The sequence below is a fragment of the Condylostylus longicornis genome, unplaced genomic scaffold, assembly GCF_029603195.1.
Source record: "Condylostylus longicornis isolate FDR11 unplaced genomic scaffold, ASM2960319v2 ptg000038l, whole genome shotgun sequence".
Classification (NCBI taxonomy): Eukaryota; Metazoa; Arthropoda; class Insecta; order Diptera; family Dolichopodidae; genus Condylostylus; species Condylostylus longicornis.
The window spans coordinates 144,583-216,671 of record NW_026578007.1 but is presented as its reverse complement, the minus strand read 5'-3'; the positions used below and the strand labels follow the sequence as shown (position 1 = coordinate 216,671).

The 72,089-nt window shown below is 29.4% G+C and overlaps 2 protein-coding genes across 2 annotated transcripts; one reads left to right on the top strand and one right to left on the bottom strand.

The window, feature by feature from the left end:
* The first annotated feature begins 27,896 nt into the window (after positions 1 to 27,896).
* Positions 27,897 to 28,877, top strand: LOC129609205 (uncharacterized). Its single transcript, XM_055521130.1, has 2 exons — positions 27,897 to 27,969; positions 28,047 to 28,877. Exons 1-2 carry the CDS (start codon positions 27,931 to 27,933, stop codon positions 28,866 to 28,868), a joined length of 861 nt encoding a protein of 286 aa, XP_055377105.1. The 5' UTR covers positions 27,897 to 27,930; the 3' UTR covers positions 28,869 to 28,877.
* A 14,476-nt stretch (positions 28,878 to 43,353) lies between these two features.
* Positions 43,354 to 62,009, bottom strand: LOC129609087 (G-protein coupled receptor dmsr-1-like). The gene is made up of 4 exons (XM_055520949.1): positions 61,801 to 62,009; positions 53,096 to 53,230; positions 51,260 to 52,284; positions 43,354 to 43,877 (listed from the first exon to the last, which is right to left on the bottom strand). Exons 2-4 carry the CDS (start codon positions 53,191 to 53,193, stop codon positions 43,672 to 43,674), a joined length of 1,329 nt encoding a protein of 442 aa, XP_055376924.1. The 5' UTR covers positions 53,194 to 53,230; positions 61,801 to 62,009; the 3' UTR covers positions 43,354 to 43,671.
* Between the last annotated feature and the right edge of the window lie 10,080 nt (positions 62,010 to 72,089).

Below are 72,089 nucleotides of genomic sequence, written 5' to 3'. Positions count from 1 at the left end.
TCTCATAAAACTCACATACCACACATAACTCACATAACTCTCGCAAGGTTCTTATAATAAAGATTTAGCATAGTCATAAAAAATTTTAATTCTCATAAAGTATTTTTTATAAGATGTCAACTCTTATAGAATTTTGTTCTTAAAAGAATTTCTTTATAAGTCTAGTTTTAGGCACGGACATCTTAATATTGTAATTTTTCCTTATCTAAATTTTAACCCTAATGAGACTGAGAGTCTTTTTTTTTTGGGAAGAAGTCTGAAAAATATTTATTGTACAGAAATTATTAAATTAAAGTTAATATGATGCAAAATTGAATATAATAAAGCTTTAGCTGGAATTTATGCACATTAGTATATTTTTTTTTTAAATTCTTAAATTTTAAAATTTATGTAAAAAATAAGAAATAAGATATTATAGGGTTAAAAAATATGCATAAAAATTTTTTAAATTTTAATTATTTTTAGTTGGCGTTGCTTTTTTTCGAAGTAGAATATCAACTTTTATCAATAAAATTTTAAGGCCAGCACCTTTTTGATTTATATTTTTAATTTTATGATATTAAGTTTTTGAATACAAATATTTATTTACATATTATCATATACGTAATCATGTGTATATTTTGTTTGATTTTTGTTAAAAAAATAATTATTAAAAGCGGAATAGATATATTTTATATAAAGTTCAAAGTAAGACCGACATATTTATTTTACAATGTATTGCTTTCTCTTTCTAATAAAACCATTATAAATGGCTTGTGAGAGTTTTCGTATACCAAAACTAGTATGAGTTATATGCTTTAAAAACTTTTTTAATGGGAGCTTAACTCTCATTACAAGAATTAATAGCTCCAGTAATTGCGTTCTTTTGTTCTTATAAAGATCTCATTAGGGTCTTTTAGTGTTCTACAAGACTGAAATTATAAGAGTAATATTCTTAAAGAATTTTTAATATAGCTCTACAAGAGTCTTATGAGATAAAAATTGTTACTTGGGATACTTATTTAAAGTAACTTAAACGGTTTTCTATTACCTCTTTACAACAATGAAGACTTGATCTAGTCGGTCTTGAAGCATCTTCTATCTCTTAGTGGGCATCAGTAAACTTGCCCTTCGGCTTCCAAGGGGTTTTGTTCCCGAAAATTTGAAGAACTTATGACTTCCTGCTGTATTTTGGCAAGAAGACCATTTTATATTTTTATTTATAAAATTACAATAATTTTTAATTTATTTATAATGTTCTTTATTAATGTGAAAGTTAATTATGACTTTACAATTTTTACATTAAAAATACATATTTAATTTACAATTCTTAAATTAAAAATACATAATTAAGAGCGTATGTTAATATTTAAGAAAGTGAAGAATCTTTTGTGAAAAATATCTCAACATCACCCTCCCCCGAGATTTAACGGATTTAAAAGAAATAAAAACAAAATTCAATATGATTCGAAATAAAAATTTTGGTATGAAGAATGAAAATTGCAAGTAAAAAAATTAAAAAAGTAAGAAAAATTAATCTACCCTCAAGAATTATGTAAATTTAGTGTAAAATTAGTGAAATTTAGTAATTATGTAGGTTTTGTGACTATTTAATGCCAACGCCAAATGCTAAAGGCAGTCTTTAAACGGTCGGTTGAAATAGAAGAATTTCGCCCGTTTTTATAACAAAATTTTTACTAAATCTTCTAATGACCTTGGAGACGTGTTATGACAGTGTCGCAGTGGTTAGCATCTATAAAATCTCACCAGGTAAACGTAGATTTTGTCTGTACACCATCTCTGCCGGGGAACATCCTAAATCTTGTTTGATTGAGGCCCGAAATCCTAAAAGCACGATTGGCTTTTCGAGCTCAAAGCTCGAATGGACCGTGTTACCATATGTTATTACGTAATGCGCATTTGTCGTTGAAACCGTTCCATCATTTCCTTCGACTGAGGATGGTAAGGGGCCGTGTGAATCTTGTGGATACCGAATAAATTCGTTAGTTCCACATATAACTTAGATTCAAACTGTGAACCTGTGAAGGAGTTCCGAATCGCAAAATATAATTCTCGGCAAAGGCGAGCGCGACGCAGTAATGTCCCTAAAATCATAAGCCTCAGACTATCGAAAAACGATCAACAATTGTTAAGGTGTTGCCATCGAAAATCGGGAAAGGAGCCTAACGGATCCCTATGGATATGCTCGAATCGGCCCGAAGATAGGTCAAATTTCACGAAATGTGATTTCGTGTGTCGATTAATTTGTTATGTTGATTTAACATGTTAATTTAACATACGTATCATATAGGTTTCAAATTTACTTAAAGTAAAATTAACAAACAAAATATATATGTAATTTGACTACTACTAAAATATTGAGACAAAGTTATGTATGGGAAAATATGTACATTAACTAAATATAATGTTTGCAAATACATGTGCGTTAATATTAAGTTTGAAAAATTAGCAATTTTAGCAATTTTGACAATTTAGATAAATGGGAAAATAATAATAAGAAATTTAGAATTCAGAATAATTGTTGCTACAAAACATTCAAAGAACGATTATGAGCTCGGGGTTTAGGCTGTGGAATTTGTTGTTGAGTTCTCCATTATGAACAATAATACAAGTGCTAATATAATTATGTAGATGACGGTGCTATTTACATAGTGCACCACATTGTGAACATCAACTAGTTGTTCGTTTGTGTTCAAATGATGTAGTTGTTCTTCAAACTTCCTGACATTTCCTGAATACCTGGTATTTATTTTGTCTAATTGATGTTGTGGTAAATTGTGGATAGAGTTTACAAACTTAGTGATATTCATAGCAGGAAGTTTGTAAGCAAGAAGATAGCAGGAACCGTGCGAAGAAATTGTCATTGTTGGTTGTTTCAATAGGCAGTTGTAAAGTTTTAAGACTCCTGCTTGCTCTAATGCTAAACTGATAGTATTGCTGTTACAAATTAGGTTGAACGTTCTCCTTTTTTCCATAACGTAAATCCAGGTTTTCATAAGAATCCATATTTGTTGCCGATTCATCTTTAAAATCACACAACTTTCAGGTAATTCTGTCTGGTGATTGAGTAATTGGACTTCACATTGAGCAACTTCGGATTTTTCGTTCTATTTAGGAAGCAACTTACGGTAGTAAAATTTGTTGTCGTTAAAGGAAAGGCAGTTTTTAAACTCAGTTTCCTTAAGTGGATAATATGAGTCACGAGCTAAATTAATTATGATGTATTCCGACGATGGGTTGATAACTACAAAATCATTTGTATGAAGTGTTTTTATCGGGATTATGTGGAAAATTTGATACAATTCTGCTTGTACCAACGGAATTTTGCATTCAAATATGAAGCGAGATGATGTTATTCGCCCCCGTATTGTCATTAATTTGTATAGCTGCAGAAGTTGCTGTGTATTTTTTATTTCGGGAATGTAGCTACCAGGCCGAATATGCCCTCTTATGATGGACAATTGTTTCCTTAAAGCTTATGGAGAAGTTATAATGCGATGGTTAAGTCTTTGTTGTGTTGATGTCATAGCATCTAAGATTGAGATTTGTTCTTGTTCTAGTTCGTCAATCATTAGGATAGCTGAAATAGTGGCGGCGATAAGATAGTGTTCAGATTCTCAAGCATTCTGAATACTGACACTTAATTCTCTAAATCTCTCACCAAATAGTTTGACTAAATTGAATGTGGTCTCTAGTATAGAAGTATAATTTTTTAATTACTCCCGCGTGGTATGATATTTAATTTTGCATCAACAATTTTGTTTTTTGGTTCTTTAGCAGTATCTTGGACTAGGATGTCAAACAATACATTTGACAGTTTTTCAACAAAATCAAATGTTGATCGACGTAATCGATCTAATAGCGATCTATCACCAGCTTTATACTGAAGAAGTTCGTTATTTTGCTCTAACGATGAGACCCGCTTAGAAATGAATGTCAGAAATTCTTTGTAGATCTCTTAGTGACAGAGTATATGGATGAAACTTTAGGTAGGACTATCAATGTGAGCAAAAATGAAACAATAACTTTCATCGCTAAATTAGCCTTCTTCTGTCTGCAGATTTTTTGACGTTCAATTAGTTCTTTTATTGGAGGCCTTTTAGGGAATGAAGTTGGGTTAATACTCGTAGTAAACTTGCTTCGTTTGCTTACTTTTGATAACTTATGTAAGGCCGGGCGTTTTCTAGATGTTTTGTTATTGTTCAGGACAGATGTTACAGCGACATTACTTGATAATGTAAGTTGTAGTGTAGAGGTGCAATTTTGTTGCCACTTCTTACGTGCCTGGAGTCTAAGTAAGTATTCGTTTGACCATTTTTCCCATCGCCGAAACCTCTGCATATTCATTATGTTTTTAGTAGGTATTTGAATAGTTTTGAGCCTACCAAAAACTGCCCTGGTGTTAACATTTCTATATCATCTATGTCTCCTATAAATGATGTAAGTGGACGGGAATTTAAATTAATTTCAATTTTTGCTAGAAGAGTTCCTAATTCTTCAAATGTGAGTTTAGTATCGCCAATAGTTTTTGAGAGATGACGTTTAACCGATTTGACTCCAGCTTCCCATAGTCCACCAAAATGGGGAGTGCCTGGAGGAATCAAATGCCATTGAATTGACTGTTCTGATATCAAATGGCCAAATTTCTCTTTAGTTTTTAACTGGTTGTATGCTCCTACAAAGTTTGTACCAATGTAACTGTAAATATGCGCCACATTTCCTCGTCTTGCAAGCAAACAAACACACAATTCTAATCTTTTATTATCTTGGCATTACGCAACGTGCTTGATTTAAGTTTTATTGGACCAGCAAAGTCAACAACCGTGTGAGTAGACGATGGAGGAACGGTTAATCTAGCTGCAGGTAGATCACCCATGTTGGGTGCTTGGGCGTGCTTTGTATCTGTGACAAACGACACACCCCGCTATACGTTTTTTTTCTCTGTGGAGTCTGTTAGTAATCCAAAATTTTCCCAGGATCCATGACATGGTTAAATCCTTTCCTCCATGAAGTGTTTTTTGGTGCGCGTGGTCTATTATTAATGACGCCAAATTTCTAGAACCTGGTATTATAATAAGATGTTTGGAATTGTCGTCTAGTATCTTGATGTTACCAGGCAGTAAGTTCTGTGTTATAGACAGTTTGTTCTAGTTTGATTATGGAATACAGTGCAATACAGTCCAATTAAGTTGTTGTTAGTTGTCCAGTATTCTTCCTTTTTGGATTTTTTGCATTATTACAAAACCTTTGACAGAAGGCGATAGTTCTTTGTAGTCTTGGTAATGATGAAAATCTTTCAATGGAAAGAGTTTTAATTGGTGTTCTTGTTGACGTGAGGGAACTTGTTTTTAACTCCAACTGTGTTGGTTGAAGTGCCTTGTCTTTACATTTATTGTATTATTATGTAGCCATTCTAGTCCTGACCATCACAATTTGTTTTTAATAATTTGTTTTGGAAAGATTCCTCTTGACACCAAGTCAGCGGGATTTTCAGTTGTATTAACGTAATTCCAAATAATGTTCCTTGATGATTGTTGAATAATTTTAACGCGATTGGCAACGAAGGTTTTCCACTTACTTCGAAGGTTTTCTGGAGCCAGGAGAGTACTACTTGGGAACCAGTCCACGCATATAGTACTATATTTGATATTTCTAATTCCTTTGCAACCTTACTAGGCAGTTTCATTAGTAATTTTGCTCCCTTGAGTTCTAGTCGCGGTATTGAAAGTTTTTACGAAACGATGGCAGCTTTGTTTTGGCGATGATTAATGTTGATTTATAACTCTACCTGAAGCGTCACAGAACCCATGACGTTTAAGTGGTTTAGTTGAGGTGTAGAAAAGCCACCTTTGATCTATAAATTGCAATTGGTTGCGAAAATTGATGTATTTATCATGTAGACGTAATAGCTCATCCCAATCAATATTTGTGTTCCATATGTCTTGTCGAATCATTTTTGCGGTTAATACAACTGGTTCTACCCACCCAAGTAGGTCGAAAATTCTGGAAATTTCCATATATGTGCATACCCAATGCGTATTTAATTGAAAAAGTAAGTTTCGATGTTTCGATATTCAAAAAAAAAAATATAAAATTCATGAAATACAATTCCTATATATGTATGCACGTATGTAAGTATGTACTCATATGGGAATGTTTAAAAAAAATGTAAAGATGTAAATTGTATTTAATAATGTTATTTTTATTTTAAATATCTAAAAAAATGAGTATTAAAAAATTTTAAATTTTCGAAAATTAAAATATGATGTATATATTATTTTAAAATTAAATTAACAAAATAAAATTTTATTTGTATCACTAATTAACAAAAAAATTAATTAACAAACCGAAATTTATTAATTGGAAAATTATGTTTGTACGTCTTTATTATGGTGCTAAGCATACGTCTTTTTTGGTCATAAATAAACAAACCTACATACAAAATAATATATTTTTAAATATTAAAAAATTTTAGATGAAATACATTATATTCAATATAAATAAATTGATATTATAATTTAATATATTACATACATACATTTTATATACGATATATTTTGTGTTACGTATTTACATTTGTTTATTTTTAAAATTTACTTATATTGTATGAAAATTACGTATTTATGCATTCATGTATGTTTTGATAAAAATATTTTAGATAAGAATCTAATATAGTAAAAAAATGTTTTAATTAATTTAAATTTTAGTTTATTTAAAAAGAAAAATTGCAATTATTTCCGTTGGTAATCATCAATTATTTTACGTAATATGTAATTATTTGAAATTCTAATTTTTGTTTATATTCGTAAATTAAAAAAAAAATCATTTTTTCAAAAATGTATTTTAATTATTCTTTTTAAAAATAAAAAAAATGAAAGAAATAAGGAAAGTAATAGAACTAATCTTAATATTGATGATGCTTTTCGGTTGATGAAGTGATTGATGTGTATTGATGATGTTGATTCTACTTGAAAACTGTTAATGACTGATTGGTTGAACGCAATTGAATAGTTGAATGGTTGAATATTTGCTTTGTTTGATTGAAGTTGAAATTGTGAATGTATGATGCAAGTGTGCAAGTTGAAATAATTGTGTGATTGGATGATTTTATATGTTTGCGATGATGTTGAAATTTCTAACACGAATATTAGTTGCATGTGAAACAGACTGATGTATGTATGAGTGTTCCAATAAAAATTTTGTTGTTATTAGCATAAAAAAAATCCAATTTTTGAAAAACTGTCTGTGGATATACACTTAACCCTCGATTTACACGGTACTCTATTTACACGATTTCGGTTTAACACGGTCGGAAAAATGGGGAAAAACCTCAATTTACACGACACTATTTCAGTTTAGCACGGTCACATAAATTAAAAAAAAATGTTTTCAAGATTTTAAACCATTGCTAAGTAGCACTTCTTTATTTAACAGTAAACTTAAACAGTTGAATAAATGATGTATGTACAAAGAAAAAGTTTTCAAGGAAGAAATTTTTTTTAAATTTAAGTGGGCGTAAGATTTTAAACCGTTGCTAGCACTTTATTCTAACTTGAATACATTGTTGAATAAATTATGTGTACATATTTCAGTACATATTTCTTTTCGAAAGTGTAAGGTTCAAAAGAAAGTGTTCTTCAATCATAAATCACTGTTATATTCGGTAAGAGTTCATAATAAAAAAAAATCTATCTATTTTTTACATTATATACAAAACAAAACTTGCATTTGAAAAATGAATCAAAAAATAACTCTGAAATTGGTGAAATTAGTAGCAGTAGTGAAGAATTTCCGGCAAGAAACAAGAAAAGAGCTGTCGTGTTTTTAACAAGTGAAGATGATACAGAATGAACTTTTTAATTTTTCTAATTGCTTTTCAAATTATATGAACATTTTTAACTATTTTTTATTGTTCTTCAAATTAAAATGAACTTTTTTTAAATTTTTGTTTGTTAGTATAACAATAATAAAACAAGTGATTATACAAAAATAAATAACATGGTTTCACTATTTCCTTTTGAGGAATATATCTTGAATGGTCCATTGATATCATACCTATTGCGGATTTGTAAGATATGTACATATATCTCTAATTTTCAATATTAAAAAAATGTGGATTCGGTTTGCACGATTTTCGATTTACACGGTAGTTTTGAGGAACCAATCTACCGTGCAAATCGAGGGTTGGGTGTACATATAATATGTTCAAAATAAATATACCTATGTATGGTGCAGAATTTAACCAAATGCCTTTATTAATGGTTAAAATTTTTTTTTATTTATTGTTATAAAAAATATAAAAGCTTTTATATATTCATAAAATATATAAGTATTTCACTTTTGTCTTTTTTATAAGCTTTTAATAAAATAAAAACTTAAAACGTGTTTTTTAGTTGGGGTCACCAAATATGGCTTCCTACTATATTTTGGCAAGAAGATCATTTTATGTTTTTATTTATAAAACTACAATAATTTTTAATTTAGTTATAATGTTCTTTATTATTATTTTATTTTTAATTTAAAATTCATATATAATTATTATTATTACATTTACTTAATTTTTTTTATGTTTAATTTGTGACACTTATAATTATTTTTATTCTAATGAACACTTGTATTTTTTAAAATCAACTTAGCTGTATTGTGACTACTTTCATAGTAGAAAATATGTATGAAATTTCCAATCATTCACGAATTGTACAGTTATTTAGTTTTTCGAAATTAAAATAAATTATTAATGTGTAAGTGAATCATTATGTCGGAAATTTAAAAATATATAATTAAGAGCGTATGTTAATATTTTAGAAAATGTGTCAAAGTGCTTCTCAATCATTTTAAAATTAAGTCAGGGGTAAAGAATCTTTTGTGAGAAAGATCTCAACAGACTTTGTGGATTGTAGCTCTAACCTCATTATTGGGAGCGAAGGCCAATGCTCATCATATGATCTGGGGAAGCTCGGACACTAATATGAGAGGTGAGTCACTTTTAGAATATATTTTGAGTACTAACCTCACATTATATAATAGAGATTAAGAGCCCACTTTTATTTTTAAAAATCGGCAACAGGTTAGAGCTACAATCCTTACCTCAAACATTCTTACTGCTTTGGTCACGAATTGGAAAGTGTCAGAAGATCATTCTTTTCTGACCATCGTTATATAGAATTCGAGTTGGTAACCAACCAGAATGCTCCCTTCACTTTCACAAACCGCAAAAGGACTGATTGGTCAAGGTTCAGAGAAGGAACCAATCAGTCAAGGTTCCTTCTCTAAACTTTCTCTTGGAAAGTGGTGAAAGACACTTCCTCTTCTTTTCACTTTCTCTTGGGCAGTTGGGTCCCCTTTCATCCTGAGAAGACTGGGGCCTTGGATAATATGATCTGCATACGTACCGGGGCTATAAATGGCGCCTCTGGGGCAGCGTGTCCGCTAACTCGATTAAGAGGCAAAAGAAAGCCACAATGGTGGTCCGATAAGTTAAATGCTTTTCGGAAAATATGCAGAAGTCAATTCAACGGAGCAAAGCGCAGCAGAGCATCATCTGATTGGAACGCATACAAGGTTGACCTTAGTAAATACAAGCTTCAACAGATAAGGGCGCAAAGATCCTCGAGGGAGTTTTGTGGAAGGGTTTTCGGGGCTGCGGAGGCCTTTGGTCTTAAAAGAGTCTTAGCAAGTGACCCTGCTGCTGGCATCTGGCACCTCTTGGACCAGCTCCTCTGTGGAGTCCTTGGGGCTGCTTATGGATGCGCCTTTCCCGAAATCCTTGGGGGAGTCAATTCCGACTTTCTACGCCGCCGAATCTTGTTCCGGAGAAGTGGTCACCGAAAGAGGAATTCTTTGAGCCAGCCGAAACTTTCAGCCTTTCAAGTCGGCGGAACTGGACGGTTTAGTGCTGGCGGAACTGCAGAATGTGGCCAAAGTCATCCTGCTCCGGCTGAAAAATATCTACGAATGTTATATAAACCTAACCCACATTCCACAATCATGGAATGTTGCCAGAGCCGTCTTCATTCCTAAAACTGGAAAAGCTCTCACAGCTTATCGGAAGAGTAGGTCAACGGAAACGGCCCTACATTCCTTGATACACTACATTGAAAGGATCCCTAATTGCAGGGAGGAACACTGGCTGCCTTCCTGGATATTGAAGGCGCTTTTAATAATGTCGAGTCGCGATCGATCACTCGGGCTCTGTCGGAGCTCTCAACTAATGGCTTTCTGAGTGCCCTGACAAGAAAAATGCTTTGAGCACTCCGTTGGAATGGGTACCCAGAAAGTGGGTGTGCTTTCTCCTCTTCACGGGGACGTGGTAACCAATCAGTTACTGGTACTTCTGGAGAAGGAGGGCTATAAGGTATAAGCAGGAAGGCTGGATTCCTGGGACTGGTTCTGGGTTCAAAGCTGAACTGGAAGTCTAACATCATGGGGAGAGTAAAGAAGGAGGTGGTTATACACCGCGGTGGTGAGACTGCGTCTTATGTACGGAGTTCTCGTATGAAGGCAGGCGCTCCGTACTTCCTTGAACCTGAAGTTAATAAGCAGGATTCGAAGGATGGCAATGATGTATGTTGGTACAGTTCAGCGCTTCACCCTTACTGAGGTTCATGAGATTCTCTTGGGCCATGGGATATACTGGGATATCATGTGGTCCCATGGGTCACGCTTCGATTCTTGTGGACTGGGGGTACGAGGTGGGGACTATTGATTCGGTTGCTGCCGTGCTTTCATCCGTGAAAAATTTTGAAGCCTCGATCCTGCCAAGCTGCCGGGACGCAGCTGGTGTCGGGGATGGCTCTATCCATTTCTACACGGATGGATTCAAACTTGACGCAGTAGGTGGGGGCGTTTACTCCAAGCAATTGAGATTTCTTGGGTAGGTTACGGACCTAGCGAAAGATCCAGCGGCACTACAACGGGCTTTGGTTGCCTAGGTGCACCCTTCGGGGAGCCGTGCAACCTAACCTAATCTAACCTAATCACTATTGTTAATTTTTCTCGGCACTGTTGTGAGATTATGATCAATTGTTCTAATTTCTTAACTTATTTTACTTTAATTTTCGTTCCGTTTTTTATTTTTGTGTTATCACAAAAATTTTATTGCTTTCCCGGATTATTATAACCCGGATTATTATTATATTAATTTAGTTCGCGTGCCAGTTAACGGAGATGGAACCGTTTTAAAATAAAAAAATATTTATTTGTCAATAATCATCTTAACACTCAATTTTTAATGTTGAAATGAACTTATTTTTATTTTATTTTTGCTTACTTGTTAATAATTATTGAAACTTATAGGAACATATTTTTCTAATATGACACTTTTTTGTGAAAACAATTTCGTAATACAAAAATATTGAATTTACAATTTTGGTGAGAAAATTATTTTATTATAAAAAATATATTGAAATACAATTTGCTTATCTAAAATTATAAATTTAACATGTTTAAGCTTGAATAATTTTGTTAGGCATGTGCTGATGGTAATATCGTGGTTTAACTTGAATAGTAAAATGTGTTGTAACCTGAAACGGGGATAATTTGTATGTATGAGTATCATAGGAAATATGTGTTTTAAATTTACAAAGACAAGATTGAAATAAAAATAAAAAAATCCATAATTTTATATTTATTCCATTATTAATAAATTTAAATTTTTCTTTAATGTTACTTCTCTTTTTACAATTAATTTTTATTACTTTTTAAAATTATATCACATAAATTATCAGTATTTGTTTTTATTTTAACACTCAAATTTTTTTAAATCATTTCGATTTTATACCATTTTTGCAACCTTCTTTAAAATGCTTAATACTTTTTCCTATACTTTATGTACAAAAAAAATGCCATTGTGCTCCTTTAAAAATCCGTTGCAAAAAAAAGGTAGATATCTATTGCGTACTCTTTTCCTCTCCTGAAAATTCCGATGTGTATAAAAATAATTTTTTTTTCGATTGGAGGAAATCATCGACAGAGGATTCCGACGGTACTTACCGAGGTGCGGGTTGAAGTACTATGCCACTTTGAGGTTACTAAAACCTTCGATCGTTGTTTAAAATAAAACTAGTCATTAGACATTGTTGACCGGGTGTTTTTTATAAGAACTAACGCGTGTGTCCGGCGATTTTTTGAAAAATTGAAAATTCTCAACACTTTTTTTACATAATATATTTATTAGAAACTTTTTTATTGCATAATATATTTATAAGGAACTTTGCACACATTGTATTAAATTACATGTTTTAATATTTTTTAAGAGTATGATAGGCTTCGTTATCGAAAGACGTCATATGACGTTCCTGCTCAATAATGTGTTAATATAAATTTGGCCAAATTTTAAAAAAATCTTTGATCTAACATAATTCCAATGGGAATATTTGATAGGTAATAGATGTTATTTTAACACGGTTCAAAGGGTTCACAGTTCGTTTAAGTTGTCCAAAAAGATTTTGATCGTCAGCTAAACGTGCCATCTCTTCGTTGGCGTGTTGGGGAAGACAAATATTATGGCTTTCAGCCCTTTTTGGAACGTACCAGGGGGCGCCGACAATATTGTGTAATACTATATTTTGAAACGTTTGAATAGTTTGAATATGAAGTAGCTTTGCACAACCCCGTATCTGAATACCGTAAGCTCAGACGGGCTTAAATATTTGATTGTAGATCAAAATTTTGTTGTGCGTGAAGAGCGAATATTTACGGACAATTAGCCGAATTAGCCCCGTATACTTCAGTTCCAGTTCAGCCCTTTGTTTTTGACATGCTCCTTCCATCTTAATTTCGCATCTAGTGTCATTCCTAGGTATTTGGCTGAATTTTGATGTCGAATAGTAACGTTATTTATTGAAACCCGGAGAGGTCTTTCTATTTTTTTAGTAGTAAATTTGTTGAACTTGGACTTTTACATCACTGGAAAATCTTATTCTTGGCCCTTTAGTTTATTCGCAGTTTCGTTTACGTTTTTTGAGACTGCTAGAATTGCTGTATCGTCCGCAAAAGTTGCCATCGTTATATCAACCATCTCCGGTAATTACTGGTAAATAGCTGATACAGAACTGGTCCCAAGATACTGCCTTGATGGACACCTGCTTGTATGTTTTTCAACTTAGATCTATCTTTTCTTTGCTTAATGTAAAAGACTCTTTCTGCCAAGTAGGATTCTGTTATTTCAAAGAAGTTTTTGGTAAAATCCTATGCAACTTGTAAATAAGACCTTCATGCCATACTTTATCGAATGCTTGCAGCATATCAAGAAACAGTTTTTTCAAGAGCTTTTTCAATAATATCCATTATTCGATGAACTTGTTCCATCGCTGAGTGTTGCTTTCTGAACCCGAAATGATGCGCTGGAATTATACTGCCATTTTCAATCACCAGTTGCAGTCTTCTTAGGAATAGTTTTTCAAACAACTTCGAAATAACTGTAAGTAACGAAATTGGTCTTCGTGATGTCGTTTCGGTTAGCTGCTTTCCTCACTTTGGTATCGTAATTATCTCAGCTACTTTCCAAGTTGCTGGAAAATGCCTCAGCATTCAATATTTTAGTTAGGAATGATATTGCCTTTTTAGGTAATTGCTTTAATATTTTGGCGGTGATTAAAACAAATCCCGGGCTTTCGCCCGTAGAGCTTTTATTTCCTTTAATATTTTTTTTTGTTGAAGAATGTTATTTTATGCCTGTCTGGAATATGAGTTGATATTAAGCTCGAGCTGATATCAGATTCGATGCTGTTCGGTTCGATTTACAACGTATAATACAGATGATGAGCAAATGTTTCCGTCTTTTCCTTTGTTCCATCCCGTTTCCTCATTGGCGCTGAGTGTTGTATTGGTCTTTTCAATTTGCTTGTTGCTTTCCACAGCGAGTATTTTGTTTCTTTCGTAGTTCAGTTTTCAATCAATCGTGTGAGGGTAAACACGTATTAGAACTTTTGTCTTGTTTTGGAATTTTTTTTTTTTTTTGACAGCATTTGAATTTCTTTGGAGCTTGTTTTGGTGCATTGCAAATTACTAATTCTAAATCTTGTACATATTGCAATTTATTAATTGTAAATTGGGTACATGCATTTATGTACATATTTTTAGTAATCATTGGATATTTTCATTTTGCTGCTAAATTTATTTGTTGAATTCATTTAAAAATGCCTTGTCATTGCGACAAAAAGATGGATCGATACGACTTAAAAATTACTTGTAACAATTGCAGTAACATTTTTCATGCAGCTTGTGTAAATCTTGTGGAGAGCGACATTAAGTTTTTGCAAAAAACTGGTAAGCAATTTCGTTGGGAGAAGTGTAGTAGAGAACGTTGCAAATCTCAACAAATGACCGGTTCAGCTAGTCCTACTGCTACAATTGTAGGTATTGCTGCGAAGAGCACTAGACTTCAGCAACTACAGAGCAACACTTTTTTTTTTTTTATGGCACTATTAGCTTTCTCATAAATACTACTGAGAGTACCAACGGTACTATTAATAATTTGAATGATGTAGTATGCGAGAATTCGCCAATTACGCTACAATTGTTGTATGACGAAATGCAAAAAATGAATGCAAATGTTTTTTTTCTAATTAATAAACTTCAGAATGAAAAAGAACAATTGGAGAATAAAGTTTTCGTTTTGGAAAAGAAATTAAATTATTTGGAGCAACTACAAAAGGAAAAGTTTGTTGAAATTGAAGGTATCTCTAATTTAAATAAAAACAATATGCTCGAAAATACTCTAAAAATTTTCAATGATGGTGTAGAAGAAAATATAAGTTCCAATATGATTGAAACATGTTTCATAAAAAAAGTTAGCAGCAAACCAAAAAATAATAAACTTGAAGGTAATTCGAATGATCAACATAAAACTATTCTTTGTGTAAAATTTGTTTCTCTGCAAAATAAATTAAGTGTTATGAAGAAAAAGTCGTCTAGAAGAAAGCAGTTGAATTCCGGTTTATTTGGATGTACTGATATTAAAAATATTAATATTAAAAATATTAATATTCATATAGTTTTACGTCTTATACAAATGCATTGTTTTCTGCCGCAAAAGAGATGGTGATACAGTTTATAGAATACAGACTTTTGAGGATTTAAATAAATTAAAATTGAATTCTTAATTATTATTATTTTTTCTGTTAGTATTTAAATATACATAATATGTGTTCTAATTTAGATCTGAATATTGATACTCAAGAGTTTGTATCTAATAATTTCACCTTAAATGTTGGTAACAATTGTGAAGGCATATTTCAAGTAGATAAAGACTTTTCTAGTCAGTTTTTAATTATACACCAGAATGTTCGAAGTTTACGTGCGAATTTTGATATTTTAGTTGCCCATTTAGAGTCTTTTAACAAAAAACGTGATTTAATTTTTGTTTCTGAGATATGGATATATAGCTACGAGAAGAATGATTTTAGAATACCTGGTTATGTTTTTTTGGCTACCTGTAACGATTCTTATGCTTGTGGAGGTATTGGAGTTTTTATTAAAGATAATATTATGTGTGAAGATGTTATTTACTTAAATATGATGAGTGCTGATATAATAAAGTTTAGTTGTCTTATTAATAATATTAAGTATGTCTTTTTGGGTATATACAGACTACAGTCGAACTCGCTTATATGCACACCCATTTTGGCAAACTTTTTTGTGCATATATCCATATTGTGCAATTATCCACTTAACGCTTAATTGCAAAAAAAATTGCATATATGCGTTTGACGGCTATATGCAAAAAAATTGCAATTATGCGTTAAACCTTTTTTCGAAAATTGTTAGTCCCACATAAAAATTGTTTATTCATATTAATACACGTATGTATTATGTAAATCTATTTGTAAGTTTTATTAAAAAATAAAATTATAATGGTTAACAATTCATTAGTTTGAATATAAAACAAAATAAAAATTAAATTTGTTTGTAAAAAAAAGCATTTTAAGGAATTGCATAGTTAACATATAGATCTGTTTACGTTTTGTACGTGTTATAAAAAAAAAGTAAAAATGACTAACAGAATTGTACGTACAGAATTGCATTGGAACTACTTTAGACATACATGTACACATGTGCATGTATAGTATGTACATATCACAATTATTTTCTTTTATTTCTTCTACAATTTTAAGTTTTTCTTTTACGTTCAAGCTGGTTCTTTTTTTAAGTTGATACGACGCCATGCTAATACATATAGATATATTAGAAATAATAAATCTGTTTAGAATAGTTTACTTACATAGGGTTTTATAAAATTTATTTACATTGCATAAATGTAATTCAATCCGTATAAATTTTAAATATTACGTTCGTATTCACCCGCCTTTTTGACACTTCAATAAATTTCAAAGTTAAATTTTTATGTCAAGTTTGTACTAGGGATGACAGTGTATTAGGGATATATTGAATACTAAACTTTATTTTCTATGTCTTACACCAGATGGCTCACACCAACATTTTTTTATTATTTAATTGTAAAAAAAAATTTTGTGCTTATAAGCGAAAACTTTTGTATGAAAAAATTACAAAACTGTCAAAAAATTGTATGCTTATAAGAGTTTTGTGTTATTAAGCGAGTTGCAGTTAAGCGTTATAAATAGTATGAAGAATTATAGAAATTGCATGTGGGCAAAATATGCTGTGCGCATAAAGGAGTTTTGCTTATATGCGTGTTGCAATTAAGCGAGTTCGACTGTACATGTAAACAATTTGAGTACAGGTGTTTTTCTTGATGATTTAAGTAATTTATTATGTGATATAAAATCAGGTAATTTAATGTTGTTAGGTGACATAAATATAGATCTTATTGATAATTCCAACTGTGATGTAGATAATTATAAGTTTCTCTTGGCCTCGTATGGTTTAAATTGTGTTATTGAGCAAATTACACGACCTGATTCAGGCACATGCCTTGATCATATTGCTGTTAGGTTTTTGTGTAATAATTTTGTAAATTGTGAAAGTGGTGTTTTTGATTTTCAAATTTCTGACCATTGTATGACCGCCTTGATGTTGTGTGATGTAACTAAAGCTGTCAATGTTTCCACAATTTCTTCGCATTCTTTCAAAAAAATTGATTTTTTAAAACTAAATTATCTGCTTAGGTATGAATGTTGGGAAAATGTTTATAACTGTGGTGATTCATCTACAGCTTTTGATAGATTTATTGTGATACTAAAAATGCATATTAATAGCTGTATGTCATCGTCGGTCAGGATTAATAGAAATGTAAAAAAACTTAAAGCTTGGATAAGCGATGACTTGATGCGGAAGATTGGAAAAAAGAATAAATTACGTAATAGATGCTTAAAACACCCAAATAATATCAGACTCTGTAATTATTATCGTAGATTATGTAAAGAACTTAGATCTGAAATTCCTCTTTGTCTAGAGAGATATTTTTGTAATGAATTTAGTAAATATAGTGGTGTTATTAAAGGTGAATGGCGTGTTGTTAATAACATTTTAAACAGGTCTACGAATAATAGTGAATGTTTTGAGCTAAATATTAATAATTGTACTGTAAATGGTCCTTGTACTATTGCAAACTCATTTAATGATTTTTTTTCTTGTGTAACCGATAATTTATTTCCTAGTGGTTCTTTTAGTGATTGTTGTGAATTATTAGCAAGTGAAGATTTTCAGCTTAACAGTTTTGTGTTTCACTCAATTTCGGGAATGGAATTACTTAAAATAATTAATTCTTTGAAAAATTCCCATTCTAGCACTGATGATGACATTTCCAATATACTTTTGAAAAATATAGCTTCGACTAAGGATGCGCTTTTAGAGTTTACTGGTAGTATATATAAAAATTTACGATAGGAAGAATTTTGCGGCTGGTTTATTTGTGGACATTATCAAGGCTTTCGATATGGTCGATCATGGAATCCTATTGGACAAAATGTTGAAAATTGGTTTTCGGGGTTTTGTGCACGATTGGTTTTCTTCTTATCTTAGACATAGACCGCAGAAAGTCAAAATTGAGGTACATTTAGTAATTATAGAATTATAAACACTGGTGTTCCGCAGGGATCTGTTTTAGGTCCTATCCTATTTTTGATTTACATTAATAGTTTATTCTCTCAAAATTTTAAAGGTAAAGTAACAGCCTTTGCTGATGACCTTGCTTGTGCGTATGGAACTACTAGTGTACTTGATATTGTTTGTGATATTCATCATGACCTTGATATTCTTAGGGGTGGGTTCTGTAGGCATAGGCTTGTAATTAGTAATGAAAGAAAAGTTATGTTTTTGAATATAACTTGTCAACCACCGGTAGATTCTCCTTTCTTCTTTCATTATGGGGACTGAAAAAAAATGCTTCACTCTTCGTTTAGTTGCTCTTTGTCTTTTTATCAGCAGTTGTATACAGAAAATAACATATGTTCAAATGGTTGTTTTTTGATTGAAGAAGTTTCTGAGTTTAAGTATTTAGGTGTGTTGATTGATAATAATTTGAAATGGCTTAATCATACTTCTTCTTTGAATTCTTATTTTTTAGCAGTTGTACGCAATGTATATCAGTTGAGTAGATATTGTTCAGAAAAGGTTTTATCGATGGTTTATTATGGGTTATTCCACTCTAAATTACAATATGGTTTAACTACTTGGGCTGGTGCTTATAGGAACAAGTTACAGCCGTTGTTGATTGCTCAAAAGCATGTAATAAGAATTATTTGTAGAAAAAATGTTAGGTATGATAGTCTGGATTTATTTAGAAGATTAAAAATTTTACCATTGAAGCATCTTTACTATTATAAAGTTTTAAAGATATTTTTTAAAAGGGGTAGATATTTACATAGTAGATTCCTTGAAATTCGTAACATGCGTGTTAATAATTTTTTTCGGGTTATTGTTCCATATTTCAGAACTACTTTTTATAGAAAATTTTTTGATATAGTGGCGCCACTCTTTGTGGCGCCACTATATCAAAAAATTATCAGTGATATAGTTTTTTGCTCTTTTGAATTTATGTTTTAAAGTTTAATATAAGAACTTTTTGCTTTTTAAAATTATTTTGATTTTGTTTACCCCAAACTTAATGAGCTTTATGAATTACATATGTATTTAGTGAATTGCTTTTATATTTGGTTTAGTAATAATTATGAACTTTTACTTTTAAGTAATATTGCTTTATAGCATTCTCATCTAATTTTGAAATTACAGTTTACTATTAACTACTTTTCATAGATCTAATATTTCATGTTATTTTTGAATTTTTTATGGATTAGGATATATAATATTGTAAATATTTATGAAAAATAAAGGAATAATAATAAATAATAAAATTAAAAATAATAATAATAAATAATAAAACAAAAAATAATAATAATAAATAAAAAACTTCGTAAATATTTCTGGACAGACTCTTCTTTCAAATCTTTGATTAATCTTTTTAAGTTTTGTGATCTATTATTTAATATATTATATATATGGAAATAATATCTATTATATATATGGGATAATTGAAACCAGATTTTCGTTCTGTGCTGCATTTTGTGCTTTCCCATGCTGCTTTTTGTATAGCTTTTATAAATTTTTCTCCGGCTGCTTCCAAATCGTCTTCTGTATCCAGTACAGCATTTGGATCTATTCTTGTTTCTAAGTTTAACGTAAAACTTGTCCAATCCCTAGTTGCGTTAGAGTGAGAAGATATCTTTTCTTTTTTCAACACCTTCTAGCTCTTCAACACCTTAAGATTACCGCAGAATGATCGTATTTAAAACCATAGCTGTCCTCGACAATGGCGAAATTTTCTGCCACTCTTTTTGTTATAAAGAAATCTAAAAGATCACGTGTTTTGTTAAGATCTGTGTGCCAGTAGGTTAGCTTACCTGTGGAGTGAAAAAACATATCCATTTTCTCTTATGGCTTGTCTAAGATTTTTGTCTTTTGTCAATGTCATCCTGGAACCCAAGTCCCTGGGCTTTGCATTGAAATCGCCTCCAAGAATAAATCTGTCCCCTAACAGTTGAATCAGTTCCTTGAATATTTGTTTCTTTATGGAATATTAAGTTGGGAAATAATTTGCTCCTTCCTGGAGCAATTACCTTAACTACAATCAGTTGCATTTCCTTATTTTCAACCTTGCAAATTTCGAAGTGCTGAATTTCTTCCTTCACGATAACTGCACTAGGGCATTGCGATGGATTGCCGAACAGATTTTGTAACCATTAATTTTCATTTCTTTGCAATTGTGGCATTCTGCCACAAGACATATATCTATATTTTTTAACTTCAATATAGTTTCTAATTCTAATTTTTTATTGAGAACGCCGTTCGCGTTGCAAGTTAGGATGCTAATATTGTCGGACATTGTTGATTCCACTACGCGGTGTAAGTTGGTACTTCTCGCTATCACTTTTTTCAAGGCTGTCTAGTGTCTTAGACTAATTTGACCTAAAACATTCAGTATTTTATCTATTGTCCGGCAAATAATGTTGTCATTTGTTATAACTGTTAAACATATAAATTCCCGTTTGACTGGATGTGTTTTTTGGTGTCTTTCTATCTTTGGTTTGCTTGCTCACCCTGCAAGTTGCTTTGGGGACTGGCTCACCTTTTGTGTAGTGATGTCGGAGTATATCACACCATTTATTACTTTCGCTGATGTGAATGCTTTCGGCTGACTTTTCTGTTTTATATCTTTTCTCATTTTTTCTCATGTTTCTTCTTCTTTGTAGATCCTTGGCTACTACACATCCTCTGTAATTGCCTGGATGATATTCTTTGCAATTCGCACATTTTGATGCGGATGATTTTGGCTTTGTGCAGGAAGCTGTCAGGGTATTTCCTAATCTACAATCTACAAATCTACAATCTATAAATCTACAATCTACAAATCTAGATGCTGGGTGTATTTTGAAATTTAATTATTTTAGTTCTTCCACAATATCTTCTGGCAGGCACGATGGGTGAAGACCTCTTGCAACTATTTTAATTAGCCTTGTAAGTTTATTTTCGTAGGCATGACATTCGAATTTCTTTTAATTTATTGTTTTAGTGGAGTTTCTGTAATCTATTTCTTTTCCCACATTTATCTTTAACTGTTTGCTCTTTAAAACTTTCACCTCGTAACGTATATTTTTTTCCTTTAGAACACTTTTTACTGTGTTGTAATCGTTTATGTTACGGGTGGATTTACTACCGTATCAGGCTCAGGATATGATGTCACATTTAGTTTTACAGTTGTATTTTCTGTGGAATTTTGTTGATTGTTGCTACTTATCTCTAGAGAGCTTCCTGCTTTCATTTTCTTTCTCGGATTCTTTCGAATTTTCTATTCGATTTCTTTGGCTAATTCTTCCTCATCTGTGAAGTATTCTTTTGGCATATTTTCTGTTTCTTTTGAGTGGCTGCTTATGTGGTCTCTAAGATCATTATTTACAGATCTAAGTTTACTTATTTCTCCTTCGAGCTCTTGGCAAAGCATTTCTAAGTCTTTGATTTTTTCAGACTGTTCTTTTTGAATTATTTCTCTGCCTATTCCCAAATAAAAATTGATGTGAAAATTGGTGTTTCCGGCTTTTGTACTTTTATGGCACCAGGAGTAGGCTTAGGCGACCTGACTACCACTATGCTTTTATTAAACGAATCTACTGTTGATTCTTCATCCCTGATCGTTTTGTTCTGTTGTCCCTTCTTGTAGATCTCCGATGTCCCACTATCTGTAAAATGTTGTTCCCTGGTGTTTTTTGATGAGGACTGCTGTCCTTCGTTGATGCCGATGCTCTCTCCCTCGATGATATGGATAAATGCAATAATTGATCCCCGCCAGAATTCACGAGATCGGCTTCCAAAGAGGATGGATTCTCCAGAAAATCTGGACTACTGCCTGGGGTACTAATGCCTTTTGTTGTGAAGTTGTTCTTTTCCTTCTAGTATTCGGCCGCCCTATGGAGTACTAACGCCGACCAAGTTGCTGCTCACTGTAGGTACAAACGCGCTTGGATCTTTCGGATGATGCCGAACAATGCCCGCCAATCTCAACTGGAAAGCTGATCACCCAATTTCGTTAGCTACACAAAAGTGCCTTATCAGGAAACCACGTTCCCTACCTTCTAGGAGGTGAGATTTGGACTTATTGCCAGAGCTGCTCCAAAAAGTAGGAATTTTTAAGCATTTATCCGAAAGCACGTTGAGAATGCTTCCAGCCCTAGACCTATTACCAAGATTTGCCCCCCAAAAATGAAAATAAGAAGTTAGACTGCTTAACTCTTTTAGCTAAGAGAATTTTTGATATACAATTATTGGTGAGTAATTGCATTAACGCGATATAAACGTAGAGTCGAATCTCTTAATAAAATAGATATACTTTGTTTTGTATAAAAACGAAAATAAAGATAGGTAGTTTGTGAATTAGACTTAAACAGAAATGATTCAAAAAAACCTTTCTATATTTTGACTGAACAAACTTAAATATAACAATAAAAGTTTGAGAACTAAATACCAAAGACTAGGGACGCAAAAAATAATGCCACTTCTTGAAAATGAAAAATATATTTATGTTTTTTTTTAACTACAAACTTATTATAGACATATTTTGGTAAGTTTTTGCATTCATATTTATCTTGTAATAAAATCGATCTATTGAAATAGTTCTCTGTTTTGATTCATATCTTGAAGTGAAAATTCGGAGGTTTTATGAGAAATTACTGGTAGCTGAAACCCAAATTTTAAAATTATTTAGTTACATATATCTTAAAAACTGCTCATCCTACAGTACTGAAAATTTGAGAAATATAATACGGTAAAATAGCAGCTTTATTCATTAAAACTTGTTGCATCATGTTTGCGACCAATTTAAAAACATAAAGTAGATATACACTTAACATTATTGCAATAAATAAAAAGGAAGTAAGCAAGAAAATAGGAGAAGAGGAAAAAAGATAGAGCTATACTGGACAATGCCACAATTCTGTGGGTGTAAGGTCCGTCGGAGGTCTTGGGCATGAAAAGATGTAAATCGTATTGTATGGTACTTGATTGCAGTGAAGACAGAAATCATAAGTGCATCCTAAGGATATGGCACCAACTTGACCGTTTCGGTGCTTTTGGCGGAGTTTTATAGGATTAGGAAGTTTTCCTCAGTTGACCACACGGTATGTTCTCCCAAGCTTGATGGTAATTGTGATTTGGCTGGTTTCACTTCGCTGGGTAATGGTTTGAGGCCTGTCATGTCTGTTCCTGCGTCTAGGGCACTTGAGTACGTACTTCATCATTTCCGCCTGGTGTTAATTTGATGTCTTTGCATTCATCAGCTTCTCTTAAGTGTAGTTGTGGGGTGCCTGGTGTGCGTCGGCTGCTTAGTCTCGGTTACTGCTGAAGCGGAAATGGTCCGAGGGTTCTCGTGTTAAGTTAGCGGGTTTTAGTAATCAGGATTCGGAGGTGTGGGCTAGCGCAGAAAACTTATTGGGGGCTCGCTGCCGTACGGGCGGCATACCATTTAGATGCCGTGTTGTGAAGTTAGTTTGATGTTGATTGATTTACAGTTCTTGAGGAGTTCTTGAGGTTCATAGGGTTGTCACTGATATAGCGCTTGTCTATCAGCTTGTTTCGGGAGGCATGTTTGCTATCATTCTACTGATTATGGTAGAAATGAGCCGGTCACTAGTACATTGTGTTATTATAATTCTAATTTTTAGATAGATTTTATTTTTCGTCTTCTTTCTAATTTTTTTTTTCTTATCGCTTTTCTATGTATTGTTCTTACTTTTTCGTTAGTCTATGTTTTTTTTTGTTTTTACTACTTTTATTTGTGTTCGTCATTTTATGTTACTTATTTCTTTTCCTCCTCTATTAACCTACATATTCCTCTCCTTTTTTCTCCCTTTCCTAAAAATGATGACGCTGTTGTTTGGTAACTGATAGTTTCTTAGTTGCGATTAAATGATATTTTTATTTGTGCCTTTTGCTGATGTACTTAATGCTTGATCTATGCAATGAGTATGTAAATTAATAACAGCTGATAATTCCAGCAATTCATCAACAAAAATCGAAAATAGAAACAATTTTTTTGATTTTTTGCACTTTATTAGGTCTTACAATAAGGAATTTTAAACTTATTAGATTTTAGAAATTTCGATATAGAAAAGAGTTTTTTGCTATATTTTCTGCAATGAATTTGAAATACTAAAGGAACATCTTGAAAAAACACTGAATTCAAATTTTTTCTAGTTGCCTCTTTCTTTTTTTTTAAGAAAATAATGAAACTTTGAAAAAAAAAGAATTGATATATAAAATATAAAATGAAATATAAAATAAAATAATAAAATATATTTGAGAACAATAAAATAATTTATAAAATAATACATATATAAAAATAAAATTTAAAAGTAATATATATAAAACTTATTAAACAAAAAAGAAAGCGAAAGAATAAAAACAAACTAATTATTATAAAAATAAAGTTGGGTCAAACCAATGGTTTGTATTGTAGCACTTTTCCCTTCAACAAGTGAAAATACTGCTTTTAAAAACAGTCTATGTATATCCACTACACTATTATTTATCCACTACTAAATTATTTTCATTCATGAACGAAACTATTTCTAAGATTGCATGTATTTAGGATGAACGATTTATGCAGTCTTTGAAATAAAGCAAAAATAAATTTAAAGAGGGATTCACATAATGCTCGATTTTAAGGCTTAAATTGTATGAGTTTAGAAAAATAATTATATTTCTTAATGTCATGGAGTTTACCGTTAGCTTTTTCCGTTTGTAGAAATTTGAAAAAGCTTGCGCTTTCGGAAATATAAGGTGTCAAAAATTCAAATTTTACAAATTTGAACAGGCGATAACTCGAGAGGGGGTGCAGATGGGAAAAAAAATTTTCTTCTAACAAATGAAGCATTTATTAGTGTCTAAAAGTGTCTAAACGGACTTTAGATAACGGAAAATTTGAATGGTCAGTATAACGCGCTAGGGGAAGCAAGCCACTGTCTTTCTGCGTTTACAAAATTTCAGAAATGCTTATGGTTTCACTGCACTAAATAGTTAAAAAATGGCATTTTTAGGATTTTGGAGGGTATAACTTCTAGAGGGGGGGAGATAGGTATAAATTTTGTTCTACGAAAATAGGTTTCTTGTAAAGATCTATGTACGTATTAAATTTCAGCTTTCTATCTTCAAGAGTGTAGAAGTTTTGCAGATAGACACACGCACAGACGGACGGACAGAGTGAAACTAATAAGCACTTTTTTTCAAAAAATTTTTAGAAAAGTGCTAAAAACGAACCTAATATCTAATAGTAATAAGAAAATTTTTCAAAGTCGAATTGAAGAAAGTAAAAAAAAAGAAGAATAAAACAAAACTTAAACAATAAGAAGTCTAAAATCGATGGAACCCTGCAATGAGGAACACACCGCAGCCGTAAGTACTGGGCCCTGTTCTTAAACATTTTTTTTATTATTTTTTTTGTTTTGTAATTTTTTGGTATCGTAAAGAAAGCAGAATAAAATAATAAAATATGGATTTATAGAAAAAAAAAGTTGTAATGCTAAATGATAAATACATATTGAAAAAAAAATTAATGTAATAAGTTTTTGTTTATATATGATTACATATATTTTTATTCGTATTGAAAAAAAAACAAAGAACAAAAAAAAAAGAAAGGTTAAGAAAACTATATTACTTATAGAAATAATTATTAATAACTTTAAGACAGAAATTAATTAAGACAGAAATAATTATAAAAACGAAAAGAAAAAAATGAAATGGAAACTTGAATTTTTATTAGTATTTTATTTTTATAAACTTGCTTTTTTTCTTTCGTATTTGTGTTAAAATAGAATGGTGACGGAGTTGTAGGCTCCATTACCCTTCTGGGTGTTTGAAATTTAGGGGTTTTCGAGTACATTTTGGGAGCCTCAATACCAACTGAAACTCATGGAAGGGTAGGGCTTGGGACAGTAATGACTCGTCACCTTGTCAGCATAGTGATGTACTGTGTGGTGCACCCTATTTCAATGTTTCATGTTCTGGTTCACTACATGGTGTTGCAGCTAAATTCAATTTTCAGTTTTTTTTGCAATCGCACTAGTTCTTTTATTTATTTACATCAACGTGTGCATAATTTTTTTTCTGGTTATGGTATGTAGCCATTGGTGGTGAGGCAGATGTCCAAACCAGTGGCGGATGACATGCTCTGTCAGGTCGTCTTCAAACATCATCACGTAAGTAATTCATAAGAGGCTTGTCGGCAACTAAAGAAATGAACTATTCGTTGTGGAAAGCAACAAAGAGTACTAAGAAGTCGATAAAGTAAATCCCCCCACTGGAAAAAACAAATGGATCATGGGCGAAAAGCAATGTGGATAAAACTGAACTATGCTGAGCACTTGGAAGTAATTTTTCAACCAAATGAACTGAATTCAAATATTATTTTCTTTTGTAGAAAATTTTATGGATGAAAGCACTACGGCTTTATATAATGAAAAGGAAATTTGCCAACTGATAAAGTTTCCTGAATCAAATAAGGCCTCAGATTTTAATTCCATTACTTCTGATATTAAAACAAAACTGCCATCGTTAGAGGAAAGTCAAATATGTTCGACAATATTTCTGGATGTGACCTAGACTCCAACAAAATTTGCCATGACGGTTTATTATTTAAACTTAAGAAATTGATACCTTTGCAATTCGTGGAGCTACTTGAATCATGTTTATCTGACAGGCTTTTTCGAATTAAACAGGACGACGAGCACTTTACGCTTAGGAATATTAGGGGTGGTGTGCTCTCAAGGCAGTATTCTGGGTCCTATATTATACGCGCTTTATACAAGCGATTTGCCATATTTAGAGGATGTAACTTTGGCTATATTTGTAGTCCACACAGCAATATTGGCAGTGGGATCAAGTGTTGAAGAATCGAGAAAAAAATTACAGATAGCAAATAACAACATAAGTAAATGGACAAATTCATGCATAATAAGGCTAAATGAAGGTAAATCTGTACATAGGAATTTCGCAAACAAAAATTTAGTGAACCCACCACAATTGAGTTGGAATGGTGCTAAAATATCAATCCAAAACACAGCAAAATACCTAGGTATGACTTTCTATATCAACTTCAGATGGAAAGAACATGTACAGAAGAAAAGAATAGAATTAGAAAACAATTACAGAGAAAAATATTGGCTTCTAGGTCGGGGTCTGGATTGTCAACATACAATAAGGGGTTGATATATAACCAAATGATAAAGCCTATATGGGTATATGGCTTGCCGCTATGGGGTTGTGCCAAGCAAATACTAATCAAACAAATACAAACTTTCCAGAACAAGGTCCTTCGTAATATAGTGGGTGCGCCCTTGTATGTGCAAATAGAGATCTTGGTGTCCCCAAGTAAGTGAGGAGATAAGGAACTTTGCCATGAAACATAGGGGGAAACATAGAAACATATGACGTTATCTTTCTGCGCTGGCGGGATTTGAAAAATGTTTGTTGTTTCGGTACAATGAATAGCCAAAAAATGGCATTTTTAAAATATTACCAAACTATAACTTTTATCGTTTATATAATAAGATAAAATTAGTTCATATTTTATGCCGTTAATTAATCTGAAAGATCTTCCTATTAGAGACCTTTGATAATTTTAACAATTAAAGAATACTTGTGTTTGTGTTTTTTATATTGACGTATAATTTTGATATAGTGATTCATAACCGGAATTAATTTGAAATATGTACATTTCAAGATATCGATCATAAGTTAATAAGAAATTAATTAAATAAATATATTAAAAAATATTACAAAACAAAATTCTTTTATCGCGAATAAAGAGATAAGATGTTCGTAAAAAGTGATATTTGATTACATATTTTATAATTAAAATCCCGTTTATCTTTGTAGGAAGGATTTGTTTATAAAAATTGAACTCCAACATAAATTTTTAACAGTATTTTAAAGTTCTTATACTAAGTAAAATATTTAAAATTACAAATGGAAACTAGAAAACTGCTTAATTGCATATTAATTGTTGTAAGTCTGTCTTAGTTTTGAAGTACATATATTTTAGAATATTAGCGAGTTGTTATTTAAATATCATTCTTACGTAGTTTGCTGCTGTAATTAAAACAAATCTTTGCGATGTGTGTGAAATTAAAGGATGGGGCTTTCATTGCGATGGATGCTCAAAGATGGTATATTGCATAAAACCTATCGGAGCAGATTGGATAACAGAAGAGATAGGTCAGTGTGATGAAAATAAAAATTTATATTGCAATGAATTATACAAAAACTGTTCTTCAACAAAAAATTGCAGTAGTAATGATGTAACTGAAGTAGATTTAGTGTTTAATTGCAAAAATGAAGGAATATTTCCAAACCCGTATGATTGTAAAACATATTTTATATGCTCAAAAGACTCAAAGTCTTCAAGTTTGTCTAAAGATTATATAAAGTGTCCCGATGGATATGCTTTTAATCCAATGTCAAATTTGTGCAACGAAAGGTACGACAACAATGAATTATGTAAAAGGCAATACAAATGTAACGCAGTGTATGATATAGCAGCATGGCCAACAAACAACAACATATTCTACGTTTGTAAAGAAGGGAGATTCGGAGTTTCGAACGAAAAATTTTTGTATCCAGAGCTTTACTCTTGCGAACCCGATAAAATTTTTGATAATCAATTGCAAAAATGTGCCAGTGAAGATGAAATTATTGCAACTACTACAAATCAAAATAACGAAAGTACTGCAACACCTACTCCATCACCTACTGAGTGCTTAAAAGGAGGTATTTTTGAGGATCCCAATAATTGTAGGGGTTATATTTATTGTACATTTCAATTACGAAAAATTTTAAAATTATGCCCAAATAATAGTCATTTTAATAAAACTTTAAGTGCTTGTGTTCCAGGCTCCGAATGTTGAAGTATGGAATTTCAAAATTTTAATTAATTTTACAAAGTTTTATTTGATTTTTTTTTAGAAATATTATTTTTCGATCTGCTAATTTACTGCTACACATTATAATCTTCATAAACTACTATAAAGCATTTATTTTTTATTATTGCATTGTTACTACAAATTGCAAATTCACATAAGCAATTTTAAACATAAATCTAATCCAAAGTAATGCAATAAGAGCCAGATAAACTTTACAATCTGGTGAATGACTGGTGGTGCCTATAATTGGTCACCCCAATTCCTGTAAGGTAGCCTTCTTATGGAGTTGCTCACTCTAATTGTGATATAGAAATTCTGAAAAATTGGTTCCAATCTATTTAGTTCTTCCTAATAATGACTTCAATAGTATTAAACAACGCAGGTCGTCCCAGCAACTCGTCTAATTGGAACTAAATGCGTATTCATTAGAAGATTAAAAGGCCTTGTATCCTTTGTACTTGTCAACCAACTTTTGATATTCGACTTTGTTGGTGCAATTTTGATTATAATGTATAAAGCTCTAGCAAAGCTTTTCTTGAGGAAAGAGCAGTTACCTTTGTTTTTTGCTCTTTTATATGAGGTACCGATAGACTCTTGTTTTCTTAATTTACTTCTGCTTGTTATATCTCCCATCTTGGTTCTACGAGTATACCTTGAATGACGGTCCATCCTGCTAAGGTCGACTTATTGAGATAATAAGGGCATTAATGCAACTGATCTTGCCTGAACAACAAAGAAAGCTCGTTAGTGGCTGGTTGAACCATTAACTTTTCAGTTATCGGCACCGATCATACATCACCATTAAATTAGGTCGCAATAGTTACTTGGCGCTCCAAGGAATTAACCCAATCAATCAACATTGTGTTCTAACAAGTAATGAAGCAAAATATCTACTAGAATCTACTAGAAGTGCAGATCCGGATTACAAAAAAAAAAGTTCAGAATAGAATTTGATTATGGCTATTTGCGCAAAAACAAATGAATTGATTGTCTTTCTTAGCATTTTCACCGTTAAAATTTTTAAAATTTTTAAAAAATATTGTTGTTTGTATTAAAATTAAAATAGTTCAGTTTAAAATCCTTATTTATTTTTATCTTTCTTGATTTAATTTTCCGACATTCCATACTTTCATAATTTGTCGAAATTTTGAACTTTTCTTAATTTAAATTTTCGGTTCATTTCCATATCTACATATGCATGTAATTTTGTTTAGTATAAAATTCTTTGAAATGATCAGATACTTCAACTTGCCATATTTAGGTAAACTGGTATGAGGTGAAAATTGATCCAGCATTCAAAAAATTAAGAATATATAAATGTAATCGTATATATGTAAAATATATAATGTTAAGTTATAATAAAAAATCACAAAAACTGTAATTTAACTTGCTCATAAATTCGTATAGTTGTATTCCTTTCATTACACTTGTTGTCTTTTGTTTGGCAACGAAAATATAAGTCAAACAAATTGATCTACTCAAGAAATAAAATTCTACACTAAAATTTTATACCACAAATAAAATAAACCACAAAATAATAAACCACAATAAAAGCTTTACACAAAGAAGTCACAAGGAACTTTGTAGATGTAATTGCCTTTGGAATTTATCAAATGCATAAAAATTAATGTTTTTTTCTGTTGATACCGTTGAAAAGAAAAAATATATATCCCAATGACTAAACTATTCCCAGAAATTAATTACTACTTTTGTTAATTTTTTACAAAATAATTTTTAATGACGCAGAAGTAAAAGCTACGTTTGTGTGGATGGTATAAATAATAGGGCAGGATATTTAAAATCTCTTGAAAACTCTTAATATAGAGTAGCGTCATTGCGCGTGGCATCATACATTTCAAAACTTCTTTATTATTTGGAATAATTAAATTAAACTAGACATCCAAATGGGTTTATAACAATATAAATCAAGGTGAAAAGGGAAAATAGAGGACGCTTCTACATGTATATATTATTTTGGGAATATGTACATATTTTTTTTCACAAAAGAAAAGTATAATTTTTCAATAGTTTTTTTAATTTTCATTTTTTCTTTAGATGTGTATTTTTGCAATTTTTCTCTATTCAATTTAAATGTCTTATTTGAAGTATACTCTGTGTATAATCCTCATTATTTCTTTGCCATTAAGGAAATGGAACTTAACTATACTTCGTAAAATTGGCTTCGTAATAACCCTTTTGTTAATTATGTATTTATTTATGGCTTTAGCCTTCGCTAAAATACTACAATACGACAGGGTAAACTTGGATTACTACACGCATAATGTCAGTGTATTCAGTATTTTAACGACAGAATTGATTAAAATCAAAGCACAAATAGAAATACTTATATAATTTGACTTTCTTCCTCTGCTTCTTAACTTTAATAATTTTATTATACAAAAAGTTCTTCTTTATATAATCAAGTTCTTAAAATATTATCCCTACTTAAGATTAACTAATTTACAACACAAACTGATAATTTACTACATGATTGTTAGTTTTAACAATTCCTATTAATCATAAACACATAAAATTATCAATGTCCCGTATTTTATATTATAATTACTATTTTTCATTATCATTGCGTCCTTGAATTGCCGTCAATTTACGCAAAAATAAAAATAATTTTTTTTTTATTTATTTAATACTTTATTCTCTATATCATTACAAAGTTTGCTTAAAATAAAAGAATAAGAAATATGGCATTGTTATTTTATAAAAGAAAATAATGTAAATGCCACAAATTATTAAAATATTTGTTTCTATGTATCTATAATTATTACTGTTACAAAATATAATTACATTCAAAAAAATTAAAAAATTTTAAAATTCATTCGTACTATTTAGATTTACTTCTACATACTTAAATTTATAATTTACAAAACATGATTTAGATTAAGAATTTTACTAAAATAAGGTTAAGTCAAATTAGGCTAGTTAACAAATTATCTACCTCCCTATTCTCAAAAGCCATTCTTTTACATTTTTAACAAAATTATTTAAATTTCAAGTAGCACGTATTTGTTTAGGAAGTTTATTAAACAAGCCAACAGAAGTTATATCAAAGAAGTTGCGATAATTTGTAGTTCTGAAAACTGGAACATTAACTAAGAATCTTTGATTAATACGTAAACCATAGCGATTTGAAGCTCTACTATTTAAGTAAAACCCTATAATAGTAAAGTTTTTTAACTGGTAGAAGTTTCAAGTTTCTGAATAAATTCATACTGTGAAATAAACGATGCCTGTTGGAAATTTTTCTAATTACACATTCTTGCACAATCAATAGTGGATAAATTTTATTTTTATATGTACCAACTCAACAACTTATGCCATATTGTAACTTAGAATGAGAAATACCATAATAAAACATCAATAAAGTTTTATTATTAGAATAATTTGTATATTCTGACCAATTCAACATACTATCAATAAACACACCTATATATTTGAATTGATTAACTACTTCTATAGGGAAGCATGCAGATTTACAACAGACAGAATGTTTATTTTTGTCACTAAGGATATTATCTATTTCTATTCATAAACTTACTTTTGCAAAATTAGCCTATGTCGATAGAACCAATATCTTAACAGGCTAAGATCTTTACTGATCGCACACGATAAATTGAGTGGACTATTGCAAGAATAGGAAATGGCAAGATAATCAGCAAAAGCTGTTAAATTACCCTCAAACTGCAGATCAAAAAGCGAATTAATTTATATATTTGAAACAGTATAGATCCCAAAACTGACCTCTGTGGGACCCCCAACCTAATACATTGAACACTACTAAATTTGCTACTTATTTTGATTCTAAATAGGATTTAAACCAATCAAATATAAAACCACGAAAACCTAGCGCAAATAATTTATTTAAGAGAATTTTATGATTCACCATGCAAAAACCTTAGTAACATCAACAAAAGGTCCTGCACAATTTAGTTTATTATCTAGACCTGCATTTATTTGCGAACAAAAGTTTAACAATGCATCTTCAGTTGACATACCTTTTTTAAAGCCAAACTGTTTCAAGCTAAAAAACAGTAAATCGTTTAAATATTTTAATGTTCTAATTTTCATTGCCTTTTCAAAAACTTTTGAAATTGTAGGAAGCAAGGAAATGGGTCTATAGTTGTTTGTGTCAGACTTTTAGCTTTTTTTGAACAGAGGAATCACAACTGCAGATTTTAACTGTTCTGGAAATAAGCCTGAAAGCTCACTGAAATTGAAAATGTATACCAGAGGATCGATAATTTATTTGAAATATTATTAATAGCCACAGAGTTTGAGTGTTTTAATGACCGAATAATTTGAAGAAGCTCAGGAATCGAGAAGCTATCAAAGAAGAAACTGTTTCGAACGCTATTTATTTAAATTGTACTGTATTCGTAATTAGAACCTAAATCAGAAGACAAGTTGGCAGCAACCGAAAGAAAACGATCATTAAATTCATTTGCAATCAGAATTTGTAAAAGCAATAAAAAGAAAACAGGGACAAAGATTATGAAAATACTCCTTCAAAAATACAAAAAGTAGAAATTCACACCATGTGTTTTTGTATGACAACAATTTAAATTTGAATATTTACTTGGGTCTTAGGTTAAATATTATGGTAAAAATGTATTTTCAGTTTGAATATTATGCATAAAGAATAGAAATCTTATATATAAACATCTTTGTTTTTACTATTTATCAATTTTTAACAATCATGAAATATTTTATTGCGATACATATAAATTTCTTTCCTTTATTTTCTTTTTGAATTAATCTTTTGAACAATTTTAAATTTACAATGAAATTGGCAATGTATTTGATCTGCATTATAACTGCAAATAATTTTAAGACTTATACTCTGCTTTTCAAATATTTTTTTTGTACATCCATAACTAGGATTAATATTGTCACCATATAACTTTATAAAGATATTTTCCAGATTTCTTATCTTTGATAAATCAGTTGAATTAGTTTCTTTTTAAACATTTTACCTTTGAACAAATTTTACGAATCTCAGCATAATAATAATTATATATTAGCACATAATATAACACATATCAAATTTGTTTCAAAACATATGTTAAATATTTAGTATTTATCAACTGATGGAAATGTCTTACCTTATTATTATTTATATCATGCTTGTATGCAACACAAGTCAATAAGAAGTTTAAATATAATTAGAACAAACAGTTACAGTTCTCGAACTTTCCATCTATAGAGTCATCATTAGTCATGTGTCGTTCGCGAACGAATTAATCTTAAAGAACGAATCACTTCACTGAACTTAACTGATTACTTGAACGAATCACTTCATTGAACTTAACTGATCACTTCTTCAAAAATTAATCGTTCGCTAAGAATTCCAATTTTCGTTTTTAAATTATTAAAAATAAAGTTGGGTCAAACCAATGGTTTGTATTGTAGCACTTTTCCCTTCAACAAGTGTAAATTCTGCTTTTAAATACAGTCTATGTATACCTATCACACTATTAAAATTATTTTCATTCATTTACAAAACTCTTTCTAGGATTGCATATATTTAGGATCAACGATTTATGTAGTTTTTGAAATAAAGCAAAAAAAATTTAGAGAAGCGTTAAAAATATGCTCGATTTAAAGGGTTAATTGCATGAGTTAAGAAAAATAATTATTTATTATTCTTTTTCAAATATATTTTTTTTTTCAAATTTCTATAAAAGCTTACAGCATTTACAGAAATTTGAAAAAGCCTGCAGTTTTGGAAATATAAGGTGACAAAAATTCAAATTTTACAAATTTCGAGAGGCGATAACTTGAGAGGAGGTGGAGGTGGAAAAAAATTTCTTCTAACGAAATGAATTATTTGTTAATGTCTAAAAGCTCCTAAAATTTCAAGCTTCTACAGGCTGTGGTCTAGAAGAAAAACGACATCAAAAATTTGGAAAAAAAAGACACGGTAAATTTGGACGGCCATTTTGTTTTTCTGAAGTTTGACTATAGTATACCGCACTAGGGGAAGCAAGCCGCTGCCTTTATGCGTTTGCAAAATTTCAAAAATGCTTATGGTTTCATTGCAACAAATAGTTAAAAAAGGCCATTTTTAGAGTTTTGGTAGGGTATAACTTTTAGGGGGGGGGGGATAGGTAAAAATTTTGTTCTACGGAAATAAGTTTGTAGTTAAGATCTATGTACGTATTAAATTTCTATCTTCGAGAGTGTGTCCACGGACGGACGGACGAACGGACAGAATGAAACTAATAAGCACTTTTTTTCAAAAAATTTTTGGAAAAGCGCTAAAAATTACTACATATACATTGGTAATTGATGTACATTTTATATTTTTCTTTATTTCTTTTTGTATTAATATTACACAATACAAATAAAATAGAACGACATACTAAATAACGCATATACAATACTTATAAAAACGAACGACATACTCCTATATGCAATATTGGTAAGAGCAAAATAAATGAAATTCTATACACACAAAAGTGACCGAATCAATTGCTAATATAAATACAATACAGGTAAAGTTGAACGATTAAAAATGAACTAGAACTGATCAAATATAAATAAAATTGACCGATTCACGTCACACGTGCCTACTGCCTAATATAAATGAAATACAAATAAAAGTGACCAAATTAAAAATGTAACTAAATAAGAAAATTGAAAGATTGGACTAGTTGATTCAAATTCAAAGCTACCTGTATGAAATAAAAAAAAGAAAGCATTTAACTGGGCTACCATGTGTCTTATATTTATGCATAAAATATTTAAAAAAGGGAAATAATTTTTTACCTAAATATTTTAAATAAAAGAAAAAACTAAAAAAAGATTAATTATTATAAGTTAACATTTTAACACATTCGGGATTAAAATAAAATATTAAAGTAAATTAAATAAAATTTTAAAAAAGTTAGAATAGGATTTCAGTTTTTTTCGAGGATTAAAAATAAAGATTTATTATTGAATTATAATTATTTTTATTCTATAAATTTCTTATAAGGAATAATAAATTTAAATTCAAATGGTTTAAAATTTTTATTTCTTCAAATTTAAGAAATTACTTATAATTTCTTATAACAGTTTTTAAGTAAGTTTTAGATTTTTCTCTACGTTTTAAACTTTTTGGTTTATATAAGTAGAGACAGTAGCAACTAGTATTAGAATATTAATAGATATATATAAAACGAATTTTTAATAACTTAAGTTGTCAACAAATTTCAACTACTTATAAACGTTCAATATACATATGCGTATATGTATATATTTACTTTATCTATTATTTCGTTCTCCTTCCAGATTTACACATTTAGAACATACCAAAAAGAGAATAATATTATGAATACAAAACTAAAAAAAAATTGTTTATTAATTTCTACTTATTCGTGTTTCCATCGCCCGTCTGCTAAAAGAACTTCCACATCCTGCATGGTAGAAAGTTTAACTTTTATATAAACGAGAAAAAAATGGAGTTGACCTTGTCAACTCTGTGATACCCGTACGAATTTGGTATCCTATGTGCGAATAAAAATTCCATAACTGACTATGGGACAGACTATGACTTTAAGTTGCCGTATTACCATATTAATTTACGCAAAATTTCAGTACTGTGTTTTTCAAAATACTGTGTGTGCCCAACTACTATTGAAGTTGTATGGCAGCTACCAGAAACAGCTAAGAAATATTAACGAATTTTATCAAGCATTGTATTCGCTTGTGTGAAATATCAATATTACAGCTTTTATAGTTTTTTTAGTTATAGCCAAATAACTTTTGAAGTTGTACGACAACTACCAGAAGAAGCCAAGTAATTTCAACGACTCTTATCAGACACATTGGCCCTACTAATATATTCACTTGTGTGAAATTTCAATACCACAGCTTTTATAGTTTCTGAGATATAGTCAAATAACTTTTGAAGTTGTATGGCAGGTACCAGAAGGAGCCAAGTAATTTCAACGAATTTTAAGAGGTACATTGACCCTACTGGAGTTCGAGTTGTGATCTCAAAGGGAACACATCGTAAAGATTGTCTTCTGAATAAAAGTTAAAGTAAAAATATATTATATGCATAATATATATGTATATATATATACCTATAACAATTATACTAAATATTTGAAAATTTAGAATTGAATAATTACTTAATAATTTATAAGTTTTAAGCAAAATAAGTGCAAACAAAAACAATAAAAAGAAAAAAATAAGTAAAAACTTACATGAAAGAACATGTGAAAAAAATAAGAAAAACGTGCCACAGTAATGACATTGTTGTTACCATGCGAAATAAAAAAAAACAAAATTCTCAACAAGAGACAAAACTCTTAAAAGCTGAGATATTAAGATTAAATGCATTAATTTCACAACTACAAAAACAATTGCAAAACAATAATATACCAAGCAGTTCAAAAAACACAACATATTATGAGGAATGTGATAATATTTCTATAAAATCATACTCAACATTATTTGATGATGATATGTGCAGTGATGATCAAAATCATTATGATAAAAATAAAAATAAAAGTAATAATAATAATAACACAAACAATCATGACCACATGCATAATAAAAAATTTGACAATTACATTGATAATCAAAATCAAAATTATAAGAATAATAATCATAGTAATAATAATAACATCAATCATGCGCACATGAATAATGAAAAACAACAAAAAAAAAATACCATCAATATATGTGTATGATAATCAAATTAATTTGATCACAAATCAAATTAAAAACAAAATATCAACTAATGATTTCATAATAAGAAAAATTAATAAAAACAAATTTGTAATTTATAGTGAAAAATTAGAGCAATATAATAAAATCAAAACTGAACTAACAGAACTCAAAAATGATTATTTCACACCTATTGAAACTAAAAATAAAACATTAATCATAAGAGGACTAGATGCAGAAGATGAGCCATCTAAAATATTAGAAACATTGAACCACATTGGCATACCTGATGTTAAATTTGAAAGTGTTAAGCGTTTTGTTACAAAGCATTCGAAACAAAATCAATATAATACATCATTATTTATTGTTAAAATTTCACCATGCACAAAGATTAATGATGTAACAAAAATAAGACATATAGAAAATAGAATAATTCAATGGGAAACACTAATAAAAAAATCTAAACTACCACAGTGTACAAAATGCCAGAGACTCGGACACGCAGCCGTAAATTGCAATCTTAAAATAAGGTGCGTAAAATGTGGAGCAAATCATGCACCAGAGAAATGTGAGATCCCAAAAAGGTCAGAAAATGAAAATGAAGCCAATAATACCAAACATAAATTAAAATGTGTGCTATGCAAAAAAGATGGACATCCAGCATCATACAGAGGTTGTGAAAAATATAAAGAGCTTGTTGCCAAAGCAAAAAACTCAAAAAGGAATTTGAATGTAAGTAAAATTCAAACAAATAATAATACATCTCAATTTGTGAATCCAAATACAACATATGCAGCAATTACAAGAGTGGTGCAGAAGAATGAACTTGAAAATTCACGACAAACTGAACCTCCATGGACAGAATTGGTAAATGAAATTAAATCAATTAATAACAGATTAAACATATTAGATAATAAAGTTTCAGAACAAAGTAAACAAATAGAAATCTTATTTAGTATTGTTAATGATAGAAATAAGTAGTATTAAAATAATTTCATTAAACATAAACTCTTTAATCTCTCACCAAAAAAGAATAGGATTAACATATTTTTTAGAAAAACATCAGCCTGATATTATGCTTTTAAATGAAACAAAATTGAACTATAGACATAAGCTATATTTCAAGGGTTATACTTTGATTCGGAATGATAGAAGGAATTCCAAGAGAGCTGGGGGAACTGCCATATTGATTAGAGAAGATATGAAACATAAAGAAATTAAAGGATCATTTTCTATGAACGGCCGATATTTCTATTAGTATAGAAATATCGGCCGTTAATTTAAAAATTAATGCAAGTCAGAACTTATACATATATATTATCAGTATACTCAGCTAATAATGACAGAAATGAATTTAAAGAAGATTTACAAAAAATTTTTCATGAGTTAAAGTTAGGCAATAACAATAATTATTATGTTATAGCAGGAGACTTAAATGCTAAGCATCAAGATTGGGGAAACAGATACAATAATAGTAAGGGCAATATTTTGAAAAAATTCTTGTCTGAAAAAGATATCGAATATAAATGTAGGATGAATACCCAACATTTTCAAGAGCAAATTCGTTTCTAGATATTGCGTTAGTGGACACAAGACTGGGAATAATGACAAACGATTTTACGGAGAAATTAGAAACAATAGATTATGATAGTGAAGCAGTACTCATAGTCATAGAGAAAGAATATAATAGTAAATTCTACATCGAAAAATTATTGCATAAGTCTAGGCGAAACTATAATAACATTAATTTGGAAAAATTTTATAAAAAACTTAAATTGTTGAATTCAAATTTTATAATAGATAATAATAGAAGTCTAAATAATGAGGAAATAGAAAACTATTTAAATAAAATAGAAGAAATTATAAAAATGGCTATTGATTATAGTGTACCAAAAATTAAATTGAAAAGTTCATCCCTCAAATTTGAAAATATATTAGTTAAAGAATTAATATCACGTAAAAATTTAATGATTAAAAAACTAAACTACTTAAGACGTACAAATATAACCAATAGAAACAATAATATGATAAACCAATGTAAGTCACTAATAAAAAATTTACAAAAGTTGATAAAAGACAATATTAAAATCGAAATAAATAAATGTTGGACAAAAGAATTAGAATCTGTAAGACCATCTAGGAATATGTTTAATCAAATAAATAAATTATTTAGAAAAAAAGAAAATAGTCAAAATATAAACGATCTGAAAATTAAACAAGAGCAAGAAAACCTACTAGAAGAAGCTGGTATTAAAAAAAATTCTTTGTATAAGGAAAACGAAAATTTTATAGTTGCTAATAATCAAGAAAAAATGAATGTCTTAGCAAAATATTATGAAAATGTACATCATGGAACTAGAAATAAAAATAACATAGCTCTTAATCGTCAAGTTAAAATAACTGAGAAGAAAATCAGGCAAAAATTGGAAAATAAAATCAATTCAAATGGTAGACACATCGAATTTAATAATAATAGGAAGGCTGATAGTGATAAACTAGACAATAAAATATTTACCACTTATAATGAAATAAAAAAAATTTTGAAGAATATAAATAATAAGAAATCTTATGGTATAGATGAAATACCTACTGAACCAAACTATTATAACATCCTTTGGTCCATCTTTCCTTTAATATAGGTCTGACCTCAAATAAGGGGTGGAGAATTATCGATAGCTTTCATCTATCGAGACTGTTGATATTTTAAAGTCGAATTAATACTATCGTCAAAGAAATATCACTTCTTGTCAATTAACATATTTTGCAAAATGGGCGAGAACGGAATATAGTTTTGAATTCCATTAATTCCACAACATTATTTTCAAACGTATACACGTTAATTTACATCCAATTTTCACTAATTACATCAGTGAAAATTGAAATTTTCTTTTTTGAATTTCTATGTTCTTTTATTTTATTCCAAACATTTCGTGAAGACGTGAAGTGAAGCTGGCATTGAGTTTCATTATATTCCTAATATTCTTTCTTTAGAATGAGCAAGAGAAAAAACCATGTCAAAGTTGAGGTTTAAGAAACAATTTGCCGTTTGAATAACGAATTTAACTGAGCGCTTACATAAGCAAGTTATTGGCATAAATGCTTCAATGTATACAATTATTATACTAATATTCTAAAATATCTCCACTTTCCAGTTTATTGACAACCAACAAAAAAATTTTTTTGCTTAAGCAGATGACAGAAGTTTAAAACAACAAGATTCAAAAAGTTTAAAACAACAAATGATTTTTTATCGATAAAATAAAAAATTACAAATTAACAAAAAAAAACTATTTATTAAATAATAAAAATATTTAAAGAATTAATATTATGCACATTACAATGCTTGTTTAAGCCGCTGATAAATACAAATATAGTTGATAATTTTCAAATAATATTGCTTATATACTTGTTATATTCATTCCATGTTTGATTATAATTACATTATTATATATACCGAATTATTATTAATGCGAAAGTCAACAACCACTTCAAGGGGCATACAATGGACTTTAACGAGCCGCCTGCAGGATTTGGAATACGCAGATAACATCGCTCTGCTGCCCCACACACATTCAGACATGCAAGCAAAATTGAACGAGCTGCATATGAAAGCAGCAGCGGTATGTCTGAAAATAAATACGGGAAAAACCAAATCGCAACGAATCAACGCAGCAAACACTATCCCCTTCGTCATAAATACAGCCGCTATACAAGATGTTGAACAATTCAACTACCTCGGCAGTATAATATCGACAACAGGAGGGGTCAAAGAAGACGTTGAAAATAGACTAAAACTTGCTAAGGCGGCATTCGACAGATTATGGACCATATGGAAATCCTCACACTTATCCAGGAATACAAAACTGAAAATATTCAACAAATGTGTGAAGCTGGCCCTGTTGTGTGACTCCGAAACATGGCTAGTGAAAAATGAATACACAAATAAAATACAGGTATTCATAAATAGGAGCCTAAGGATCATCTGCCGTGTATTCTGGCCCAGACGAATCAGCACCACAGACCTCTGGGCTTCAACCCACCAAGAACTAATCGCAAGGGTAAAGAAGAAAAAATGGGGATGGATAGGCCAAACATTGCGACGACCGCCCGAAACCATCCCAAGGCAGGTATTGGAGTGGAATCCGCGAATACTTAATAAATATTAAGTATTTGCAATATTTATATACATATATAAAGTTATATCTTATAATAAATGAATTCAAAAATTAAACCAAAGTCTCTTTCTACGGAAAAAAATTGAATTTACGGAAAATTTTTAAAATACGAAAAAAAAAGTAAAAAATTACAATTTTTATAATAAAAAACTTATTCCTAGGAATTTTTTTGTTTAAATATACATAATTATTATATAAATTCATAAAAACCATTATGACTATGTGTATACATATGCATATGTATGTACTCTAATGTTTTATATAAAACAGAGATCAGAGCAAAATAATGCAAAGAATTTATTTCCCTACTATATATTTTGCAAATTGACAGAAATATATATATGCACCTATGTATATAAGTTTAGGTAAAAAATTATGCGATTGTAAAGTAATGTAAGTAAAAAGATTCGCTTTGCGGAAAATCGATTACGAACATATTAGTGCCAGACTTGGCAATTTTCGAATTTTCTATGGCACGCGTAAAATTGAACATTTTCATATTTTTATTCTATTTATTCAAAAATTTTTAGGAATAAAAATTTAAAAATTTTTCTATGTATAAATTTCTAGAAAGAATTATTTTAGTTTGTTTATCACTTACGTTTGTTTTAATAAAAACCTAAATTATTTTACAATTATGCAAATATTGGTGCAATAATACAATTTATTTCAAGTTTAATACAAAATTCAATTGTGTTTTTTCTTTTTATACCCCCTTCACCTTCGGGAAGGTGGCATCGTGTGTCCAATTATAGGTCACATACATATATCCTTTAAGTTTTGGTGGAAAGACTTAACAGATTCGGGTAGCTGCTATACAACTCCAGAAGAAAATTTTATTATTTAAAAATTAAATAAAATATTTAATTTAAATATTTGAAAAATATTAAAGCTAGATTCATAAAAATTGGCGGTCACGAGTCCCCTTATAGGTCAGACTTAATATCCGGGAAGTTTCTAATGAGTGTAACAGGTTCGAGTAATTTCAAGAACAAATTTTTAAATTCAGATCGTCAAAGTGCAGGGTATATCAAGTACAGTGCAGGTAATATTATCAAGTACAGTATTCTCTTGGTTAATACCGACTGAAACGTTTTTATTTGTTTATTACTTACATTTTGTAAAATTGATTTGATATCATTTTTTTTATTGAAATAAAAATTATATAGCTAATTTTTTGACATTGTTATACAAAGTTATTTTTCAATTTAATTCCCTTATAAAAACTCCTCGGCTCGTTTGCATAACAAAATATATAAAATTTTATTTATTATAATCATGTACATTTGTCTATATTCTAGACATATAATATTCATGTACAATCTAAAAAATTGTACGCATATGATTGCTCTAAAAAAAAAATCGTTTAAAATTTTCTAAACTTTTATAGCCTTTTAAACAATGTAACAAGTTTATGTACATCCGTTAATGTTGACATTTTCATTCTGTCATGAGTAGAAACAGCAACATATTTCGAACAACGTAAAGCTGCTTTTAAACTTTCAATAAAATAGTAGAGTAAAGTAAATTCACTTGGCGATGAGATTGTTAAATAGGATATGAATCTTTTAATTATACGCTACATAATCGGCCTACAATTTTTAAATATGAATAACATAAAATTTGAGAAAATATTAAAAATTTATAGAAATTTTATTATAAATAGATAAAATATAAATAAATCTTTATCAATATTTTTAGACGTCAAAATTAAATTGCAAATTTCAGTAAAAAATTATAAAAAATTAAAAATGTTTGAGATTTCTTTCCCTTCCAAGCTTTTGATAAACTCCATACTTTCCATACTTTGATATCCCATTTTCCTAATTTCATTCCACAATTTATTCTCTTGTAATTGTATTTATATATCCGCTTAATGATTAAATTATTGTTATTTTTCAAAGACAGCCGATTCTCCTTATTAAAAATCTCTCGCTATGTTAAATTTGAGTCACTTGTGTAGTTAAATAAATTGTTTCCGTGCCTCTTTGTGTTCTGATATCGTTTTGTGGTACTGGAAGCCATTTATCTAGAAATTTTGGTCGGAATAGTAAACTAAAAGTTAGACGAAATTGTCGACTCATTGAGCAATACAATATGAAATTAATTCCTGAATTAATAAGAGCCAATATATCCATAAGATCACCTGCAAAGAAAACAAATCAATTTTTATTAAAAAAATTAGACGATTTTTAATATTTTTAACAATTAACAAAAAGAATAAAAATAAAGAGAATGGCAAAACAAATTAATTCGTGACTTTCAAACTGCAGTATGAAAATATATAATGTAGTCTAAATACTGTCTAAATACAGTTTTACAACAACGAAAAGCTTTTGAAACCGTGGCATTGGCAACCGTGGAAATTTTTTTTTTAACACAAGTGTTAAAAATCAACGAAAGATAAAGAGAGGCGGAGCCAAAATCTCATCAGACTTATAAATAGTGGGGGATTTTAACCCAACCTAAAACGCATCAGGATCAGTCCAGAAACATCTTGTCGTATGTGCATTTTTTTACATAATTTTTCCATATCAATACTCGTTCGACAAAAGAATATTGCCATACGACATTATAATTCTGAAAATTATAGGAAACATATGAAGTTTAGATTATTAATCATTTTATTATTTTAGATTAATAAAATAGTTTTTTTTAAATAGCTTTCATTTTACAAAATAAAGTTTTATAGTTTGTTATAGTTATTCTTTATAATATGACAGGTATTCAATTCTATATCAAAATAAAAACTAACATCTTATAATTAAATTTGAACCCTTTTATTACATTTTGTTTAGTAAAGTCTTAGCATGTTATTTTATAATATATTCTAATCATAAACAAAATTTTTCTTAAAAAGTAAATGCTTAGTCTTTTTTTAAATAATGTTTTATTTTTTGCACTAATACTAATACAATACTAATACATATTATTTTAAAGCTATAAAAAATTATTTGTTACCTGACATATACCTAGCGCTTCTCATTATTTTTTTCAAGAAATATAGAAAACTGTTTTGTTTTTTATTAGAATCCTTTTTACGTCGTCTTGTTACTTGTTTTTTAATGAGTACTATAGAAACTATTTTTCTTTTCATTGTCCAACTGTCAAAAAGTTTGGAATATTTTGTTACTGTAGTCGTCATCAAAAGTGTAAAGATAGAAACACGTAGATTGGCAAGGAGGTTTTAATTTTTTTTCTTGAACATTTATGTATAAATGTTCAATAAAATGTTATACTCGTATATACCTCCCCTTATTTGCTTATTTTACTTCCAATTTTTAATATGAAGCTGTCTCTTGCAAGTTCTTACACGGGTACCTCAGTGAGATTCTAAAAATATTAATTTAAGCGATATATAATATGTTACAAAAAAAGAATAAAACACATGAAATATATGAGGATAATAGTAGTATAGATATGCTGATTCTGTGCCAGGAAGTGACGTCAACACGACGTGTTCTTATACGAGCTAATTTTTGTGGTTTTTTCAGGAAGTGACGTCAACACGACGTGTTCTTATACGAGCTAATTTTTGTGGTTTTTTATAGTAAAATTTTACTATCAAAATTTTGTTTGTGGTTTTTATTTTTTGGGGTTTTCTTTTTACATTAAGTGACGTCAAAGCGCCGTGTTCTTAGCTGTGTTAATAGCTGCCTATCCATTAACCACTACACCATAGAGGAACTTACAAATATCATATATTTTATTTCAATATAAATTACTTATTTTCATAGTTGTATTCTACTATTGTTTATAAACACATAATGTTGATAAAAATACTACAAAATTAACAAAATAGTCATAGCAAAATATTATTATAAAAAAAAACCACAAAAAGTAGGTAGTATAAGAACACGGTGCTTTGACGTCACTTAATGTTATTCTTATGATCTCACAATTAAAAGAAAACCCCAAAAAATAAAAACCACAAACAAAATTTTGATAGTAAAATTTTACTATAAAAAACCACAAAAATTAGCTCGTATAAGAACACGTCGTGTTGACGTCACTTCTTATAACCACAATTTTACTATAAAAAACCACAAAAATTATAGTAAAATTTTACTATAAAAAACCACAAAAATTAGCTCGTATAAGAACACGTCGTGTTGACGTCACTTCCTGGCACAGAATCAGCATATCTATACTACTGATAATTCATTTTGTAAAGCTAAAACTTCTGGACTTTTTCGAGATAATTTCGAGCTGAAAGTATACATAAAAAAGTATAATACAAAAAAAAATTTCTTTAAGTATCTGAAATGTAAATAATTTACCAATTGAATAATTTTTATAAAATTTTTTATCTGGATCTCGCACAAAATCGTCACTGTCAAAATCTTCATCTAAAATTGCATAAATTACATAATTTTCTTGTTATTTTTTCGAAAATCAAAATCGCATACCTAATTCAGAGTTTTTTGTACTTTCATCCATTATTTCTCATAACTAATCCATTATTAAGATTTAATTCTAAATCTAAGCAAGATTTTAACAAGATCAACCAATTCAACTTTGAATACTATTTTATACAATTAATTGCGTTAATTATTTTATTTTTATGAAATAATGAAATATTTTATTAATTGTTACGTAGCAAAAATTGGAAGAAACCTTTTTTATTAACTTTTTTCACAATATAATTTTTTTTGGTTATTTAACTAACATGTATTTAGACAATACGTGCTGGTTAATAATGAAAAAATAATACTAAGTATAAGTTAAAAGAAAGGAAACTTTTTTTTACTTTTGCTACATAAAAATTATTGAAATGTATACCTACATTTATTTAATATGCAAAATTTTCAAATATACTTTTATAAAGACAAAAAACTTACCCAAGTAAATGTGGTAACAAATTTGGTACAGAGTACATTTAGAAATATGAGAGCAGATTTTCAAAGCATCAATACAAATCATAATACACGTACTACACAATGATTACAAATTTTTTATGTCGTTATTACGCGGTATATCAAATTCATTAAGCTTATACGATAAAATAATAATAAAAGACTGTGATCGCATGTTCTTATTTTTGACACGTACAATAAAATAATTGTGAAAAATTTTTTAGCTATATTTATATGGACTTTTTGTCGTATAAACCAAAATTTGGTTGATACTACTTAAAAGTTTTAATATTTAACGTCGTTTACGACAAAATCGCTACTAAATATCTTAAAAACTAAAATAGTTAGACAAGGGTGGAATACACTATTTGAAAGAGCTTGAAAAATTTAGCCTGATCAATTCGTAACTCATTTTTTTTGAACTTGGATTGTACGACAGTATAACTCTGGGGCGACGATATGCAAAATTTGTTGCCATCACAGGACCTACCTATTTTTTACGCAATAGGGTCGGTAATTATTGACAAAATGCAAGCTGAAAATGTCTAACCAATAAGTGCATTCACTATATCAATCAACAATTTAATCAAGGATGCTCAGAGAATATAAGAATACAGTGTCGAGAACTCTTATGATTTAATATCCTTCAAAAGAGTAAACTTCTCTTTTGTGATGAGTTTATCGAATAACAATAATGCAGCAGAAATATACGTATTCTGAACAAAATACAAGGAACCACATTAAGCGTTGAAGAACTCTTGGATTAAGCCGTTCGTGGGACGAAATCCAAACAGCAATAATTAACAATTTTGGAGTCACAAAATCGTATCGCCATCCGTAGCAACAAATTTTTGCTACAAAAAATGTTTCCGTAACGAATTTGATAATAGATTAAAATATTTACTAGGCAAATTAAATGAGAAATATCAATATACCTCAGGCAAATCAAAAGAATTCGCCCTCACAAATAATGAATTAATTGTATTAAAAACTTTTATAGATAATATCGATTCTCATTTAGCTTCTCTAATATTAAATAAAAATATTAGTTCTTTAAGAGAAGCATATAATTTACTAGAAACCTTTGGTTTAATCAGAGTTTATGAAAAAATATATAATTATAATGTTAATTTAAAAAGTGTAAATCGTAACTTAAACCAAATTTAGCAATAATAAAAAATTAAGAAACAATAGTAAACCAAATAAATATTTTAATTGCAGTTTTCATAATAATGATTCAGTACGTACTGTAAACGAAGAGGTAAATTTTACAGACTAGCCTCGGAGAACAAACAATTCCTATCATAAAATTAACTTTCGATAATGTAAAAATAAACTACTCGTATCTATTAGATTTGGGTTCAGACATAAGTTTGATAAAACCAAACATTTTAAAATATAAAATTCGAAGCTTAGTAGAACCTATTACTTATTACTCGTTAGGAGGTCCTAAAAATGTTAGGTAAAAAATGATTTCAGAATGGAAGGTTCCTCTAAAAAGCAGTAAATACGGCGCAATAATAGGTATCAATTTCTTAATACCCTTTGAAGCAAAAATTGATTTTATAAACCAATATCTTGAAATGTTTTAATTACCGAAATCGCCGAAGCGAATCACGTTGAATCGTTGACAGATACTAATAACGAAATTATCATTAAAATAAACCAGGATTATTTAAACAATTTTCAAATTGTAATTTTCAAATAGGGAGATAATTTATCCTTAACCCAAGAAATAAAACATGAAATTAAACTAAAAACAAATGTTCCAATATATTGCAAAAGTTATCGCTATCCAAAAATCAATGAAGAAGAGATAAACCGACAAATTAAAGGCTTGTGAAAACAAAATATAATTTAGGAATCAAACTCACCATATAATTCACCGATTGTTCCAAAGAAGATGGACAATTCCAATATAAAAAAATGGTGTATTGTAATTGACACAGCAAGTTTAACGATATATTTATCGACGATAAATTTCCAATACCGAACATCCACAGTATTTTAGAGAAGTGCATAATTCGTCACAACTCTAGATATGGTAAAAGGCTTTCACCACATAGAGGTGAAACGTGAAGACCAGAAAAAACAGCTTTTACAACTCCATTTGGTCACTACGAGTGCACTCGATTAAGTTATATTGTAGTGGACTACCACATTCCAACGGCTGATGAATTCGGTACTAAGAGAGTTTATAAATCGTATTTGTATGGTATATCTAAATATGACATACTCATTTGCAGCTCTTTGCAGAAACACATGGTTAACTTAAAAAAAATTTTAATGAATCTGAAAATATTCAAAGTGTAATTTCATATGCAATTAATCCAAGCAAAAATTCAGGATATAATTACTTTAAAATTACTTTATTTTAAAATTATAGAAAATTTATTCAAGATTATTCCAAAATTGCGCAGTAATTGAATAAGTATTTAAAACAATATTTCAAAATAAATACACTAGATCCAACTTACATATATCAATGCATTCAAACAATTGAAAATATTGTTAACATCCCACCCAATATTGAAATGTCGTTTAAAGTAAACACTGATGCCAATATTCTATAGGCGCAGTATTACTGTAAGATAACACAATTGCAAATACAATGAAATAAATCTGACCGAGACGTTCAGTCTTATCGAAAGGAGAGAATCAACTGACATTAATAACAACGACAAACATGGCATAAACAATAAACAATGACAATATCTCTCTTCAAGCAACGGTTCACTCACAAGAATAGGAACAATTGGGCCATATTCCAATCTTAAATACCGTGCTAAACAGATTTAAAATTCAAATAATACTTACATTTAATTTTACACAAGAATTTAAAAGTCTTCGAAACGACAAAAGACAAATTTACTTTACACCTGATTTACATGAACAAGCTTAGCAATTAACTAAAAACTTACGTAACAGACAATAAAACAGTGATATTTACTCAAATATCAAATCACAACTGCAATACAATTCAGAAAATTTTAAATAAACAATTTCCTAATACAAAATTTATAAAATTCATTTGTTTCGCACAAGACGTCCACACAAAAGCAAAATTTTTAAAAATTATTACAGGAACAGAACTATTTCCAGGCCAGAAACTTTTTCCTTATACGAATTTAACACTGAAATGTCTGCCAAATCGTCCATCCAAAAATTTTTCGACGCATATGTTTTATTTAAGTTAGTTTCAGTGTTTTTGTTAATGTTTTGTTAATAATGCGATAATAGTTGTTATTAATTTATTGTTGTTGTTGGTGCGATTTTTTTTTTTAAAAAGGAAAAGTGATAAATCTAAGTATGTTAAAATATTTTTTGTTGAATAAATAGAAATTCTTAAATTAAAATAAATTAAAACAGAAAAAATTTCTTATTAAGTAAGGAAGGGAACTAAATAGTAAAATGCAAAAAAATTTTAAGGTTTTCAAATGTCAAATAATGTGTTATTTTAGTTTGCCGTGGTACCGCTGGATCTTTCCTTTTCCGTTCCTCATTCGAACCAACCCAAGTTCCTCAAAAACCGGCCCCATTCCTAACGCTTACATTCGCTAGGTTCGTAGCGAGCCCGAAGAAGAAACACCCAAGAAATTTCTGCCTGAAGTTCACCCGCGCCGGACATCGGCAGTCCAGAACTGTTATATTGGAACTGGATGTGGAGATCTCACAGTCCAATGCTCTTATCGTGGGCTGGCTTTTAAATTTTAAGGCTACTGGCCGATACCATATTGCAACCAAGTCAGCGCAGAGCCTTCTAATCGCGACTTGCTCGGTCTATTAATTGCTTGGCTACACTAAATTGATCTGCTAAACGAAAGGAGAGCTCAACATCCAATTGCTCAAAATTCTCCCACTTACCCTGTTATCGAGTTTGGACCCATCCGTGTAAAACTGAACGCATCCGATGATCCAAAAATGAACAGAATCTATTTCCCCACCACGTGTGCCCAGTCCGCTAGAACTGAAGCGTTGAGACGCGGCTCGCAACCGCAGTGCACATCTCGCAACCATCTTCCGACTAGTATATCTAATGGCGGCAGATGGAGGAGAATCTAAAGAGCCTGAGTAGGGGTAGAGCGTACGCACCAGCAATACACACCATTGCCATTCTTTGAATTTGTTTATCAATTTGAAGTTTACAGAACATACAACCGTACAACAGAACCGGCCTCACCACTGCGGTGTAAAGCCAATAAACCATGTTTGGTTTCAGGCCCCACCTCTTCCCAATAGCCTTTTTATATGAGTAAAGTGCAATAGTTGCCTTCTACATAATAGTTCACTTCCACTTCAGCTTCGAATTAAAAATTAGATCTAGCCTTCTTGCTAAAGGATTTGAGGATTCGGTTGAGTATAAGCTGAATTATGCTTGGTACCTTGTACCTCGTGCTGGAAATAACTAATTGACTTTGTCCAGAGAAGAGGAGAAAGTACACCTCCTTGCAGCATGCCTTTGCCAACGAAGCGCTCAATGCATGATTCACCATAGTTAGATCATCCCTGAGTAAACATCAGGGATGGTTCTGCCTGACAGTATGTTACTTATTAGAGCAGGTGTATTTTTAAATTTTAATACATATTATTTTAATATATATTATAAAATGAATTTCAACTTAAAAATTAAAAGTTGTTAAAACGAACTTTGTTTTAAGAGTGATTTACTTACCTAATTTTAAATAACAATTAAACATAAAAGTTTTTTCCAAATATAATACGAGAAAACCCAAAATGGCTTGTGGAAATTCTGTTATCAAAAACAATAACAGCACTGCTAATAACATTTTCGTTGTTCTATCGGTTTGTTTTTCTTTTTCCAATGCTTTATTATGTTTTCTTGGCTTTGAAACTGTTTTCTCACCAATTAATTTAATTTCACTTTTATTATGAGATGCCAAAAGCTTGCGTCGGCGTTTTGCTTCTAATAAAGCAGCAATTAGTCTTAAACTTAGTATTGTAAGTGCTATGCATGGTATTAATTTTATAATTATTGCATATATCCATACATTTAGATGATACAACATTTCGTATTCTCTTGCTAATTCACTTATTTGAATATTATATAAAGTTATGTTACGAGTTCTGAACGAACTTTGGTCACCTTTCAAATGTGTTGAAAATGTAGTTTTTTGATGTAATGTTTCTGTTACATATTCCGATGAGTTTATTTCTTTCCAATGATAAATGTTCTCATTATTGTATTCATCAAAATCTGAAACAGTTTTCACTTTGTGAGTTACATCAAAACTTAAATATGATGGCGGTACAACTATTAATGGGCATATTACATATGCTGCAGCAATTGTAATTACTGTATTTCTGGTGCCACATAAAATCCTATTACGTTGGGGATAAGCAACTGCAATATAGCGCCATATTGCCAAAGTTACGGTCAGCCAAATTGATATTGTATGGCAAATTTGTCCAAATATTGAGTGAAATTTTACATATACCGTCCAACTATATGTATATATTTGCTCGTCGCTGTATCCCATATATTTGTGAATATATGAATGTGTTGCATATGGTATGTATTCAATCATTACGGATAAATCCGCAAAAGCTAAGCCTGTTAAAATAAAGTTTGTCGGTGATTGCATTTCTTTTCTTGTCAGAACGATAATGTTCAAAATATTTGCAATTGTACCCAGAGTGCACACTATAAGGGAAATATAGCCGTGTAGTTGAAAATATCTGTTGGAGATAAGAAAAAGTTTATGAAGTGCACGGTACATTATTTTGAAACCTATACTATTAAAATATAGAAAACTATACTTAAAGTAAAAGTTTTTCTATTACCTATTCCAATTAATTATTGAATATGAGTCCCTTGTATCAAATTTTTGTAGGAGCTTAATTGTTTGCTTATTATCGTCACTTTTACTAAATATCGATTTTAGGATGGAAGATTAAAGACAAAATAAATTAAATATATTTTTCACAAATTAATGTGTGACTTAGGCTTGACACAAGATGTTTTCCGTTTCGTTAGAAAACGTGTCGGCTAAGATGATAAAGTAAGCAATTTCTTACCCCTAAAAGAATTAAAGAAGCAATTGATTATATGTCGATAGCTTTTATTAGCAATCGCTAAAATTGCCTTTGGGTAGTTGATTGGTTTAATCACTGAAAAAGAAATTATGTTAATATTTAATCTTCATCTTAATAGCAAATTTGGTTTTGCCATAAAACTGACTGAATGACGATTAATTTTATATGGAGAATATTAGTGAAATCATATGCAAAATATATGATTACCATTAAGATTATAATTTGAAAAACGTTTTGCTAATGTACAAGTTTTTTGAGAGCGGATCTACATAGTTACATGAACTATGTATGTATTTAACATAAAAGCTATAAGTGAATATTGGGAGCACATATTACAACTATTAGATCCAGTATAATTAATTAATTGCATAACTTCTTGAAATTACAAGCAAATTTGATACAAAGTATATGATGGCTGTTTAATAAAAATAAAATTTATTAAGAAGTTTCTTACGCAGTATGGAAGTCATCCATAGACTTTCCACAATAAATTGGTGCCTTGGAGTCATTTAGCATCGGCGAATTCATATCTGTATTTAGAACGAATACCATATATAACTTGTTGCAATATTTGTAGTTTTATGGTAATCTGAAACGAGAAAGTAAATTATTCTTTTCTTCTAAAACATCTAATACAACATTTTAGTACGATATTAAATAAATTTTGTTACCTAGGCACTTGACATATCTTGTTTCGAAAAATAATGATATTTTATGTGATTAACAATTACGTCCGTAATACAAAACAAGAGGAACATCAACAATAATGTTTTTTAGAATTTTTGCTTTCCTCTGCATTTTTTTTCATAAAAAAAACAATACATTTTTTTACATATTATTATTATTTAATACTCACGCTAATTTTTCAAATTTTAAAAGTTTTACTCGCAATAATGTTGATATTTTTTCAAGGTAATTTAGCTTTCCTAACCTTTCACATCTTTCGGTAATGTGTGTCTTATCATTTGATCAAAGGTCAAGTGTCATATCATTTGATTCGTAATTAAAATACGGATTACTCTTAAACCCAAAGTGAAAAAGTTACGAATTTCTGTTTTCGAAGGTATACTATACTTACTAAGTATATTTGCATCAGATTTTACTTTTTTTTCTATACAGCGAAAAAAATAGGAAAAAGAAAAACAAAAAAAGGAAATCCGGAGCATAATCATGATTACGAACAAGTTACATATACACTTCTTTCATTTTTATGTTTGCTCTTTTTGTAATTTTTTACCAGAAGCTGTACTTATGTCCACGTCTTTCTGATAAATTCCCCAAATTAATCGTTTAAAGTCGTTTAAAAATGAAAGCTCAGAATTCTTTTAAATTAATTTTCTAAAATTTCTTAATATAACTTTACATTAAGATGTCCTAAAATTTTTCTTTTAATAATTACATTCTTTTCTATGTATTAATATTATACAGTATTAAAATGACATTATGAACAGACCGATAAAAGAATTATCTTCTTTTTACCGACCGCATTTTGTATACAATAAGGTAGGTTATGTGATGGCAACAAAGTACAAACTTTTCATACAATTCAATACATTTAAAGAGCCAAATTCACATATTTGTAGGAATGTTAAGTAAAAGTTTATTAGTGTCCATAAAATTGTAAAGCAGACGTATTATCATAATTTTATGGAATATTTATGGGGTCGGTTATGAGCTGATCACATCAGATTTTTTTATATTATAAATAGAATCAATTTTCGAGAAAATTTGAAATCAAAATGTTGAAAGTTAGGAAATACTTGTACAAAACTTACATATAAAACTAAAATATGTCACACAAAAACAAGATTCTTAGAAATAAATAAAAATTGTTTCGATAACTTCATTATTTTTTTTTGTTTCTTTTTTCCATATTTTACTTTATTTTCTTTTCTATTCTCTTTTTAGCACTTTTACAAAAAATTTAAAAAAAACCTGCTTATTATTTTCCCTCAAACATGTCCGACCTCAAACATGACATGTTTGGAAAACTTCTACACCCTTGAAGATAGAAAGCTGAAATTTCATATGTACATAGATCTTTACTAGAAACTTATTTCCGTAGACGAAAATTTTTACTTGTCATCCCCCTTTAAAAGTTAAAACCCCTCAAAAACCCAAAAATGTAATTTTTTGACTATTCATTGTAACAAAACCATAAGCATTTTTCAAATTTTACAAACGTAGAAAAAAATATTGGCTGACTTCGATAGCGGCTTATCATATTGAGCTATAAAAAAAAATGGAAGTTAAAATCTACCGTTATTCGTTTATTCCGAATTTTTCAATCGTATTTCTTCTAGACCACAAGTTTTAGGAGTCTGAAAATTTAATAGCTTATTAATTTCGTTAGAAAATTTATTTTCACCTCCGCCCCTCGTTAGGTATTAGTTTCTAAAACATGCTAAAATTACGGTTTTCTACAACTTACCACATAGATGGCGATTAACGTTATGTCATTTAAATATTTAAAAGCATGTCGCTATTTTACTGTAATTGCGGCATTTAAAAGATCGGACTCTCGATATGATTTTACTGAATTCGTAAATTTTATGTTAATTTTTGGTCCTCATTGAAATTTCTTAGATAACGAAACTTAAGAAAACGGTAGATTAGAACATTAAGAAAGAAGTTATACTTTTATTTTTGAAATTCTTAAGAAAACTATTATTATAGGAAATTATATCTCCCTGCTTATATCATCTTTGAAAGAGCTAAGTTAAGAAGTATGTAATTAACAATAAGAAATTTTAAGAAAACTTAATGATAGAAATGAATTATAACAAAACTGAACAAAGTTAAATGTATGAAATGAACAAAATTAAATATATAAAATTTTTATTTGTTAACAAAATAATTTATCAAAATATCTTGGAAATAAATATGAAAGGTATACCAAACAAGTAATAGCTAGTAATAATTCTTTAACAAAAAAATTGTTGTGAGTTCAGTGGATGTAAACCAGTTTAGGTAAGATGAATAAGTAAGATGAATTATGTTTTTAAATTATTAAGGCTGCCATAAAGAATAGTGCTGATTATAAGTGCCTATTCTTATATATTAATCTTTATTTTATTGTATCATTTCAAGTCCACTATTTGAAGCACAAAAGTACAAAAATTGCTTTGTTTCACACAGACAATGTTTTATTTTATGGCGTTTAATTGTTTATTCAAAAAATATATTCTAAATTTTCTCTTATATTCACTAGACTTATTATTTTTAAGAGAATTGCAGATTGGTGAAACCTGATGCAAAGAGCCACGTTATATAATTTTTAGCCGTACGGTTTATTAAAAATATGCCGTTCTATTTTGATTTTAATTTTTTTTGTAAATAGAAGAAACAAATTACATACATTTATTTGGTAGTAATTTTTTTAATTACTTTTAAGTATCAATAAAAAATAACTCAGCGTGGAAAATATTACCAATGATTATTACTATTTTAATTTGGAAGAAATAACAAGAATTATAATATGTTTTCTTTTTTAGCAGATTACCAGCAAAATTTGAAGAAATGTGCTTAATAGCTTCACTCTGTCTTTCGTTTTATTTTCAAAACTTCTACATAGTTAAGGGTGGAAAGCTGAAGATTTTGCAAAAAACTTAAATCTCTAGAATTTGTTACCTATCTCCTAACCCTAAGTTCTAAAAATGTTATTTTTCAAAACTGCTTTTCAAATTTCACAATTAGTTAAGAAGTTAACGGTACTTAATTAATCATTGTATTCGATCATTATATTAACTTATGTAATCATTATTTTAATCTTAAAAGGATGAAATAATTATTGCATTAAATAGTATTAGTACATACATACATATGTATGTCCATTGTTGATTATGATCCAATTTGTTAAAAAGACTATTTTTTAAAAAATTAGCCCATCATTTTGAGCTTATACTTCATCAATGCCATCTACAAAAAGTAAACTTTACAACTAAGGTCATATGACATTATCAAAAATTTTTGGCTTGCAATTTGGACTTCGTGTGACTTTGCTAGTTTTATATTTTATTTAAAAAATTGATCTTACAATTTATATCTAAAATTTTTATTCAAATACCGGTGGTATTAGTTATTGTTTATATATACGACAAAAATAAGATTTAGGAATTAACGTAAAAAGATGCGTAGGGTACATAGTTACGTATAACAAATTGGCGCTATGTAGCCTGACATTTACTGTTGAAAATTTATTATAAGCAAATTATTTGGGTTTTAAATTTTTTTGGTTTTCTAATAATTTTAAATGTCTTCAATGAGCAGATCAGTTTGACATTAGAAAAGACAACAAATCAAAAAAAGCAGAGAAAAAATGTATCTAAGCGGTTTTCAAAATCGAAATTTTCAGTAAATTAGGTAGGCGCGTAGTTCCTTTAGGTCATTTAATTTAAAATGTACGGGTGTGAAAACCCTTGACACAAGAACTACGCACTATTCGTGAATTTAGGTGAATGCCTAAATCTGACTGTGACGAAAGTCGTTTATGTAAACACTGTTCAACATCAGACTTTGTTAGGTGGCAAATAAAGAAGTTACTCTATTCTCATCAGGTTTGTTCAAATTTTGATTAAAGTTTTGGCATGTTACAGTCATTTTTTCTTCTTTGTTTTTATTGCAATGGAGTTATATGAAAAACTGAATTCCGCATAGTATAATTAGTTTAATACATTTAATTAATCTTATGAAATACTTTTATATTCTATATAATTGTTAAATGCAACAAAATTGAGCTATAATTATATGAAGCATATTGTAAAACAGAAATTGGAAATAAAACAATATTATATACAAAAAAAATTAAATTTTAACACAAAGTCTAGGCCCCATCAAATAATTTCAGTCTTACATGTAAACAGTCATCAGACTTGCCGTAACTTTAGGCTTAGATTTGTCCGGATACGTAAACAGTATAATTTAATATATAAGTAGAAGTACTGCTGTCATGTATGTATGTTAATATGTACATGTATACATACCTGCATCATAAAATTTATACATGTACACTCTCATAACTTGATTTGAAATCTAATAGCTAAATTTTGAAATGATTTCAAATCAAGTACTCAAGCTGCCTTATAAACAAGGTTAATGTTTATGAATAGTAAGACTAAAATTCTTAAAGTATTTTACTAAATTTATAGGTAGCAGAAACTGTCTATTAGATCCTTGTAATTTTTATCATATATCTGTATATGTACTTGTGATTTGTATATATTTTGTAAACTGTTATAGAAACATAAAATTATACGGCCCGCCTTCATTAAGACATTTTCTAAACAATAAAATACCCAATGGTCACATTTCTCCTTTTGACACTAACATTTATACATGTTTTCATTTAAAGGCTATCAAAATTCTTTTGAAAAAGTGTACATATATTCGTTCACTTTTTAAAGTCTTTTTGAATACAATCACTAAGTCTATATTTTTATGTATACGTTAATATATTAAAAGAAGAAAAAAATAATTCAATAATTTAATTATTTCATAGAGGGAGGAGTATGTTTTCACAGACGATTTTGTGGAAAAATTTTCATAAAGTTTTGATTATAAGACTTTTTCCAATTATAAATTATGTATTTACAAAAATAAAAAAAAAATACATACATAGATTTTTCCAACACATTTAATATACTAAGTGCTATGGATTTGAAGAGACCATATTAGTTATACTCATTATACATAGTGTTTCGCATGAGGTGGCAAATAGTTTCAGATATGATTCTTTGCTTAATTTTCAGCAAAAAAAATTGTTAGAGAGGGGCGGGCAAAAAAAGCAATCACTCTAGTATAGTGTTATCTAGTTATATCTAGTTATAATGTAATCAAACTTTTTGAAAAGTTATCCAATTACGACTTAAGTCGAAGCCCTACAGTTTCTAATGTCGAAACCATTTCATAAATAGACATTAAAAACCAGAACTTTTCACTGAAAGTTGGTTAGTAGTTCCAATAACCATTTCCAAACTTGATTCAGACACACAAAAGCTCTTGGTGGATTAATTACTTAATAATACAAGGTACTTAAAAAATTCTATTTGCTTGCTTTCTTTTATTTTATTTGTTCAATTGCTTTGGTTGACAAATATGTATAAGTTTTATTTTAGTTGCTCTGTAAAAGTTTTCCAGACAAAACTTTAAAAATACAAATTTTATATATTACAAATTTTATTTCTTCGTAAATAGAACTTCTACACACTTTATAAATTTTATATACAAATAGATCTTTAATGGAAACTTAGTTCTCTAAAAGATTTTTTATATTATGCCATTTTTTGATTATTTATCGAAATCTTTTGGCTATTAACATCAAGCGTTATCCAACTAAACCCAATTTTTTCAAATTTTTCAGATCGTTTTCCTTTAACAATGTAATTCGTAGTTGTCTAAAATCTATAATATTAGATGATTCGTTAAAGGAATTTTTTTCTCGTCTTCCTCTTCTTCCTAGTCTAGAAATTAGACTAGGAACAAGAGGAAGGCGTTAGAAAAATTCGGATTTTCGTCGCATTATTCATATATCTGAAAACGCAAGCTTTTCCAAGTAATAAAAAAGTAATATTAATTAAAAAAATAAATTCTACCTAGCACATTGTTTTTTTAAGAGAGTATTCTCCTTTGCTCAAGGCATAGTGCTATTTTTCGAATCATTGATTTGTTAAGTAGTTGTAGTGATGCGCTCACGTAAATCGAATTCTAGCCATACGTCATAATTACAAGGAAGTCACATTAGAGCGCAGTACAGTTCTTGTTGTTGCGAAGAATTTTCGTTTAAGATATAAGAGAAATGGTCCTTAAAGGTAATAGTCCTTATTAACGCTTGGAATTTTTTCAAGCAATATTTATAATTTTAATTACTCCTAATTAAAGGAATTAAAAATTATGAATTTTTTATATTATCCAAGTTTTTAAGTTTCATTTTGTACATAAAATTTTGTTAGAATTCATTACGTAGACAAAAAGATTATTAGATTATAATAATTTTATATTATGTAATTACATATGTACGAGTATGTATATATTTTTATTTATTTTTATAACTCATTTTTAATATAAGTTTTTATATTTATTTTGCCAAGTAATGTCATCTTAACGTAAAAATAATAATTGTTGAAATCGTTACTTTAATGTCACACGTCTCTGTAAAGTTTCAATAATTGTAGTTGTTACCAAAAACTTTGTACATATACATATATTACTAAAAAACTTTAATCACCGAAAAAACTGCATTAGTAAAATTTACTAAACTAAATTATTGGATTGGATTCAGTACTAGTTATTCAATTAAATAGAATAGATTAGTTGGATTCAGTACTCTGTTTATAAAACAAAATATTAGATTCATAAAACTAAACTAATTTAATATAAAAGTCAAATTTCAAAATATTTATCAAACATAAACAAATATTTTTTGTTTATGTTTGTAGTATAGAAAAAAATGTGAATTCATTTTGTTTATTTTATTTTTAGTTAAAATTTGTAAAGAAAATTATTGTTGATGAAAAAAATTTAAATCTTCTTCTTTTGACAACTTTAAGATTTTAAAAGTTTTTAAAACACTGAATTTTACTTTACAAAACTAGAAAAAACTTCAAACATTTAGAAAATGAGATTTCTCTCATTTTTGTTGAAAAATTATAATCCCAGACGCTTTACATTCAAAAACTATATAAAGTTTTTTCAAATTTTATGGTTTTTAAAAACTTTTTTATACCAGACAGACCTATTGTAGACAACCTTCTAGAAAAACCCTATTTAGAGTGATGAAGAATTTTAAAAAAAAATTTAACAGGTAATTAAAAATAAAAGGTTGAAGTAAATGAACATTTTTATGTATAATGCTAAATATCTATGTGGGGTTACTTTTTGGGAAAAGTTGAATTTTTGTTTAAAATTATTACTTCTTTTTACTTAAAACTTTAAGTTAAATCATCTCTTAGACGATTTCGAAGATGTATTGGGTTTTTTTTATACCCGTACGAACGTATGTTCGAAGGGTATACGAAATTTGTCTTACCGTTTGTAACGCTAAGAAATAACAGTCTTAGATATAGACTAAGGTGTATGTTTTTGATCACCGTCGAATTCTGAGTTGATTTAGCTTTGTCTGTCCGTCCGTCCATCCGGCCGGCCCAGCGATAATTCAAAAACTAATTAAGCTAAGTTCACCAAAATTTCACAAATGATATATTGTAGTAAGTGCCAGAACCCTATTTTAATTGGGCATGATCGGGGTACCGGTTCGGGTAGCTGCCATACAACTTCAAAATTTATTTGGCTATATCTCAGAAACTATAAAAGCTATGGTATTGAAATTTTACATAAGTGAATATATTAGTAGGGCCAATGTGTTTGTTAAAAGTCGTTGAAATTGCTTCGCTCCTTCTGATAGCTGTCGTACAACTTCAATAGCAGTTTGGCACACACAGTATTTTGAAAAAACCAGTACTGAAATGTTACATAAATTAATATGGTACTACGGCAACTTAAAGTCATTGTCTGTCATAGTCAGTTATGGCTTATTTATTCGCACAATTCGTACGGGTACGGGTATTTTTTCTCGTCTTCCTTTAATTAACATTCAATCTATGAAAAAACGATTGTTTTTCGAAAAGTATCATTTTGAAGTACTTTTTTCTTATCTATTTAACAAGCTTTTTTTTTTACCTTGAATCTGGTGTGGTATACTACATATTTACGTCTCATGGTTTGAGTGATATAACCGTTTACATTTCCAAAAAATCAGTATTTTAGGGTTTTATTATATAAAAATTTAAATTATATTTTTATTTAATATGAATGAAAACTTAAAATTGGTTTGAAATTTTTAATTTACTTTTTTGTCAATAGAATTCAGGAAAGGACTCCTGTTTCCTTAATTTCACAGTTGTTTGTTTTTTTTTTTTCAAAAATTTATTTAAATGAGAAGATGTAAAAAATTTAAGTTTAAAAATTGTTGAAGAATATATTAAAATTAACAAAAATTTAAAAAAATCTCAAACGAATGTTATGTTTCCATTTAAGTAAATATCTCGGACCACTACTGGTTTATACATATAGCAAAGTCTTTAAAATTTATGCAGTATTAATCCTATCTAAGTTGAAATGACAATAAGAAAATTATTAAATGTGCATAATGTGTGGAAAACTCACCATGCATAATTCTTTTTCTTCTTATATATTGGTCGTGTTCAAAAAAGATTCACGTCACATACTTTTATATTTTTTTTGTATCTGATTTTAACACTTTTTAAGTATTACTTAAATTTATAATAAATTAACAATTTATATATGATAAAAACTATATATGTATGCAAATGTAAGGGTATATACACAACTCTTAAAAGAATTTCGATGCTACTTTTTACCACTTCCTTAATTTGGATTATTTTAATTTTAAATTTTTAAATTTTTTTTTTAAATTTTGCTTATTCATTAAAACCTTTTAATAATCCTTTGCTAAAATAGATCTATATATGCCTAGCTATTCAAATTTAATAATAACAAATTTTAAAGTTATATGAATTACTTCCAAGGATATTTAAAAGTACACAGTCTTGGATTTTGAAATTTTTTAAAATTAATTTTTTAATTCGGGAGTATTTCCACATAAATATTGTATATCTATCTATTCCTTAGTGTTTCTTTCATAAATAATTAATATTTCTTTTTTCTTATAAAAAAAATCGCGATTCATATCCCTAAATATTAACTAAAAGAATTACAAAAAAAAAAAAACCCCTCCGCTCGCAATTTCCTTCGATTAAAGAGAAAAAATCAACTGGGAAATGAAAAAAATCATATTATTAATATGATACGTTTTATGTTGTATACATAGCGTTCTAATACATGGTATGTTATACATATAGCTCTAAACTTATTACATACATACACACATATATGCAAATTATGAGTGAAAATACATATCCTGATAAAATATCTCTCAAATTTTTCTGACTGAATACTTTGCATAATATGGTTATTTTGTCTCTTAGTTTTCAACGTTCTAATCTTGTAAGGAAAATAACTAAAATATGAGTTTTTTTCAATTTTTTTTTTTTAAATGATGTTCGTCTAGAAAAAAAGTTTTATAACACTTTTCAATATTGGGTTTTTTTTTATATAACGTTGACAAATTTTAACCTAAATGAATTCAAATATTCTGAAAACAGTTTCTTAATGCTTTTGGCAATTTGTTCAACTGACTGTTTCTCAATGGGTTCGTCAGTAGTTCCATTCGTCGGGCTGTTGGTCTGTTTACAAAACTTCTACATTATCGAACTTCTGTGTTGCAAATATTTAAAAGGTTCACTTTTCATCTAAACACGTGCGTTTATCTCTTAATCAGATTAGTTAGTGATACAACTTCAAATTAATATTAGTTTATGAAAATCATTATTCTAAAATTTCTATTACATTTATGCAATTATATCATTACGAGTATTATCATATATTCAGAGAGTCATATACCTGGATTTATGACGGCAATTATACTAATAATTTATAATGACAATTACTAATAATCCAACATCTCTAAACTAAAATTATTAAAAGGAATTGTGTCATTTTATAAATCTTGGAATACCTGCATCTAGTTTTATATTTATTAACTTGTGCTAGCAAATTTAAGTAAAGCAATTATATCTGAAGTGAAAAATAATCAAATAATAATTCAGGTTTTGTAAAAGATATTTTGCAAACTTTCATACTAAATTAAAAAAATATAAAGCTTGCAGAATATTTTAATTCGTTTTAGAATAACTTTCAATTTAACTTCTTCTTTTTTTTAGATTTACGATGATTATAAACAGAAATTGTAAAACTACATGTACATATTTTATTAAACATCCATAATGAGCAGTGGCTTCATCTATAATGAATTTCACAATTTTTAACAAACTACTACATTTTCTTAATACCGGTGGAGCTTATAACTTGGAAAAATGGCAGAAAAACCTCCTTAACTTGTAATTTTTTTTTCTTTTTTAATTTAAAGCTAAATTTAAAACAAGCATTCTTTAAAAATGTGTGCGATATCTAGATTGAACGCAGCTCAAAAACTTTTAACTCCTTATAAAATATTCTAGTAATGATAAGTTTAAAATGCTATCGTCATGACCTGATACAATTTAAAAAAATATGACTGAAAAATATATATGTATATGAAGGTACATTAAAATAAATGTACAAATATTTTAAATTAGCTGCATGTTTTCGAATTACGATTTTAAATTTAATCGGCACCTAATGATATTACAGGTTTTATTTGTATTTTAACTTTATGCCAAATAGTCTCCAGCTTTAAGACAAATAGTATAGAAAACATGGCAACACTGCATGTGTAAGTAATAAACATAAACTATTAATGGCTGTGCAATCTATGTACATAATATGTACATTAGTGCACAGCTAGTGATGCTATGTATCTTAATTCGTATTATCTTAATTTATATGAGTGAAATAAAATTTGCTCATAAAGTAAAACGAGAAGCTTTTTTGAGGTAATTTTAGCGCATGCGATTCATTTATAGATAACATTTTATTTTGAAAAAATTGTGGGAAAAATAACACCCGCAGGTTTTAAATAACCTTTATCTTACAAAATATTTGGGATATTTGTGCTGTAGAATTTAACTTTTCAGAATGGTAAAATTCCATAAAATACGTTGTATGTGCATAATATTCATACATATGTACATAAATTCAAAAAATAATAATTTTCGATATTTTTATTAGAGAGATTTTAGATAATAATTTTTAATAAATCAAATTTGAACTTAATGAAACCTCTAAAGGTACAAAAAAATTGTGTATATTATTCTGCAAAAATTGTAATTAACATACCAATATATATTTTTTATGAATATGTACACAATTTTTAAAATATAGGTATACATATGATCGACAACAAGTAATTGAGAACGACTTTGACTTCACATAACATGCCTAAAAAAAGTTTTGGTACAATTTTACTACATGAATATAGGTATTTAATTTTATTTTTAACCTCCATTATTTAACTTTATAAAAGCTTGAAATGACCCTATAGCTTCAAAGAAAAATGTGATCAAACAAGATAATCTACTGTTAAGTGCCAGATATACAACTAAAGTGTACAAAGTTTGAACAAGTGTAGATGTACCCGAAAGTCAGCTTCGAAAAATATCGTTTGGAAACATAACGTGAAATACGTGCACTTGTTTAAGTTGGTTGGTTATTTTCATAAAAGTGAAAAAAAATTTATAAGTTCGTTAAGTCTATATTAGGAAAATTTAAATTTTTGTTAAATAAAAATTTCCTGACTGAAAGTGAACACTAATTTAATTTTTTCTAAAAGTACATATTTTCTGTATTTATTTATTTATTTATGTTTAGCTCAAACATTTTACATAACTCAAAATTAAAGATACATTTTTTTTTTAGACAGAACAAATTTTTGTCTTAAATACTTTACGAATATATACCTCTTCTTAGATTACAACATTGAAAATTACACTTTTTTAAAAGAAAATATAAGAAGTTAAAGTTATTTTTTTATTTAAATACCTTTTGTGTAGTTTATTCTTTCTTAATCTGATAACGACAGCATTACATACACACATCAATTGTATTAATAAGATTTTTAGCATTTTTAAATGTAAATTTTATTTTAATTTTTTAAAAAAATTAACACATGCTATTAATAAGATTGAAAAGTCCCTTATTTTACCAAAATTTGTTTATTAGAGTAAATGATGTTTTTAATATTCGAAACTGTTTACAAAATCAAATGCACATACAATTTTCCTCCACAAAATGGCATATTCAATTTTCAAAATAAAATTTGAAAAGCTATGCTTTTCATAAAGTTTGAAAGTATAAACTTTTATAAAGCTTATACTTTTTTTTAAAAAAGTAAGAAAACATAATCAGCCTTAGTTTGCCAAGGCAGAAAAAATGTTTTAATACGTCAAAAAAAGATCTGAAGAAAGATAAAGAAAGGTTTGATAGTAGTTCCAAAAAAAATGCTACTCAGAAAATTGAAGATGAAATAATTACGCTTGTTTTACAGTAGATAATATTATATACTTATATAATATAATATATAATATATGTATACATTTTATGATTTTTAAAAAAATATATAGGGTTTATATGAAGAACAAAAAAATTAATTTTTGAACTTAGGCTTTTTAATACCATATTAGGTATTTCATCTACACCAGCCAACATTTTATTTCTAAGAATTTTAAGCTTAAAATTTAAATCTGTACTTGTTATAAGAAAGCTATTACAGTTTTGGCTTGAAGATTTATTTCCTTCGCTAAGTAAATAACCACAAAGAGTAATGTTGTTATTTTGTTTTCTACTTTTGTTGTCTTTAAACTGCGTGACCTGTTCTTATAAATATCTAATGGTGTATTAACTATATATTCGTTTGCACTGTTTTTTTCCAGTGTATTAATATCTATGTTACTTTGATGCAGCAAATTGCATGAATTATTGTCGATATTTAGACTTACTATCCGTCTAGTGAGATTCCACCTTGCCGGCTTATGTAGGGCCAATGAACACGAGTGCTGTGTCGGCGGACACTGCAGTGGAGTTGTCGGGTAGGTTCAACCATGCCGAATAGGTCGAGAGCGAGATGCTCCAATGGCAGAGGAAGATTTTCCTCTCGGCACTCAGAAGCGATGAAAGGCAAGGACACCAGGGTGGCACAGGTGAACCTCCACCATGCTAAGGCGGCATCCGCCGTCCTGGGAAGGATGTTCACGAAACAACATCTGGGCATAGCTACGGTACAAGAACCCTGGGTTTATGGAGGAAAAATCAAAGGATTGTCAATTAGAGATGTTCTGGTACTATGGGATTATGGGCAGGACCTACCCAGAGCCTGCATTCTCATGAGGAAAAATATTAATTATGTTTTACTTTCAGAGTATATGACAGGGGATCTCACACCTGTCAAGGCCTGCATTAACACTGGAAGCAAATAAATGGAGGTGGCACTGGCATCGGCATACTTTCCGGGGAACGGGGCAATTGTCCCACCATCGGGAGTGTAAAAGCTGGTGGAGCACAGCGATAAAAAGAAGTGGCCACTCATCATCGGATGTCACGCAAACGCACATCACGAAGCATGGGGCAGCAGTGATATCAATAATAGAGGTCGTTGCTAGAATAAATAATTAAAGAGAATCTAGAGGTATTAAGCGTAGGGAATTTCCCAACTTTTATTACTAGAGTTAGAGAGGAGGTACTCGATCTCACGTTCGGCAGCCCGAGCGTGGGATATTTAGTATGCGACTGGATGGTATCAGAAGAGGTCTCCATGTCGGACCTAAATTTTTTTAACTGTGGAAGGGTACATACATGATTTTCTCTTACAAATCAAAAACACTTCATCGGTGTCGAATCGGTTTTCTTAATGCTTGTATCCATTTATCTCTAATGACCTCGTGCTTTGGCAAAGTAATTGTAGGTATAGCATTTACGTTCACCTTTTCTCGTAAAACACTTTCGTACGCAGCACTTCTGGGCATTCCTATTTATAAGAAGATAATCAAATATATTATTATATTTGATTTAAATAATAGTACACTAAATCTCACTAATTTATTAAGTCATTTTTTCTTGTAAATAAACTTTAGTACTATTTTTTAAAAACACCTTTATTTTATACTAAATATTACGAACAAAAGATAATTTAATATAAATTATAAATTTTCATTTTGTTTAATAACAAAAGTAATAAATATAATTTAATAATAAAATAGTAAATATATTATTCACATTGAAATTTAAATTAAATTTTAAACAAAAAATAATTGAATGTGTACGAAAGAAATGAATAGTTCTCTTTTTTGGAAAAAAAACTTTGGATACTCACTTATGTAAAAATATTAAGATGTCCTGGAACATTATAGGAGTTTATGGCTTTACTGAAAGTAGCAGTAGTGACAAAGAGAATCATCAATAAGTCAAAATTTGACGTGGAAGTGCAGGATTGAGTGATCTCTTTACAATTAATCTTTGAAAAAGAAACAACCTCTACAATTTCGCTGTCATGACTCACCGACAACAAGTGTTAGACTTATGACTTCAGTAATTATACATATGTATTTACATATGTACATAGTTTCCTTTTTTTATACTAATAAGCACTTAAAAAAATTCAAAAAAAATTTTTGAAAAAAAGTGCTTATTAGTTTCGCTCTGTCCGTCCGTTCGTCCGTCCGTCCGTGGACACTTTTTTGTTTAAAAAACTTTTACACCCTTGAAGATAGAAAGCTGAAATTTAATACGTACATAGATCTTTACTAAAAATTTATTTCCGTAGAACAAAATTTTTACCTATCTCCCCCCCTCTAGAAGTTACACCCCCCAAAACCCAAAAAATGGCCTTTTTTAACTATTTGTTGCAATGAAACCATAAGCATTTTTCAAATTTTGCAAACGCAGAAAGGCAGTGGCTTGCTTCCCCTAGCGCGGTATACTACAATTGAACTTTAGAAAAACAAAATGGCCGCTCTAATTTACAGTTATCTAAAGTTTTTTTTTCCAAATTTTTGATTTCGTTTTTCTTCTAGACTTCAGCCTGTAAAAACTTGAAATTTTAGGGGCTTTTAGACTTTAACAAATAGTTTATTTTGTTAGAAGAAAATTTTTTTCCATCTCCACCCCCTCTCAAGTTATCGCCCCTTAAAATTTGTAAAATTTGAATTTTTGACACCTTATGTTTCCGAAACCGCAAGCTTTTTTAAATTTCTATAAACGCAAAAAGGTAACGGGAAATTGCATGACATTAAAAAATATAATTATTTTTCTTAACTCGCACAATTAAACCTTAAAATCGAGCATTATGTTAACCCCACTTTATACTAATTTTTGCTTTAGTTCAAAGACTGCATAAATCATTCATCCTAAATATATGCAAACCTAGAAATAGTGTCGTGTATCAATGAAAATATTTTTAATAGTGTGGTAGATATACATAGACTGTATTTAAAAGCAGAATTTTCACTTGTTGAAGGGAAAAGTTGCCGTTACAAACCATTGGTTTGACCCAACTTTATTTATTATATACACCGAATAGAAAATTAATAACATTTTGCCTAAGAAAAGTTTTCTTGTTATTTATTTAAGTTAAACTTTAAAATTGAAAGGCTAAAATGAATTTTAAAGTTTTCTTTTTTGCATTCGAAATATTTAAATTCAATTTTAATATGAAAAAATCTAATTTTCAAAAAATATCCTTTGAAATTTTTCTGATAAAAAAACCAAAACTTTTTTATTATTTCCAATTTATATAAATAACAATACCTGCAGATAATTTTTTCATGTATATTTTTCAGATTTGGCGAAATTTTAAAATTTCAGAAAGAAAAAACTTGCCTCAAATTTGTATAATATGAAATATTACGAGTAATTTTATTTAATTTTTATTAACCAAAATCTACTGCAAAAACTACTTTTCACGGGACAAAAAATAGTGAATGATACACAAATTTCTCATTGCTTTTAACGAAAACACCGAAAATAAATGATATGTACTCGCATGTATATGTAGAATAAAAAAAGGGAGACTGATAAAAGCAATGCTTCATAGTTTGCAATAATTAATATCAAAATTGAATCAAAATTGTAACAATTTTTGTGCACATCAATTCTGAAAGTAAGTTTAAAAATTTTCTGCTTAAAAGGAAGCGTGATGTTTGTCGTGTTTAAATTTTTATATCAAGTGTAGGGTATTCAAAAAGTTCCATGTTAAACAAATGAAAATTATTAATATTATGTATATGTGAATTTTGTAATGTAAACAATAATTCTAAAATGCTCAAGATACATAAATATACGTACATATTATAATTACAATATTTGAACAAAATAAGGCCAAAGAAAACACTTTTTAAAACTTGCAAATGAATGCATATGTTGTTTGGAAATATTTAGTCGCCAATATGGCAAATGTCGGATGCTCCTATTCAAAAAAAATAACAATTATTGTGTGTGGTTTAAATGCTTCGCAAAATAAATAAAGCAATGAAATATTGTAATGTATACAAATCAAATCAAATATTCAAAAAATTCGTATCAAATCAATTGTTTTTAAAGAAGCACAATTTCTTTTAACAAACGCACTTATATTGAAATTTTGTCATCAACATATAATAAAATATTGAATACCTTTAAAGTGAGAACAAGAATTAAAACAAATTACCATTTTTGATTAATAAGAAATATCCCACCATAGTTTTACTTTCTTAGAAGTTAAGATAAATTGTAGTTTCAGTCGCCAAAATTTAAGATTTTCCAGATTTTGACCGACGATAAAATGAAAAAGGGAGAAGATAGAAAAGATTTTTTTAAAGATTTTTTAATAACTGATTGTCTTTTAATATCTAGAAGCTCGAAAAATTGTGCACTAGCTACTTCAGCATCTGTGAAAATTAAAAAAGGATATAACATAAAAGTTTCTATTGTTCCGCTTGAATTTGCAATTTCAAAATAGAAGACTCAGTTCTCTATTATACCGTGTCTGGAGGATTTAAAAATATTCGTGGTATTTTGAACAATAAATTATCAAACAATAACCTTTAAGAGTTTATGAGAGTAAATAGTTTTAAAATTTTCTTCTATTGACTAATAAAATTCCCTACAAAATCTATTTCCAACTTTCTTTCTTAAATGGCCTAAAATTTTTGCAAGTAAATACGCGAACAGACCGACAGAGAGAAACAGAAAAGCACATTTATTTTTGTTCAATATTTATTGGAAAATGTGCTATGAGAAGCGGTTGAAACTTTGATGTGAACACATAAAACCTACTCTGATATTTCTTGACGATTAAATGCAGCTACATATATTATTTGTACTCGTGAAAAAGTCAGTTTAAGAAATATCGAATATAAACAACACATCTTTTTATTAATGTTAGACCAAGTAAGATCTCCAACACTCTGCAGAAAAAATAACGCACAAAAAGAAAACGAAAAAAAATAACATGCAGAAAAAGAAAAAAAGAAATCAAAAAAAAAATTATATTTTCTAATCTTTGCATATTATATCGTATTCGTATCGTATAAAGAGTACGTTATTAATTTTCGTTTTATTTTCATATTCTCATTAAGTTGAGTAAGTCTTAACTTACGAGTACTACTAGTGATGGGCAATATCGTCAATTTCAGTGATTCCTTCTGAGCGAACTACTTTTTTTTACTGACCGATTATAAAATCTCGTTCAATAGTTCATTTCGTTCACTTCTCTTCTGTGTATATTATCATATGTTTTTTGGTTATAATCACAATAAAGCTATGCGTATCTATGATAAATCTTAAATAAAAGGTTTTTTTTTATAAAAATTAGGAACAAATTTTTTTTCATCCTAAAGTTACTAGTAGTATGTAATTAAGCTAACAGGATTGTCAAGTTAAAATGGTCACATTTTCTTTTTTACAAAATCCCTTTTTATTAAAAAATTTAATTTAAAATATTGTTCTATGTTAGTTACAAAAATTTTACACACAATACAAAAATTAAATATAATTTTTAAACCAAATAATATATATAATCGAACTGTCCCATTGGTGTGCCAAAGGATTTCACAGATGCACCTTGATGGACCCTGCAATTGGAAAACCTGAGGGTCGGAGTTCACAGGCCTTTCAATAGGACAATAGACAAGATGAACTTAACAGCCTACAGCAAGGAGATCCGCAGGGCTAAGCGCAGAAGCTTTAGATCATAGTGAAGACGCCAGCGACTGCGAGGCTGCATAGGGCCCTGGCTAGAGACAGGGTGCCAATGACTGCTTCTTTAAGGAGGTCGGATGGCGGCTACACGAAGAACGAGGAGCAAACGACTCTTTTCCCCCTTGAGGCGCATTTCCCCGGCAGTACTACACCACGTCCTGAGGATTGGCGGAGAGCTGCGCGCATAATTACGAAGGAAAGGAAAAGGTGGGCTGTGGGCACTTTCCAGCCCTTCAAGGCGTCGGGAGTGGATGGGATTTCTCCAGCACTTCTGCAACCGGGGCTGGAGCCAATTATACCTTTCTTAATAATAATATTTAGGAGTAGCTTAGCTCTCGGATACATTCCCGAGTCCTGGCGGGTCGCTAGGGTTGTTTTTATTCACAAAGTAGTAAGGAGGGACATGATGCCCAAGTCATTCAGACCGATCAGATTCACATCGTTCTTATTGAAGACGATGGAGAAAATAGTTGGTAATTCTGTCCGGGCGGGGGTGCTGGCGAAGAGGCCGTTGAGTGATTATCAGCATGGCGGGGAGGTCGATAGAGACCGCCTTGTTCCGCCTTGCTAGTACCATGGAGAGCACAATAGAGCAGGGAGAGGTTCTTGAATATCGAGGGGGTCTTCAACAACACTTCTCATGAGGCGATTACGAGCGCCCTGAGACGTAGGGACATGGATGATAGCATCTCTTTATGGATGTCTAA

Excerpts from the sequence above, each read along its gene's own strand:
- LOC129609205 (XM_055521130.1), top strand. The coding sequence starts at position 27,931 with ATGGAAACTAGAAAACTGCTTAATTGCATATTAATTGTT. Across the intron at positions 27,970-28,046 it reads TTAATTGCATATTAATTGTT|TTTGCTGCTGTAATTAAAAC; the intron begins GTAAGTCTGTCT and ends ATTCTTACGTAG.
- LOC129609087 (XM_055520949.1), bottom strand. The coding sequence starts at position 53,193 with ATGGTATTCGTTCTAAATACAGATATGAATTCGCCGATGCTAAATGAC. Across the intron at positions 52,285-53,095 it reads ATGGATGACTTCCATACTGC|ATATTTTCAACTACACGGCT; the intron begins GTAAGAAACTTC and ends TATCTCCAACAG. Across the intron at positions 43,878-51,259 it reads TAATTGTTATTTAAAATTAG|GTGATCTTATGGATATATTG; the intron begins GTAAGTAAATCA and ends TTTTCTTTGCAG.